The 61853-nt window shown below is 38.4% G+C and overlaps 1 protein-coding gene across 5 annotated transcripts; it reads left to right on the forward strand.

Moving 5' to 3' along the window:
- Positions 1-30717: 30717 nt before the first annotated feature.
- On the forward strand, positions 30718-58659 carry LOC127633225 (carbonic anhydrase 4-like). 5 transcript variants are annotated; one of them, XM_052112161.1, is made up of 10 exons: positions 30718-30742; positions 30867-30939; positions 32030-32056; positions 32240-32410; positions 32914-32955; positions 55389-55498; positions 55586-55687; positions 55779-55851; positions 57707-57873; positions 57972-58659. In XM_052112161.1, the coding sequence occupies exons 2-10, from the start codon at positions 30867-30869 to the stop codon at positions 58206-58208; spliced, it is 1002 nt and encodes a 333-aa protein (XP_051968121.1). In that variant the 5' UTR covers positions 30718-30742; the 3' UTR covers positions 58209-58659. The 5 variants fall into 5 exon arrangements, with proteins under 5 accessions (XP_051968121.1, XP_051968122.1, XP_051968120.1 ...); XM_052112160.1 differs by lacking the exons at positions 32240-32410; positions 32914-32955 and adding an exon at positions 54713-54883 and having other exon boundaries at positions 30721-30742; positions 55347-55498; XM_052112159.1 differs by lacking the exons at positions 32030-32056; positions 32240-32410; positions 32914-32955 and adding exons at positions 54502-54528; positions 54713-54883 and having other exon boundaries at positions 30721-30742; positions 55347-55498.
- Positions 58660-61853: the final 3194 nt, after the last annotated feature.

Here is a 61853-nt window from a genome sequence, read left to right on the forward strand (position 1 = left end):
CTCTCTCCCGCACAATCCACCGCAGTCGGCCTTTATCCCTCTCGGAGGCTTGGTTAACCTGATAAGGGACCGGGTGTGTATGATCACGACCCGGCCCTGCCCTCCGCCCTGCCACAGAAGGTATTTTGAAGAATGTTGGTAATCAAAAAGTTGCTGGTCCCTATTTACTTCCATAGTATTTTTTTCCATACTATGGAAGTCAATGGGGACCAACAACTGTTTGGTCACCAACATTCTTCAAAATATCTTCAAAATATCTTCATGATCCACAGAAGAATGAAACTCATACTGGTTTGAAACATTTTGAGAGTGAGTAAATGATGACAAAATTTTCATTTTTGGGTGAACTATCCCTTTAACAAACAGGTTAAAGAGGAGTATGTGGAGCGGAGGGGTCGGGGCCGGGTCGAAATATCGTGGGATAAAGGTGGCCGGTGACGATGGTTCGAGAGAGAGAGAGAATTACAGTTATGTCCGCCATGTGTTTATGTTTGTGATTTTGGTTGAAGTTCTCATTAAATTATGATTTATGTTGACAAGCCGGTTCTCGCCTCCTCCTTGCCCATCGTTAACTGTGTTACATTGGTGCCAAAACCCGGGATGGAGGAGGGATGCCCGTTGCAGAGTCCTCGACACTGCCGTCCACCCAGGGGAGCGCCGATGCCATCTGCAGGGTGACTGAGTAGCCTGACCGCCCGGATGCGGGAAACGGCCGCCGTCCGCAGGGCAAGTGGGGACTGGATACCCCGACCGCCTCGAGCGAGGGAGCCGCTGCCGGGGGCGGAGGAGTGCCCTGCCATCCCCAGAGATGCGGAGGGGTCGAGGGAGACCGCCCTCCGCGAGGGGAGGAGGGAAGAAACTCTCCGACTGCCCGGAGCATTAGAGCCGCTGCCAGGGGCGGAGGAGTGTCCCCATTTGCTGCCAGAAAAGCGGAGGGGCGTTCCGCCCGCTGGGGGTCGAAGGTTTCACTCCGGTTCGCCCGGGGTTGGAGCGTTTGTCGTCCGCCTGAGTGTGGAGGAGTGTTCGAGGACCACGCGACGGTACATCAGAGAACCGGTGAGTGAGTTTTTCTCGCTGTCCTCTCTCTCTCTCTCTTTCGCACCGTGTTGGCCTTTTCCCTCGCCTATTTTTTTTTTGTTGTTGTTTTCTTCCCCTCCTGTCTCCTCCCAGGGCGAGGAAGGCGGGGATGACCACGCCGGACGCAAGATACACCCCGCCCCAGGGATGGGGGGGGGTGTACATCATGCCGGTGGCACCCCGGCCTGAGATAACGGCGGGAGGAGTGTGGAGCAGAGGGGGGGCGGGGCCGGGTCGGAATATCGCGCGCCCGGTCCCCAATCGGCCTGATGAGGCGCGCGAGGGATAAAGGCGGCCGGTGACGATGGTTTGAGAGAGAGAGAATTACGGGCATGTCCGTCGTGTGTGTTTATTTTTGTGCTTTTGGTTTAAGTTCTCATTAAATTATGATTTATGTTGACAAGCCGGTTCTCGCCTCCTCCTTGCCCATCGTTAACTGTGTTACAAAGTACTTTCCTTACTAACAACAAAAGTGATATTGCATAAGATTAAAAACAGAATAGCCATCTGTTTCAATACTTTGCATTTTCAGCCTAAATTATATATACCGGTACACAGTATATTTCAAAACATTATACTAAAATGTCTTCTTTTCTGTGCAAACAAAACACTTGTAACAATAAAACTAAGTTTTATACTCAACTTTGAGAACAGTTATAGTGCTATGCTTTGAGGAGAACAAACCACATGATACCATATAAGAGAACCACTTATTAGAAAATTCCAAACCTATTGGAATAAAGTAAATGGAATGTTACAACAATCAATTGTAAACTAATTAATACATTAAAGGAAGAGCTATCCGAAGCATGCTGTTATTTTCCCCATTGAACGCTCAATACAAATCTTCTCGTGGATTTTAACCAACAAGTTCATAATGACTACAGACTGTCAAGTTCCAAAAAAGTGACTATGACCTATTCCTGAGCAGCATCAAATTTATAGGGTGTCCATTTCAATATAATCACTGGACAGAATGTTATCAAACTCTGTGCGGAGGTCTGGGTAAGAACTGTAAGTATATGGTAAATCAAGAATAGCTCCACAAGTATGAGCAACTGGCCTTCTGCTGAGGCCAGATTCTGAATTGAAGCTTACCTTGATTTGATCAACACATATAACAGAAGAACCAGTGCAGAAGCGTAACATTTTTTCTGCTTTGCTTTGGTCAGCATTTCTGACATAACGTTGCAGATGATTGAATACCATCTGTTCTTTCTGAGAGCGAATCACCTGTGATGTTTGAAGTAGCAGTGCCACTTTTTTTGCCAGTGGCCTTCTTTGTGTCAAACAGAGCCACTAGATTTTCTTTGTCTGGTATTTTCATCAGTGCAAATTGCATGGTTTTGGAGAAGCAATCTATTATATACTTGGGCTCTTGAAGAATGGCTTTATGAGCCATTGTTTGTATGGCAGCCTCCATGGTGTTTTTTGGAGGGATACAATGAGAGTCCATTCTTGTAAAGAGGTCAAGCAAGTCCTCTTCATCACATTCCTCCAGTGTGCCTTGAAGAGCCTTTTCAACGGCAGATCGTTCAGTTGAAGAGAGATAGTTTTGGAAGGACGACATCAGGACATCAACATTTCATGAGTCAATTCCATGGATGCACGCTAAAATGAATGCACTGGAAAGCCTCACTGGCAGCAAACCGAGATCAAGTAATCCTTTTACCCAGATCCTACCTACTGCTTCCCATTCAGCTTCAGAAAAGTCTGGTCTTGGTCTAGGAGCCCGCTCATCTTCCCCTTCGCACTGTTCAAGGAACTGATCCCAGAATGCAGTGTAAACTTCTCTGGACACTCCAGCATCATCTACAGCACTCTCGTTTACAAATTCCATTGTCAATGTAGATTGAATTATGCTGCTATCCATGAACACAGCCACAAGATCTTCTACAACCTTTACCCTGTGTATTAAAGTGTGCAAATCTTTTGGATTTGCAGAATTTTCAGATGAAATTGTAGGAGACAGGTGGTTTCCTGAATGTGATGGCAAATGTTCTGATGGTGAAGGCATTCCACTATCCATCTAGAAAAAGTAAGGTTAAAAACAATTTAGAACAATTATTCCCACCTAGTGCCCAGCATAATAAATGTATTACAGTGAGGAAAATCAGTATTTGAACACCCTGCTATTTTGCAAGTTCTCCCACTTGGAAATCATGGAGGGGTCTGAAATTGTCATCGTAGGTGCATGTCCACTGTGAGAGACATAATTTAAAAAAAAAAATCCAGAAATCACAATGTATGATTTTTTAACTATTTATTTGTATGATACAGCTGCAAATAAGTATTTGAACACCTGTCTATCAGCTAGAATTCTGACCCTCATTGACCTGTTAGTCTGCCTTTAAAATGTCCACCTCCACTCCATTTATTATCCTAAATTAGATGCACCTGTTTGAGGTCGTTAGCTGCATAAAGACACCTGTCCACACCATACAATCAGTAAGAATCCAACTACTAACATGGCCAAGACCAAAGAGCTGTCCAAAGACACTAGAGACAAAATTGTACACCTCCACAAGGCTGGAAAGGGCTACGGGAAATTACCAAGCAGCTTGGTGAAAAAAGGTCCACTGTTGGAGCAATCATTAGAAAATGGAAGAAGCTAAACATGACTGTCAATCTCCCTCGGACTGGGGCTCCATGCAAGATCTCACCTCGTGGGGTCTCAATGATCCTAAGAAAGGTGAGAAATCAGCCCAGAACTACACGGGAGGAGCTGGTAAATGACCTGAAAAGAGCTGGGACCACCGTTTCCAAGGTTACTGTTGGTAATACACTAAGACGTCATGGTTTGAAATCATGCATGGCACGGAAGGTTCCCCTGCTTAAACCAGCACATGTCAAGGCCCATCTTAAGTTTGCCAATGACCATTTGGATGATCCAGAGGAGTCATGGGAGAAAGTCATGTGGTCAGATGAGACCAAAATGGAACTTTTTGGTCATAATTCCACTAACCGTGTTTGGAGGAAGAAGAATGATGAGTACCATCCCAAGAACACCATCCCTACTGTGAAGCATGGGGGTGGTAGCATCATGCTTTGGGGGTGTTTTTCTGCACATGGGACAGGGCGACTGCACTGTATTAAGGAGAGGATGACCGGGCCATGTATTGCGAGATTTTGGGGAACAACCTCCTTCCCTCAGTTAGAGCATTGAAGATGGGTCTTCTTCTGTTTTCCCTTTGTCTCCTCCTAATCAATCTATCTGGCAGGTAGCTGATTGAATTCAGCTGTGCCTGCTTACCAGTCCAGATAGAGGTAGCATAAAAGCAGAGAATAAACTGCCAGTAAGAGAAAAACATTCCCACAAGAGCTTTCTCTAGAGCATTGTCTAGCAGCAGCAGCAGCAGCAGCAGCAGCAGCTTACAATCATGTTGTTGAATGTGATAACTGCTTAACTTTCTACTCTGTGGTATTGTATTACTATCCCTATTTGATTGTTGTGAGTATCTCCAACATTTATCCTTGAAGTTTAAGTGTGGAGGTTACCGTTATTATACATCTTTATTAAGTTAGTCTTTTCTTTGAGTTACTGCTTTTGTTAAATTAAGTTCATTAGTTACCTTACAGGTTGCTTATTTGTTTGATTTGGAAGCTGTAGGGAGGTGGGTGCAATTTTTGTTTAACTCTTGTTTTCTCCTGTTTTTGGGCCAGGAAGGGAACTATGGTTTAGTTGTGTTATTTTTCTTTTGTAGTTTAATAAGACGTTTACTACTTCAGTTAGATTGCTCTTTTATTTTTGCCTTGTCCTCTCCAGAAGCCATTGCTTCCCCTTGTGGTGCTATGGTAGGGCTCATGGACTCTGGACAAATTCTCTTTAAACCTTTTACCTTTTTTGCATCTGCTTATACCCCAAGATTCCTGTTGGATGTAAAAACTGTTCATGAGAAGAATTATGAAAATCTGTCTAAAATCAGGTATGCCTGAACAAGTACCAACAGATAAATCCATATCTGGATTATACTTGATTCCATCAATGCTCACAGATGATGCTGAGAGGACAGTGTTCTGAACTGTGAATCTCTGTTTCAGCAAGATCTGAATAATCTCAGGTAAAGTTAAAATCAAAGTACCAATCAACTTGTCTGTCTGGATGGATGGCTTGAAAGGCAACCTAGTAAGCCGTCAGTCTTTGATGTCGAACAGCCAGAGCTTGTGGAACATTTTTGAAGTTTTTGGGGTCAAGAATTTGTGCTTTCCTTCAAAGAGCATTGTCCACATCATAGTGGTCCATACAATCTTATGAGCTGCGGATAGTGCTGAATGTAATGGTGCTTAGTGCGCAATGTGAAATGAGGAGAAATTGTTAAAATTTAAATCTGTGTTCTGAGATTTTTAGCATTCAGGAAAATCAAGAGGATCCTCAGTGAACCTGAAGTCAACTGCCATTTCTAAAATATCTTTCAAAAGCAACAATATTTTCCATGTTTGATCATTTTCAGGGATTTCAAAACCAATCGTGAGTGGCAGAAGTCTAATTGGTGCCCAGTTTTCATGAGCATTATCACCAATGGTACCTCGAGAGGCAAAGGTGGCTGGGATGATCTGAGGCTTATCAGTTTTGTCTGAGAATTTGTAAGGAAACTGCTTGGTTCAGTGATTCAAGAGAGATTAACTTCCTGGAGACCAAATCATTAATGCACAAGGACATTTCAACTTTCCTGTAATCCAGCAAAATAATGAGCACCTAGTTTATCTGATTACACAAAGTACAGTTCCTTTCAAACAATCTCCTAACTGTTCAGTGTATTCACCATGCTTTTCAAAGAGTAACAAGTTTGTGTAGGACTTCGGCGTAACCATGTTCTTTGACTGCTCTAGCTTTGCAGCTGTATAGACTGAAGTGACAAACGATCTTTTGAGAGAAGATTGGCTAGAACCCAATGGAGACTGTCTTTATGCTGATTAATTTGTTCAAAGTACGATCCTGAAGGTCTCCGTCTTAAAAGTAATTTTCTTGATAGTTGCTGCCATCTCTGTAAGTGTTGAATTCTTTAACATAGTGATCATTACAGGTCAGCTGACAAGCTTTCTTGAGGAGTTGGATGTCCTGCTGTCCTCCTTGCCCGAGGATGGCAGGCCACTTGTGGTTTTGGCGATTTCAACATACACCAAGACAAGCCCCAGGCCATTGAATTGAATACTCTTCTGGCCTCATTTGACTTGGAAAGACTACACACCACAGCAACTCACAGGTCGGGCAACCAGCTGGACCTCATTTTTACACATAACTGTACCACCTCAAATATTCTTATTACACCTTTACATGTCTCTGATCACTACTTTGTTCAATTCAACATTATTCTCCCATCCATTGTAAAACCGACTCCACCTTTGGTTTCCTTTCGCCGTAACCTCAGTTACCTCTCACCCTCTCGCCTTTCCACTGATGTCTCTGCCTCTCTTCCCACAACAAATGTATTTTCCATGCTTGATGTAAACATTGCCACAGACACTTAGCTCTACTTTAACAACCTGTCTAGACAATATCTGTCCTCTCTCCTCTAGACCAGCACGTACTACACCACCCAGCCTCTGGCTGTCTGACGTCCTTCGTGAACATCAGACTGATCTCAGGGCAGCTGAGGGGAGATAGCGGAAATCTAAAGATCCAGCCGATCTAGGTAAATATCAGCTTTTGCTTGCAACTTTTTCAGATAACGTTGAAACTGCAAAAACTTCATATTACCAGACCAAGATCAACAGCACCACAGACACTCGTAGCTTGTTTAGAACATTCAACACACTTCTCTGCTCTCCCCCTCCACCACCTGACACATCACTGACAGCAGATATCTTCGCCACATTTTTTACTAATAAGGTTACAGCCATCAGCAATACATTCACTGCACCACACCCTGTCAAACACCTGGCTCCTGTATGCAACTCCTCTTTCTCTGTTCTCTCCTTTAACTATGTTCTCTCCTTTAACTGACACTGAGGTCTCTAAACTCCTCCTCTCCAACCACCCCACAACCTGTTCCCTTGACCCCATTCCATCACGCCATCTCTCCGTCCATCCTACCGCACTTATACATAATTAACACATCCCTTCTTGCAGGCACTTTTCCCACTACATTTAAGCAGGCTTGAGTAACCCCACTGCTGAAAAAACCTGCACTTAACCCCACACAGAACACTACAGACCAGTCTCTCTCATCCCATTCATGACAAAAACACTTGCAAGGGCAGTTTTCAATCAGATCTCCGCCTATCTCTCACAGAATAAGCTGCTGGATGACAATCAGTCAGGCTTTAAAAGTGGAGTCGCTGAGACAGGCGAAAGCTGAATCCAGATCATCAATTCTGATTCTGCTGGACCTTTCTGCTGCCTTTGACACAGTCAACCATCCGATCCTACGCTCCACCCTCTCTAAACTGGGCATCACTGGAACTGTGCTTGACTGGTTTAACTCTTATCTCTCAGAAAGGTCCTTTTTTGAGGTAGCCTGGAGAGGTGAGGTATCCAAGCCACATCAGTTACTTACTGGGGTACCTCAGGGATCAGTGCTTGGGCCACTTCTCTTCTCCATACTGGGACCCATCATCCAGTCACATGGTTTCTCTTACCACTGCTACGCTGATGACTCTACTTGTCTTTCCAGCCCAACGACACCACAGTGACCTTTAACGAACCTAAGAGAGCACATGTTACACCACTCTTTGTCTCTCCACTGGCTGCCGGTTCATGCACGTACTAAATCCAAGGCCCTGATGCTGGCATACAAAACAGTCACTGGGTCTGCTCCAGCATACCTAAAAACATTTATGCAGAGCTACGTTCCCACCAGAAGCCTGCGGTCGGCTAAGGAACGTCGCCTTGTTGTACCAAAACAAAGAGGCACCAAAACACTTTCCCAGACTTTCAGTTTCACCATACCACGGTGGTGGAATGACCTTCCCAACTCAATCCAGGAAGCTAACTCGCACTCTATCTTCAGAAAACGGCTAAAAACACATCTTTTCCAAAAGCACTTAACCGGTCACTTTTTTATTTATTTTTTATTTACATTTCTTGTTGCACTTAAATCTGTTTTGTATAATAGTGAAACTTTGTAATATGGCACTTTTCGTACCACTGTCTCCTTAAGATGATTCGCTTATGTTTTCCTCTTTTGTATGTCACTTTGGATAAAAGCGTCTGCCAAATGAATAAATGTAAAAGGATTTACTTAGAATTTCAGTCCTGTAAAGTTTGTATTCAATTGGCATGACAATCTGAAATTCAGTCCTAAAAATATGATTTTCTTCTGCTAATAGTGGAAAGAGGCTTGGCAGCTTTGGTAGTTTTCAAAATTGGGTTGTTGTCTTTGATTCATTAGTGAGAAAAATTGCTACTGCAGTAACAGTCACTGAGTCCATGTTAATTGAGAATTTGCAGGATTGCTTGATGGATCAGGGGCTCTGACAGAAGTAACATCTGATTTTAGATTACTTCCTGTGCAGTTGAATCAGAAATGTCAAATAGCCTGCATTTTGAGGAAGTTAAAGGCTAAATTATGCTCTAGCTGATGCTGCAAAAAATCAAGGTTTTCATTCTCCATTCAACATTTTCCTCCAAGTGTACATCTATAGGATGATGGCACAAACACTCTTCTTGTAGCACATTTTTATCATTTTTATCTATTTCCTACAGTGTGAACCGGTTTTTAGTCCAACTCACTTGATGCTCTTCAGTACAGTTTACTTGAGTTGTTTAGTTCAACTGTTGCATTCAGCTGATCGTTGACCTAACAGTTTAATCAAGTAAAATCAACAAATTTGCCAGAATTAGTTGGGTTTACAAGATTTTATTATGCATGCCTTGAATTTTTCCACAAGAAATGGTCAATGACCAGGGCTGGATTGGTAATCTGGCATACCGGGCAATTTCCCAGTGGGCAGACGCACATTGGGGCCGATCAGGTGCAGACTGGCCATTGGGAGGAGCGGAACATGGTTGCTGTTGCTCACCAAGGCTCTTGGAACTTAAAATGGGCATACTCCATCCCTGACTACTACTGTTTTAAGTAGTCTTGGTGTTTTCAGCAAATATTGAATATATACTTTTATTCCTCCCTGGGAGATCAATGGTATTTATTCTTAATGAGGGGTTTTGTTGCCCACTCTTTTAGAAACCCTGTGTGTGAAGCTGGTGTGCAGTCTCCAAACTGCAGTCCTCCACTCTTAACTCATGGTGCTCCAAATGTTCCCCAGTTTTATTATTCTTTTTATTGTTCTACCTGCCCAGTTATTTCTCTCATTGTTCCTTTTGTAATATAACGGTTTGTTCTGATGTTCCATATGCTCCTGTTCTTAATAATTATGTTGCTCTAGCTCAGTCAGTAGAGTGAGCTCAGTCTGCATGCTGAGGGAAAGCGTGAGATTGTTAAAATGTATACCTCGACTGCAATGAAAGTAGCTTTCGATAGAATCGCATACCAAATACATAAATGTTAATGTAATAAAGCAGTTTGCCCTGTTATTTATTCCATTGGTTCCTGTTTTGATAAAGCTGTTTGCCCTGTTGTATAATGGAAGTAGTATCTTTTTGTCTTGCCCAAAAGATTATGGCCCAACAGTGATTACATTTTTTTTGTTTTTTTGTTTTGTTTACCATTGCATATATATATAATGGCTTACCTGACTGACTATCATCTGAGCCAATAACAGTACCGTTTTGCTACTCCATTCATGTAGTTCAACTGTTTGGCCACTAATATGTTGTCAGTGTTTGCTCACTACTGTTTCTTTCAGATATATATACAGTGTTTGGTACTAAACATACAGTCTTAAAACTGATCCTGCTCATGTTATGATTATCAGATGACAAATAATAAAAAAATACTAAGTAAAATACTGCTTAAACCGAGCATGACTGAGCACATGTGGGTACAGACATTTGTCAGGTGATATATTTGTGTGATATTTATAATGATAGTGTCCTAAAATAAAGGGGACTTGGGGTACAAAAGCCACAGCAATCAACAAAAATATCTCAGAAATTCAAAACATGGGACAAAAAATGCCCACGCAAAGAGTTCCCGTGTTGTATTAATAATATCTGATATAGTTAAAATTACATACATTGTGATCTTCTTTAGACCTTTCACTGTACATTATTTTCCCCTGCCATCGCGTGCACAGACGGGCTCTCTGCTTCTATCAATCCACATCAGTTTGGTATTGCACTCCTGCCTTAAATTCTGTAACTGTTTGCCCCTCTTGTTCAAAATAAACTGTCGCGAGACTCTCCAGTAACAAACCACCCCCCACCCCCAATAGAGAGCTATGTATTACTTTTTAAATAAAAACAAATAACACCTAATACATCCTAATGTTTATAAACTAGGGCTGTCGATTTACTGCGTTGTACGATTAATTTTACCAAAAATAACACGTTAAAAAAATTAACGCAATTAATCACATTGCCATAAGGAAGATTCCTGAGAAATGCAAGCTTGTAGACCCACCTGTTTACTCCAGAGGGCAGTAAGTGAAATTTCACCTTTATGAGCAACGCACAGTTTATACAGTGAAGAAAACACTTCACTAGGCAGAACAACACGAACATGCGTCACGTTATTGCATTCAAAACACTTGAAGGAGCGCAAATGCGAACTAAGGGATCTCAAGATGTGTTTATAGATTGAGTATTAAACTATATTTAACTTGACGCAGTGACCTTAACATATGATGTGACGCACCTGAGACACTACGCAAGCATGTCTGATGCAGGTGTACACTGATGGGTCCTTAAATAAGCCCTCATAATAAATCTCGAACTGATTGACAAATTCACTTGTGAAATGTTTTGCTGTGAACTGCATTCCAATGATTGACTTATGATCAATAATATGATAGTAATCAATACATTGTATTCTAAAGCCACTTTTTGTATTGTCTTATCAATTATTAACTCTTCTGCCACAAGAATGTAATGCATTTTAATGATTAAATGTTAATATTAAATATTTGTTATTTTATTTATATATATATATATATATATATATATATATGTTTTTATATTTAAAGATATCTATGTATAATTATATAATTATCTAAATATGTATAATGATTATATATTGAATTATTGTTATATAAGGGGCTTTCTCAGCAAATATTTGTATATGTTATTAAATGCGATTAATCACGATTAATTTATCGGGACACCATGTAATTAATTCGATTAAAAATTTGAATCGATTGACAGCGCTAGTATAAACCAAAACTAGCAAAACATTAATTATAACAATGTTGGGAAGAAATATGCAATTGCATGTTATGGCTTCTTAGGCATCATAAATGGGCATCATTATATGTAGGAATAACTTTCATGTAAAATGCTTGTAAACCAAGTCAAGTGGTCAAAGGTGTTTAAAAAAAGGCACACTGCACTAAATATCTATGCACATTGTTCAATTTATTATGGTTAGACTTTTTTCAAAACAGTAATGCATGGAATAGCCTTTATCACTCTAAAACAAAATAGAATATAGAATTAAATAGAATTTCAGGAGAAATGTTTGTCTATTTTTAAAACCAAAATTTGACTTGCAAGTGTAATGCAACTTTAAGAACACAATACCTCAGCAAATGGGGGGAAAACTAACTGTATTGTGATAACCGCATGGTAACGCAACCATTTTCAATTACTCTAATAAAGAACATTTTCTTGAGTACTAAATTAGCACTTTAAAATGCTTTTTTTTCCCTCTCCCCTTTTTCTCCCCAATTTGGCATGCCCAAATACACAAGTGACTTGCCTCAATCTGGATGGTGGCGGAAAAATCTCAGTTGCCTCCACGTCTGAGAGAGTCAGCCTGCACATCTTATCACGTGGCTTGTTGAGTGCATTACAGCGGAGACCTAACACGTATGTACGTCATGCTATTCTCTGTGGCATCCACGCACAACTCACCACGTGCCCCACCGAGAGCGAGAACCACATTATAGCGACCACAAGAAGGTTAACCTAACGTGACTCTATCTACCCTAGCAACCGGGCCAATTGGTTGCTTAGGAAGTCTGATTGGAGTCACTCAGCACGCCCTGGATTCTAATACAAAAATGTGTTATGGGGCATGGCACTTGTCAGTAACTTGGCAGAATGGGGTTGATATCAGGGTACTGGAACATTTGGTAGCAACATAACGACTTCTTGAGTGATCATTTTGTCAATGTATCACATCAAAAGAAGTGGTAAAAATGTTGTCATTACTCACTTTGTCATGGGATTTTGTGTTTATCGATTTTGGTTGTGAGTGCAACTATGGTAAATAGTTAAAGTGCACTTGTGATGAGGAAGAGGGCAGGGCTGTGACAATGCATGCCCACGCGGCAATTGATCTAATCAGCTGAGGAGAGGGATAAATACGGCGGGACATGGCAGTTCGGGAGAGAGAGAGAGAGAGAGAGCCACATGCAGCTGCCATGTGTGTGTTTGTGTTGTGTGTCTTTTTGTTTTTGTTTTGTGTCTAATCTAGCCTAATTAATGACATGACAAGCCGAATAATTGATCAAATTAATCAGAATCGCACATAATCGATATTTGCTGAGAAAGGCCTTCAAATAAAAATAATTAAAAAATTATACATATGTTTACAAGATCTTAATGTAAGATTGAAGGATGTTAACAGGAAATGTTGTCAGTCATCTGATGCATGAGACAATGCATCAATGCATTTGTCCATGGGCCAAGAGACTGAAGCAGATCTAGATCGCAGCTATATAGATATTGTAACTCAGAAAACGAATGACTTGGTGCTGATCTGAAATCATGATTTACACCTTAAAAAAAAAGAAAGAAGAAAAACAAAAAGCCCCATGTTGTGACAGTGCAGGAAAGAAATTCTTTAAAAGGATCTTTGTGATGTGCAAAGTCTTAACAATACATCTTGGTTGTTGATGTTTTATTAGTCATTGTTTATTGTTGTCTATAGAGCAGGACAATGTGCCTTCAGAAACCTTCACTCCTGTATAAATAAAAAAAAAATTCAATCTCTTAAAATGAAAGGAATGTCGAAGGTGTGGCACAGCAGTTAGCGCACATGACCTGACGCATTGAGCTGCGGTGCTCATCATTTTTCAATCATGTCCCCTTCTCTTCTTTCAGCCATTCCCTGTGCTCTCTACTATTGTGAGTAAAGCTGGTAAAATGAAAGAGGTAAACATTATTTAGAATTAGATAAAGAAAAATGTCTTAATAATAGCTACTGTAACTGATAAGTATTCATTCCTTTTTATTTTCTTTTGATTTGTTTTTTTTTTTTTTTTTTTTGAGAGAGAGAGATCCACCAAATATGCAAAAATAATTGTTGGAAATGGCTATATACAATACACTAAAGACAAAATGGAGCCATATGCAATCATATCCTTGATGAGAGCTGGTTTTGGTCAACCAGAAATCGATGCATTGATGACATTATTTTTAATTTCCTGAAGATTAGTGCAGTCTATATGGATCACTCGGACAAGAGCCCGTACGTGAATCCAATTGAAATTTGTGTTGGACATTGCTGTCCTCTGATGCTCTCAATCTGATTTGGTTGAGTTGGTGCTCATTTGCATTATGGATATTATTTAAAGATATTTTATCTTAAATATCTAGACTTTGAGCTAAGCTCATATACCAAAGAAGACCCATGACTGTAAATGATCATAAATAATTCAGTACATGTAATTTTTTTATTTATATTTTTATTTATTTATTTGGGTCCCCATTAGCTTCCACAATGTGGTTGCTAGTCTTCCTGGGGCCCATAAAAGTACTGAAACACATGTACATTTAAAATACACAAATATAACATACATAAATATAACATTCATATAACATTACCGCATGTATACATTTATCCACATATACACATTCACACTCATACAGCATTTGACAATATCAGTACCTATAAACAGTCACAAATTAACTGATGTAATACTATTAATTGTAATCTGTTTTAGAGTCTTCTTAAAATTACATATGTTGGATATATGCCTTGTTTTTAAATCCAATTTATTCCAAGCAGATGACGATCTAACTAATACTGTTCTTGCCATACAGTTGGACCTTGCAGATGGAACCACTAACACACCTGAGCTCACCTGACGCGTAACATGTCCGTGACAATACCCACTAAAAACAAACTTATCTACAAAAGATTTTGGATTGTTTTTTAAATAGAGCATTGTGCATATAACAGAGAAGACTTATATTAAGTTTGTCCTCCACCTTTAGCCAGCCCAAACAGGTGTGCATTTTATCCACACTAGAGCGAAAAGAGCAACCAAGGGCTACTCTTGCGGCTCTATTCTGAACGATTTGTAATTTTTTCAGATGTCCCTGTGCAGCACTGGACCAGATTACTGGGCAGTACCCCAGATGTGACAGAACTAAAGACTGGACAACTATTTTCATAACTACTGGTGGACAATATACTGAACATCTCCTGGAAAAAGCAATGCCTTTAGCTATTTTTGACACAATGTGATCAATCTGATCAGCCCAGGAGAGCTGACCATCCAGCTTCACACCCAATAGTTTAGTCTGACTCACCTGCTCTACCACAGATGTATCAACAATTAGATTTAAGTTGCAAGGCTTGCCAAGCATACGTTTAGTACCAAAGACTATACATGTAATGACTAATGAGTGGCAAATGTAAGTACTTCCTTCTGGAATTAAAACTTTTGAATAATTTAATTAATCAATGCTGAATTTTGTTTATTAACCTCACAAGTTACAGTGTGTTTTTGAGCAAGCGGAGGATGTGTAGCCACTATTTAGTGTCTAGATTAGTTAAAAAAGAAAGAAGCATAAGATGACTATGAAAATAGTGCATCTGAAAATAAAGCAAACAGGTTTATCATCTGAATATTTGTGAGTCTTCCCTGAGGCAGTTAAAAGTTGATTTTCCTCATCCTCTAAAGAAAAATAACGATGACTGATATAAACAGTTTATTTTTAACTCTGTGAAATGAGGATGTACTTTACATCTTAACAGGTTGATAAAACATTTCTGGGTTAAGAATGAAAAGTGTCAAATAAGACTTACTTTTTTGTAAGTCTACAAAAATGTTTGTACCAATTTGTATTTTTGTTTCATGTGTATCTCTAATCATGTAGTTGCATACTTTTTAAATCAAATTTTTTCCTCAATCGATTTTACACATTTCTTCAAACTCAGGTCACTGCTCTCAAAACAGTTAACACGGCCATCTGAACATTTTATAATTGTCCTTAAGAAATTGAAATTTAACTTCACTCAAATTTCTCTGATCCAAGATTCATGATTTTTAAAGAGTTAACACAGACAAATAAATTAAAGTCATATTCTCAAATGGACCTCAGGTTGTCAAATGCCTTCATATTGAAATCAGCTGTGTTAATAATGCACACGGGAAAGAAAATGCAATTCACTCATTTTTGTTCACACATACTGTTTTGTCATCGTCAAGTGAAAATGCGTAAAACAAATTTTGCGAAATTTGCCGTCTTTTGCCTGTTTCCATTCAAATGGCCTTTTATCGATAAAAAAAAAAAAAACTGTTTGCGTGATGACATAATGCCTAAAAAAATCTCTTTGTCGCATCTGCCTGAAGCCGTAAAGAAAAGGCATTTATAGGTCTAAAAAAAAAATTTTTTTTGTTTGGTAATTTATTTAATTTATTACAGGGAATTTTAACAATAATTTTATAGAATTGGGCTATGTTAGTGTTCCAAAAAAGCACACTGATGCTTTTCTCCTTGTATGGTGTATTTCTTTTGTGCATAGAAATTACATGTTTTTTGTATTGTGGGCTAATTCCGTGACTGCTGTCTATGTTGAATGGTGTGGAAAAGCAACTTCAATAAATAAATGGATTTCTACCATGATTAAATTAATCACAAACAGTGGCCATTAATTTGTTCTCCATGCACTTGTCAATGTGCATGATTTGAGATCATGTTTGCAACATCTGATCAATATGCCATTAAGATCAATCCATAATCATGTACAATAAATTAGCTTTCAAGGATGTATATCTTGTCGTCATGATAAACACAGGCTAACGATTGGGGTAATGTAACGCTTGTAGCTGGCAATGGCAATGACATAGAGACGATGACGATGATTTGACGACAACCCAAGTGCAGTTTATTTATATAAGTGAAGTCCACAACCCAAACTATAAACGTGAAACATAAACATGAACATGACTATAAACTATGACTAGACATAAACTTAACTTGGCTTGACCATGAAGTAGAACATGAACATGGAACAAAGTACACCAACTACGATACATTAACATGGAGGGAAACAGGATGATCACATGACCAGGAAACAGGAATAAAACATGGCATGGAACATGAAAAACATTTCAAAATAAAGGACATAAACAAAACATGAACAAAAACACATCTAGATTTTACAGGTAAATTCTTTCATGTGTCACCTACATTTTTGTGTTAATGCAAATTTTCTTGACAAAAAGTGTTTCCAAACCATTTTTTCGTGACATTTGAAGTATCAACATAGAGTTTATGCACTAGAGTTAAACGAAAAATATTATGTTGAATATTGCTTACAAAAATATTGTGTTTCCATCAGGTTTATTTTGATGTGCAAAAACTTTTTTTGCAAACAATCCTTGGATGGAAAAATAGTTAATGAGGAAAAAGAAGAGGGAATTATGTTGTGACTTAAAAAATCCAAAATAAATAAAAACTGTGTGTTTGTGTGTCTGTCACTTTGCCTAGAATTTGCAGAAATTTTCTCTTGGCATTTTCTCAACCAATTTCTTGAGGGATCACCATGGGATGCTTTTTAAACAGTATTGTTCCCATCTATATGCTGGGCACTTAGTGTCTGCTTTTTCTTAATTATTCGGTCCAATTGTCATCCATTTAAAAAAAAAAAAATTTTGTTTTTTTAATTAAAAATTGTTTTTAATTAAATAAATTTATATGGTGGCACAATTTTATTTTTGTCTACAAAACTAATTTCAAACATTTAAGCATACTTTCAGATCAAAACATTTTTAAGATCATGAGAAACTTTTCAGGCAAGTGTTTCAAAACTTTTGACAGGTAGTGTACATTTTAAAGTAATCTTCTGAATCTGAAACAAAAGATTTCTTGCTAGGTGGTGACATGTGAACGCTCTAATAACAATTTGATCGGAAGGTTTTTGTCAGCAGACGCATACAAAAATGCAGTTGACACACCCACATACAGGTGAGCAGCCAAGAGTATTAATATTCGGGAATGGTGCCACATCATAATATTACTGCACACAGACAGATCAGTCTCTTAAAGAACTAAGGTAAGACATTTATCCGTTTCAAATTAAATTAAATTAAAATTTAGTTTGGGTACAAAATTATGAATCTTAACAATTTTGTATTATTATTTATTATTATTATTATTATTTAGATGATTGTCTTGCTGGTAACGTTCCTTGCTGCCATTCTGTGCCCCACTGCTCACAGTGCAGAGTCAACAGTGGGTGAGTAGATAAATCTCAGCATCACTTAATCTCAATAGACCTATTTTCCTTTTTCTTTTAATTTATTATTTTTAGCAATAGCGAGTAGATATTAAAGGCTCTAAAAAATTTAAGGAATGGTGTCACATTCTAGCGGTCTTTTCTTTGATTATTTGTTAAAGAGATAGGCTACAAAAAAAAGAGGAAAATTATTTCTTTCTTCTGCTAAAAACAAACAAAATGTTTTAGAAGAATATCTCAGCTCTGTAGGTCAATTCTATGCAATTTAATAGTGGCCAGAACTTTGAAGCAGCAAAAAGCACATACATGCAGCACAAAAGTAATACATTCAGCACCAGTGGTTAAATACATGTTTTCATTAGAAATATAATAGGTGTGTTTGAGAAACAGATCAATGTTTAAACTGTTTAATCAATGTTTATGAATGTGTTGGCGATTTGCATTCTTCGTGCATATCACCAGCTACTAGACAGGGCAGAGAATTTATAGTAAAAATATGTCAAATTAATTTAAATGAATGCCTTAAAGATTTGCATGTGTAGCATTTGTGCAAGATTTGTGAAAGTGTAACTCAAATTGTAAGCACAGAACATTTTGTGAATGTTTAAATCAAGATATAAGTGTAAGAAAAAATCTTAGCAATACTTAAATGCTTTTCATAAGTGTAAATCATGTGTTGTGAATCTGCAACTTCAAATTAACACAAAGTAAATATGATCTGTATTCTTCTGACATCCTTTGTTCATGCTTACACTTTTGGCAATGTTTGTGTGCCTAAACATGACCTAAAACATTGCAACCTGCAATCAGCTTTTATACCCTCCTTTCTAGCACATCCGGCTCCCATGCCAGGATTCAAATGCCACTCAGGGTAGGTTGAGTAGGAATGATGACACAAATTGCAATTTGATTTTACATCTTTACAAAAGGTTCTGTGCAAAAATGTACACTTTCTGTTTGATTCACAATTTCACAAATCTTATGCTGAGTGTGCAAATTATTTAGGCAATATTTTATCTTTATATAAAAAGATATTTTTTTTTTTTTTTTTGTGAGCTGTTCATTTAATACTGTAGTTTTATCCTAAACAGAATGGTGCTATCATGAGCCAGCCTGCAGTAAGTATGATTTATTTTTTGTTTTACCCTAAAATACGCATATACATAAACAATAAATTAATAAATTCTTGCTCAATTTACTTTTAGAATTCCACATTATGGGTGTTTGAGTGTATCAGCATGCTCTTATGTATAATTTCATGAGCAAAAGTAAATTTTATGGTTTTATGTTCATTTGTAATAGATGTTACCAAGTGGCCCAATATTGTCTCACAATTCTGCAATGGATCAAGGCAATCTCCCATTGATATTGTGACTGCAAATGTTCAGGCAAATCCCAAACTGACCACATTCAACTTTACTGGTTTTGGTGACAATGCAACTTTTATGTCAATTATAAACAGTGGTCATTCTGGTAAGGGGTGCTGCCCAACAGGAAATGTAATTTATTTTTGTTTTCTGCATTTATTTGACACACCGATCAAATGCATTTTTTTAGGGTTTGCTATTTCTTACTAAATATAGTCTGGTTGGCTTACAATTCAATACTTGTATTTTAATTACAAGTGACTGTATTTGTCTTATTATGTTGTTTATGTCTTGTTAAAGATTAATTAATTGCTCATACCTGTGATAAAGCTATCACAACATTTACATTTATTTATTTAGATGATGCTTTATTTATTTATTTATTTATTTTTCAAAGAGACCTGTGAGGAATACTGAACAAAAGCATTTAATCCTTGGAACACAGTAATAAAAGAAGTGCCACAAATATAGCTTTAAATAAATGCTCAGAAAAGTACAAAAGTAGACGCTAGTTGAGAAATGTTGGCGATACACAGTGCATGATGCTCAACCTCAGTGTTGATATAGTATGTGGTTGAACTTGTAAGTAAAGTATTTTTGGTCTTCTTAGTGGTGGTCAACCTGGATCATACTAAAATGGCAGTGGAGGGAGGTGATCTTCCTGGTCTTTATAACTCTGTAAGTTTCCATCTCCACTGGGGTAACGGCAGCTCCGGACCTGGCTCTGAGCACACTGTGGATGGCAAACAATACCCAATGGAGGTATAAATAGTATAGGAAAATATAACTTAATGTTTGAATTTATGTGTGATCAATCATTCACTGTGTCACTTTAATTCTGTCTCTCAGCTGCACATCGTGAACGTTCATTCAAAGTACAACGGGGGTGTTAAAGCGGCTTTAGATGCTAATGACGCAACAGGATTAGCTGTTCTTGGTTTCTTCATCGAGGTAAGCAATGCCATCTTTATTACATTCAGAGATGGGAAATGCAACCCTTAAGTAAATATATATTATAAATGTATATTTATTTAACCATTAGGGAACCAATGACACAAGCAAAACAAAAAGCTGGGAAATCTTAACATCTTACTTGTCAAACATCACCAATGCAGGTAAGGAAATGGTTTTGTCAACTGCCCATACAGTTTGAATGCTTAAAGGTGCACTCAGTAATACTTTGATTATGTCGTCTTGTACTTGCACTGTCACTTAGAGTTCCACTTGTTCAAACACAACTACGTTTTCAGGTACCGATGTCAATCAATGTAAAAAACTATGGTCTTTTTTACATTGTTTGCTCATCTGTAATACCTCTATGAAACATTTCCTCTTGGATATCAGTAAGACATTGAATGTGAAAATGTTTGTTAATCTGATCTTTTAAGGATTTTTAGCAGATGTTACTTATAATGTGATGCTTTCCAGATGAAAAAAAACTAAAACAGACAACTTGGAGATGTACAGTACATGTGCTATCTGGGTTAGGGTTATGTTTAGGTGTAAGGTGTCTGTGGGACTAATAAACACAATAAACTTGCTGCAGTGATGACCCTATACTCTGTTAATTATTAAATAGGGGTGCAAATAGTATCTACCATTAATCTACCAAGTTTGGGGTGCAAATAATATTTTCCACTATTTGCACTGGGGTGTAAATTGCATCTAACTTTATCATTTGCCAAAAAAATTCTGAGTGCACCATTAAGCCACATTTAATGTATGAATGTTATTGTATTAGATAAACTATTCTAAGTGACATCTGTAAACAAATGATGCTAGAGGTTTTATAATATTATGCAAAGGCATTCATAGATTTATAAGTGTGGCTTAAGTATCCAAATACTTTTTGGCTCATTGTATACTAATGAATAATCCCTTCACCTGCATAATTTTGCAAACATCCTCAAATTAATTGAAGAGGGATGGGTTGTTTCCTTACACCCTCTGGTATATATTTAGGTCAAGCAACATCAGACATCATGTACCAAATTACAATGGACAGTCTGCTTGAAAATGTGGACAGAACAAAATATTACCGTTACCAAGGCTCCCTTACCACACCCAGCTGTAATGAAGTTGTGATCTGGACTGTGTTTAAAGACACCATCAAAGTCAGCCATGAGTTGGTAAGTCAGTGCAACTCTATAATTAACATTAGAAAATAATAATTTATATTAGGGTGAGAATGGTACATTCTTCACATTCTAAGATTATTTTAATTTCTCTCCAAACAGATCAGCCTCTTCAGCTCAACTGTCTATTTAAGTAACACAAGCCCACAGATGCTGATTACTAACAACTTCAGAGGTGTTCAGTCTCTGAATAGCAGAGTTGTGACATCACAGGTGGCAGGAACTGTGACTGCAGGAACTGTGACTGCAGGACCTTTGACTTCTTTCTGTATTACCACAATATTTCTCTTTTCCAGTTTGTGGCTATAAAAACTAGTGTTTGAAATTAGAATAATAAAGTCCACTCTTTAAAGAATAGTTCACCCAAAACTAAAAAGAACTAGTTCTTTTAACAGCATTATAATCTGATTTAATTGATTTCTCATTATTCACATTATTCATTTAGTAAATAATTTGCAAGCTTTTATACAAGTTCTGTTATTAGTTGATGATACTTAACTGTTCTACATTTTGCAAACGCACAGACATCTATCTGTGAGCATAACATAGCCCTGTAGTTTTGACAGTATGATTATGTGTATGAAGCTTAAGTTGTTACTGTAAACATAATATGTGTAATATTGAATATCAGAGAACATTCCTTTGTAGTTTTTTTCTCTCTCAATTTTACATAATATGACTGCTGAATACTCTCACAAGCTATGGCAGACATGGCATACTGAAGTTATTCCAAATGGAAAAATAAATTTTTGCTGGGTAATAACGGCACGTGTCCCTTTCATCTCTCTCTCTCTCTCTCTCTCTCTCAATTCAATTCCATTCAAAGGGTCACTGTGGTGAACACTGGCATGACACATGTGGGTAAAACACATAAAACATTCACCCACTGTCTCTCAGGCTATGACACGTTAAAATGTATACCACCATACCACAAAACCATACCACCTGCCGGGGTCGCCCTGTACTCCCCTCCAAGGCCTCTAGGACAACGGCGTCACTGACGGCCAAAGCCTACAGCGCCTCCAGACATGCCGCTTCCGCCCTGCATGCTATGGCCCTCCTGCAAGTCCACCAGGCCAAGGCACTGAAAGATCTGCACGGGGGTAGCCCTAATCCCGATGTGCTGCAGCAACTGCACTCAGCGACCGACCTCACTCCACGAAGGTCACAGCGCAGTCACTCGGGCAGGCAATGGCCACACTTGTGGTCCAGGAACGTAATCTGTGGCTGAACTTGGTCGAGATGCGTGAGACCGACAAAGTGCATTTCCTGAATGCCCCTGTCTCCCAGTTTGGCCTCTTCGGCGACACCGTCGAGGACTTTACCCAGCAGTTCTCCACGGTGATGAAACAGACGGAGGCCATCTCACATATTCTGCCCCGCCGAAAGCCTGCCGCCATTGGCCATGCCCCTTCTGCTCACAGAGGGCGTCCTCCTGTGGCGAAGAAACACCCTGCTCCGCCTTATCCCGGGCCCAGCTCTCAGCCCACGTGTCGAGGAAGACTTACCGCAGGAAGTCGCCCCCCCTCCCGCCTCACGGCCCCCCTCGAGGACCCGTAAGGCTCCCAGGCGCTCCTGAGGCGATCGACCCAGGGACCAAGATCTTAGCTCCGGAGTAGGTAAGCAGACTGCTCCGTTCCCCGGTGGAGGGCCGGGAGGAGAATCTTTTGTTGGATTTATTTCATTTGCCGCACCCCCTTACACGGGGCTGCGGTACCCACATTCTCAATAAAAGAGCTATTTCCTTTGTCTCTGGGTCACCTGGCCCGCAAATGCCGTTCTCAAGGCACTCTGCCGCCACACCTCAACAGTCCCGGCAGGCTGGCCCCACGACTGTTCTCCAGCTGGCCGGTTCTGACGAGTCCAGAGGACGCCTTTACAGGACCTCCTCCTCAATCACGAACCCGCCCCCTGCCGGGAGTGTGGAGCAAGGTAAGTGCTTTGAGTCTTTTCTCAGCACTAGAGCCTCGCCATACTACCTGCTCCGCCACTCCGGGTACGTCAAAAATCCCCCGTCGGCGGACTCGTGTTTCCCTTGGGCAGCCCCGCTGCCCCGATTGCCGTGCTGTAGAGTCCCCCCTCATTAGACTGGACCTACCACCGCGCCATTTCCCACATATGGCTTCACAACCCTCGTCGTGTATTTGCCACGTTACCTCCCACTAGACTGGGCAGGATGTGGCCTCCGCAGGGTCTTTTCGCCATGAAAGTATAGGACCGGGAAAGACCACCTTCCCCGACGCATTTCATAGTGTTAAGATAGCCCCAGCCGCTTCACATCCTATGTGAGAGACATAGTGAGAGAAAAGGCCACAGCTGCCGGACTTGCTCCCATGCTAGTCATGTAGCACCTGTTCCCCCCCTCAGGGTCTGTATGTTACATCTCTTTGGGGGCATTGGGGAGGGCTACATGCAGCACGCAGTCTCGTTCCTTCCATGGAACGACTTAAATTCAAACCATGACATTTTAGATTGGTAAACACATTACAATACTGTATCTTAATTAATTCATAACTAATAAGGAATTACTGCAGAACTAATAGGTAATTCTTCATTAACACATAAGTCACTACTATTAACTATGGAAGTAAGGTGTGTTAACTGATCAGTATGTAATAGCATTTTATAATTGTATTAAGTAACAATTAGCTAATCAATAACTATTGAATTCAGTCACGCCTCCTAAAGAACTTCTTTTAATGATCTACTAATTCAGCTTCAGGAGAAATAACTATTAAGTAACCACTAATGAACAGTCATACACAATTAGCCATTACAATAATCAGATTGTGGCCCTTTCTTCTTCCTTACTAATAATGTTATTATTATTATTATCACTATGGAAATCCAATATGCATTTCAGTGGAATTACTGCACTCCCAAAAAGAGTCATTACACCAAATTTAATAGAAGTTTGTATGGACAATTGCTTTGTGAGTGTGGTCTTTAACCAGAAATCAACTACTGTAACGAATGGAGGCAACGAAGGCAGACGAGGAGAGTGGATCTAAATGCAACTTCACTTTATTAAATAAACAAACGAATTAACACAAAGGAAAAACCCACAATGGGAAAACAGGAAACTTAAACACGATGAAACAAAACTGAGAACTCGGGCAGGGAACACATACCAGGCTAACAACATTCAGCGATTGGCAGTGGGGAGTGGAAAAACTGGGTTAAAATACATGAACATGGGAGAACGGGAGCCAGTGAACAAACAGAACTCAAACAAGATGACAAGGTAATAAACAGAAACCAATGGGAAACTAACGAGGGCAGGTGAAAACAATGAACAGAGAACACGAGGGCTGACAAGAAAACTATGGAGCTACGAGGGAGACAAAAGTGAAAACTAAGGAACTACAGGAGTGACAGAAATGACAAACAAAGGGCAACAGTGAGACAAGACATGGTAATCATAACAGAGCCCCCCCTTAAAGGAGCGGATTCCAGACGCTCAAAAGTAACATAACATAAAACAAGAAGAACAAATGTCCATTGACTGGGGGGAGCTTGTGGTGGGCAGACAGACCAAGGGGGCAACTGAAGGTTAAAAATTTGAATCAATTGACAGCGCTAGTATAAACCAAAACTAGCAAAACATTAATTATAACAATGTTGGGAAGAAATATGCAATTGCATGTTATGGCTTCTTAGGCATCATAAATGGGCATCATTATATGTAGGAATAACTTTCATGTAAAATGCTTGTAAACCAAGTCAAGTGGTCAAAGGTGTTTAAAAAAAGGCACACTGCACTAAATATTTATGCACATTGTTCAATTTATTATGGTTAGACTTTTTTCAAAACAGTAATGCATGGAATAGCCTTTATCACTCTAAAACAAAATAGAATATAGAATTAAACAGAATTTCAGGAGAATATTTTGTCTATTTTTAAAACGAAAATTTGACTTGCAAGTGTAATGCAACTTTAAGAACACAATACCTCAGCAAATGGGGGGAAAACTAACTGTATTGTGATAACTGCATGGTAACGCAACCATTTTCAATTACTCTAATAAAGAACATTTTCTTGAGTACTAAATTAGCACTTTGAAATGCTTTTTTTTTCCCCTCTCCCCTTTTTCTCCCCAATTTGGCATGCCCAAATACACAAGTGACTTGCCTCAATCTGGATGGTGGCGGAAAAATCTCAGTTGCCTCCACGTCTGAGAGAGTCAGCCTGCGCATCTTATCACGTGGCTTGTTGAGTGCATTACAGCGGAGACCTAACATGTATGTACGTCATGCTATTCTCTGTGGCATCCACGCACAACTCACCACGTGCCCCACCGAGAGCGAGAACCACATTATAGCGACCACAAGAAGGTTAACCTAACGTGACTCTATCCACCCTAGCAACCGGGCCAATTGGTTGCTTAGGAAGTCTGATTGGAGTCACTCAGCACGCCCTGGATTCTAATACAAAAATGTGTTATGGGGCATGGCACTTGTCAGTAACTTGGCAGAATGGGGTTGATATCAGGGTACTGGAACATTTGGTAGCAACATAACGACTTCTTGAGTGATCATTTTGTCAATGTATCACATCAAAAGAAGTGGTAAAAATGTTGTCATTACTCACTTTGTCATGGGATTTTGTGTTTATCGATTTTGGTTGTGAGTGCAACTATGGTAAATAGTTAAAGTGCACTTGTGATGAGGAAGAGGGCAGGGCTGTGACAATGCATGCCCACGCGGCAATTGATCTAATCAGCTGAGGACAGGGATAAATACGGCGGGACATGGCAGTTCGGGAGAGAGAGAGAGAGAGCCACATGCAGCTGCCACGTGTGTGTTTGTGTTGTGTGTCTTTTTGTTTTTGTTTTGTGTTTAATCTAGCCTAATTAATTACATGACAAGCCGAATAATTGATCAAATTAATCACAATCGCACATAATCGATATTTGCTGAGAAAGGCCTTCAAATAAAGATAATTAAAAAATTATACATATGTTTACAAGATCTTATGTAAGATTGAAGGATGTTAACAGGAAATGTTGTCAGTCATCTGATGCATGAGACAATGCATCAATGCATTTGTCCATGGGCCAAGAGACTGAAGCAGATCTAGATCGCAACTATATAGATATTGAAACTCAGAAAACGAATGACTTGGTGCTGATCTGAAATCATGATTTACACCTTAAAAAAAAAGAAAGAAGAAAAACAAAAAGCCCCATGTTGTGACAGTGCAGGAAAGAAATTCTTTAAAAGGATTTTTGTGATGTGTAAAGTCTTAACAATACATCTTGGTTGTTGATGTTTTATTAGTCATTGTTTATTGTTGTCTATAGAGCAGGACAATGTGCCTTCAGAAACCTTCACTCCTGTATAAATAAAAAAAAAAATTAAATCTCTTAAAATGAAAGGAATGTCGAAGGTGTGGCACAGCAGTTAGCGCACATGACCTGACGCATTGAGCTGCGGTGCTCATCATTTTTCAATCATGTCCCCTTCTCTTCTTTCAGCCATTCCCTGTGCTCTCTACTATTGTGAGTAAAGCTGGTAAAATGAAAGAGGTAAACATTATTTAGAATTAGATAAAGAAAAATGTCTTAATAATAGCTACTGTAACTGATAAGTATTCATTCCTTTTTTATTTTCTTTTGACTTGTTTTTTTTTTTTTTTTTTTTTTGAGAGAGAGAGAGATCCACCAAATATGCAAAAATAATTGTTGGAAATGGCTATATACAATACACTAAAGACAAAATGGAGCCATATGCAATCATATCCTTGATGAGAGCTGGTTTTGGTCAACCAGAAATCGATGCATTGATGACATTATTTTTAATTTTCCTGAAGATTAGTGCAGTTTATATGGATCACTCGGACAAGAGCCCGTACGTGAATCCAATTGAAATTTGTGTTGGACATTGCTGTCCTCTGATGCTCTCAATCTGATTTGGTTGAGTTAGTGCTCATTTGCATTATGGATATTATTTAAAGATATTTTATCTTAAATATCTAGACTTTGAGCTAAGCTCATATACCAAAGAAGACCCATGACTGTAAATGATCATAAATAATTCAGTACATGTAATTTTTTTATTTATTTTTTTATTTATTTATTTGGGTCCCCATTAGCTTCCACAATGTGGTTGCTAGTCTTCCTGGGGCCCATAAAAGTACTGAAACATATGTACATTTAAAATACACAAATATAACATACATAAATATAACATTCATATAACATTACCGCATGTATACATTTATCCACATATACACATTCACACTCATACAGCATTTGACAATATCAGTACCTATAAACAGTCACAAATTAACTGATGTAATACTATTAATTGTAATCTGTTTTAGAGTCTTCTTAAAATTACATATGTTGGATATATGCCTTGTTTTTAAATCCAATTTATTCCAAGCAGATGACGATCTAACTAATACTGTTCTTGCCATACAGTTGGACCTTGCAGATGGAAACACTAACACACCTGAGCTCACCTGACGCGTAACATGTCCGTGACAATACCCACTAAAAACAAACTTATCTACAAAAGATTTTGGATTGTTTTTTAAATAGAGCATTGTGCATATAACAGAGAAGACTTATATTAAGTTTGTCCTCCACCTTTAGCCAGCCCAAACAGGTGTGCATTTTATCCACACTAGAGCGAAAAGAGCAACCAAGGGCTACTCTTGCGGCTCTATTCTGAACGATTTGTAATTTTTTCAGATGTCCCTGTGCAGCACTGGACCAGATTACTGGGCAGTACCCCAGATGTGACAACTAAAGACTGAACAACTATTTTCATAACTACTGGTGGACAATATACTGAACATCTCCTGGAAAAAGCAATGCCTTTAGCTATTTTTGACACAATGTGATCAATCTGCTCAGCCCAGGAGAGCTGACCATCCAGCTTCACACCCAATAGTTTAGTCTGACTCACCTGCTCTACCACAGATGTATCAACAATTAGATTTAAGTTGCAAGGCTTGCCAAGCATACGTTTAGTACCAAAGACTATACATGTAATGACTAATGAGTGGCAAATGTAAGTACTTCCTTCTGGAATTAAAACTTTTGAATAATTTAATTAATCAATGCTGAATTTTGTTTATTAACCTCACAAGTTACAGTGTGTTTTTGAGCAAGCGGAGGATGTGAAGCCACTATTTAGTGTCTAGATTAGTTAAAAAAGAAGCATAAGATGACTATGAAAATAGTGCATCTGAAAATAAAGCAAACAGGTTTATCATCTGAATATTTGTGAGTCTTCCCTGAGGCAATTAAAAGTTGATTTTCCTCATCCTCTAAAGAAAAATAACAATGACTGATATAAACAGTTTATTTTTAACTCTGTGAAATGAGGATGTACTTTACATCTTAACAGGTTGATAAAACATTTCTGGGTTAAGAATGAAAAGTGTCAAATAAGACTTACTTTTTTGTAAGTCTACAAAAATGTTTGTACCAATTTGTATTTTTGTTTCATGTGTATCTCTAATCATGTAGTTGCATACTTTTTAAATCACATTTTTTCCTCAATCGATTTTACACATTTCTTCAAACGCAGGTCACTGCTCTCAAAACAGTTAACACGGCCATCTGAACATTTTATAATTGTCCTTAACAAATTGAAATTTAACTTCACTCAAATTTCTCTGATCCAAGATTCATGATTTTTAAAGAGTTAACACAGACAAATAAATTAAAGTCATATTCTCAAATGGACCTCAGGTTGTCAAATGCCTTCATATTGAAATCAGCTGTGTTAATAATGCACACGGGAAAGAAAATGCAATTCACTCATTTTTGTTCACACATACTGTTTTGTCATCGTCAAGTGAAAATGCGTAAAACAAATTTTGCGAAATTTGCCGTCTTTTGCCTGTTTCCATTCAAATGGCCTTTTATCGATAAAAAAAAAAAAAAAAAAAACTGTTTGCGTGATGACATAATGCCTAAAAAAATCTCTTTGTCGCATCTGCCTGAAGCAGTAAAGAAAAGGCATTTATAGGTCTAAAAAAATATTTTTTTTGTTTGGTAATTTATTTAATTTATTACAGGGAATTTTAACAATAATTTTATAGAATTGGGCTATGTTAGTGTTCCAAAAAAGCACACTGATGCTTTTCTCCTTGTATTGTGTATTTCTTTTGTGCATAGAAATTACATGTTTTTTGTATTGTGGGCTAATTCCGTGACTGCTGTCTATGTTGAATGGTGTGGAAAAGCAACTTCAATAAATAAATGGATTTCTACCATGATTAAATTAATCACAAACAGTGGCCATTAATTTGTTCTCCATGCACTTGTCAATGTGCATGATTTAAGATCATGTTTGCAACATCTGATCAATATGCCATTAAGATCAATCCATAATCATGTACAATAAATTAGCTTTCAAGGATGTATATCTTGTCGTCATGATAAACACAGGCTAACGATTGGGGTAATGTAACGCTTGTAGCTGGCAATGGCAATGACAAAGAGACGATGACAATGATTTGACGAGAACCCAAGTGCAGTTTATTTATATAAGTGAAGTCCACAACCCTAACTATAAACGTGAAACATAAACATGAACATGACTATAAACTATGACTAGACATAAACTTAACTTGGCTTGACCATGAAGTAGAACATGAACTAGACTTGGCTATAAACCTGAACATGGAACAAAGTACACCAACTACGATACATTAACATGGAGGGAAACAGGATGATCACATGACCAGGAAACAGGAATAAAACATGGCATGGAACATGAAAAATATTTCAAAATAAAGGACATAAAGAAAACATGAACAAAAACGCATCTACATTTTACAGGTAAATTCTTTCATGTGTCACCTACATTTTTGTGTTAATGCAAATTTTCTTGACAAAAAGTGTTTCCAAACCATTTTTTCGTGACATTTGAAGTATCAACATAGAGTTTATGCACTAGAGTTAAACGAAAAATATTATGTTGAATATTGCTTACAAAAATATTGCGTTTCCATCAGGTTTATTTTGATGTGCAAAAACTTTTTTTGCAAACAATCCTTGGATGGAAAAATAGTTAATGAGGAAAAAGAAGAGGGAATTATGTTGTGACTTAAAAAATCCAAAATAAATAAAAACTGTGTGTTTGTGTGTCTGTCACTTTGCCTAGAATTTGCAGAAATTTTCTCTTGGCATTTTCTCAACCAATTTCTTGAGGGATCACCATGGGATGCTTTTTAAACAGTATTGTTCCCATCTATATGCTGGGCACTTAGTGTCTGCTTTTTCTTAATTATTCGGTCCAATTGTCATCCATTTAAAAAAAAAATTTTTTTGTTTTTTTAATTAAAAATTGTTTTTAATTAAATAAATTTATATGGTGGCACAATTTTATTTTTGTCTACAAAACTAATTTCAAACATTTAAGCATACTTTCAGATCAAAAGATTTTTAAGATCATGAGAAACTTTTCAGGCAAGTGTTTCAAAACTTTTGACAGGTAGTGTACATTTTAAAGTAATCTTCTGAATCTGAAACAAAAGATTTCTTGCGAGGTGGTGACATGTGAACGCTCTAATAACAATTTGATCGGAAGGTTTTTGTCAGCAGACGCATACAAAAATGCAGTTGACACACCCACATACAGGTGAGCAGCCAAGAGTATTAATATTCGGGAATGGTGCCACATCATAATATTACTACACACAGACAGGTCAGTCTCTTCAAAAACTAAGGTAAGACATTTATCCGTTTCAAATTAAATTAAATTAAAATTTAGTTTGGGTACAAAATTATGAATCTTAACAATTTTGTATTATTATTATTATTATTATTATTATTATTATTATTATTATTTAGATGATTGTCTTGCTGGTAACGTGCCTTGCTGCCATTCTGTGCCCCACTGCTCACAGTGCAGAGTCAACAGTGGGTGAGTAGATAAATCTCAGCATCACTTAATCTCAATAGACCTATTTTCCTTTTTCTTTTAATTTATTCTTTTTAGCAATAGCGAGTAGATATTAAAGGCTCTAAAAAATTTAAGGAATGGTGTCACATTCTAGCGGTCTTTTCTTTGATTATTTGTTAAAGAGATAGGCTACAAAAAAAAGAGGAAAATTATTTCTTTCTTCTGCTAAAAACAAACAAAATGTTTTAGAAGAATATCTCAGCTCTGTAGGTCAATTCTATGCAATTTAATAGTGGCCAGAATTTTGAAGCAGCAAAAAGCACATACATGCAGCACAAAAGTAATACATTCAGCACCAGTGGTTAAATACATGTTTTCATTAGAAATATAATAGGTGTGTTTGAGAAACAGATCAATGTTTAAACTGTTTAATCAATGTTTATGAATGTGTTGGCGATTTGCATTCTTCGTGCATATCACCAGCTACTAGACAGGGCAGAGAATTTATAGTAAAAATATGTCAAATTAATTTAAATGAATGCCTTAAAGATTTGCATGTGTAGCATTTGTGCAAGATTTGTGAAAGTGTAACTCAAATTGCAAGCACAGAACATTTTGTGAATGTTTAAATCTAGATATAAGTGTAAGAAAAAATCTTAGCAATACTTAAATGCTTTTCATAAGTGTAAATCATGTGTTGTGAATCTGCAACTTCAAATTAACACAAAGTAAATATGATCTGTATTCTTCTGACATCCTTTGTTCATGCTTACACTTTTGGCAATGTTTTTGTGCCTAAACATGACCTAAAACATTGCAACCTGCAATCAGCTTTTATAGCCTCCTTTCTAGCACATCCGGCTCCCATGCCAGGATTCAAATGCCACTCAGGGTAGGTTGAGTAGGAATGATGACACAAATTGCAATTTGATTTTACATCTTTACAAAAGGTTCTGTGCAAAAATGTACACTTTCTGTTTGATTCACACTTTCACAAATCTTATGCTGAGTGTGCAAATTATTTAGGCAATATTTTATCTTTATATAAAAAGATAATTTTTTTTTTTTTTTGTGAGCTGTTCATTTAATACTGTAGTTTTATCCTAAACAGAATGGTGCTATCATGAGCCAGCCTGCAGTAAGTATGATTTATTTTTTGTTTTACCCTAAAATACGATATACATAAACAATAAATTAATAAATTCTTGCTCAATTTACTTTTAGAATTCCACATTATGGGTGTTTGAGTGTATCAGCATGCTCTTATGTATAATTTCATGAGCAAAAGTAAATTTTCTGGTTTTATGTTCATTTGTAATAGATGTTACCAAGTGGCCCAATATTGTCTCACAATTCTGCAATGGATCAAGGCAATCTCCCATTGATATTGTGACTGCAAATGTTCAGGCAAATCCCAAACTGACCACATTCAACTTTACTGGTTTTGGTGACAATGCAACTTTTATGTCAATTATAAACAGTGGTCATTCTGGTAAGGGGTGCTGCCCAACAGGAAATGTAATTTATTGTTGTTTTCTGCATTTATTTGACACACCGATCAAATGCATTTTTTAGGGTTTGCTATTTCTTACTAAATATAGTCTGGTTGGCTTACAATTCAATACTTGTATTTTAATTACAAGTGACTGTATTTGTCTTATTGTGTTGTTTATGTCTTGTTAAAGATTAATTAATTGCTCATACCTGTGATAAAGCTATCACAACATTTACATTTATTTATTTAGTTGATGCTTTATTTATTTATTTATTTATTTTTCAAAGAGACCTGTGAGGAATACTGAACAAAAGCATTTAATCCTTGGAACACAGTAATAAAAGAAGTGCCACAAATATAGCTTTAAATAAATCCTCAGAAAAGTACAAAAGTAGACGCTAGTTGAGAAATGTTGGCGATACACAGTGCATGATGCTCAACCTCAGTGTTGATATAGTATGTGGTTGAACTTGTAAGTAAAGTATTTTTGGTCTTCTTAGTGGTGGTCAACCTGGATCATACTAAAATGGCAGTGGAGGGAGGTGATCTTCCTGGTCTTTATAACTCTGTAAGTTTCCATCTCCACTGGGGTAACGGCAGCTCCGGATCTGGCTCTGAGCACACTGTGGATGGCAAACAATACCCAATGGAGGTATAAATAGTATAGGAAAATATAACTTAATGTTTGAATTTATGTGTGATCAATCATTCACTGTGTCACTTTAATTCTGTCTCTCAGCTGCACATCGTGAACGTTCATTCAAAGTACAACGGGGTGTTAAAGCGGCTTTAGATGCTAATGACGCTAACAGGATTAGCTGTTCTTGGTTTCTTCATCGAGGTAAGCAATGCCATCTTTATTACATTCAGAGATGGGAAATGCAACCCTTAAGTAAATATATATTATAAATGTATCTTTATTTAACCATTAGGGAACCAATGACACAAGCAAAACAAAAAGCTGGGAAATCTTAACATCTTACTTGTCAAACATCACCAATGCAGGTAAGGAAATGGTTTTGTCAACTGCCCATACAGTTTGAATGCTTAAAGGTGCACTCAGTAATACTTTGATTATTTCGTCTTTTACTTGCACTGTCACCTAGAGTGCCACTTGTTCAAACACAATCGTTTTCAGGTACCGATGTCAATCAAATTCAGATGTCAAATTCACAATTCACAGTCAGCCATGATTAATTCGAGTAAAAGTGTTCAATTACAGATCGTTACTGAGATAGAATGAATAGTATTTTGCTGGTCATGCGATTCTAACATGGCAACCCTCATGAGGGGACCCTCTCCATGAAGAATGAGGACTGGACTGGCAAACAAACACAAAAAACATATTCAAATTAACATTTAAAATCAAAATATGACATGAAAAAAACTATGCACTTCGGGCCGATCAGGGGCGAACTTGCCAGATGGATAACCGAGCGCAATGTGCCGCAATAAGCAAAAATGAGCCGCCGCATTATGCAGAAAAGGATAGTGAAAACCACCCTATTGGAAAACCAACAGTGTGGGGTGTAACGCTGGTGAAAAAGCCTTTTCATGTGGGCAACTATGGTTCAATTCCGCCTTTGTCCCACTATTTTTCCCATTCTGTTTTTTTGTCTCCACTTTTAATATTTCTTTAAAACTTTTTACAATTAAAGGTAGCCTAGTTTTACTATAGTGATATTGTAGTAATCATATTTTTGGCAGAAGCAATTGTTTTGATGCAATTAAACATGGTGTTCAATAAAATTGTGTTAATGTAGTAACCATGTTAATTTTGTAGTTACTATGATTTTACTAAACCCATGATACATTTTTTGAGTGAAGGTTCACTGATAGCACAAATACATCGCCTAGATGTCTAGATTTCATGTGTGTGTTTACATCTGAATGACATATTTTCTTTTTTACATTGTCTGTTCATCTGTAATACCTCTATGAAACATTTCCTCTTGGATATCAGTAAGACATTGAATGTGAAAATGTTTGTTAATCTGATCTTTTAAGGATTTTTAGCAGATGTTACTTATAATGTGATGCTTTCCAGATGAAAAAAACTAAAACAGACAACTTGGAGATGTACAGTACATGTGCTATCTGGGTTAGGGTTATGTTTAGGTGTAGGGTGTCTGTGGGACTCAAAATAAACACAATAAACTTGCTGCAGTGATGACCCTATACTCTATGTTAATTATTAAATAGGGGTGCAAATAGTATCTACCATTAATCTACCAAGTTTGGGGTGCAAATAATATTTTCCACTATTTGCACTGGGGTGTAAATTGCATCTAACTTTATCATTTGCCAAAAAAATTCTGAGTGCACCATTAAGCCACATTTAATGTATGAATGTTATTGTATTAGATAAACTATTCTAAGTGACATCTGTAAACAAATGATGCTAGAGGTTTTATAATATTATGCAAAGGTATTCATAGATTTATAAGTGTGGCTTAAGTATCCAAATACTTTTTGGCTCATTGTATACTAATGAATAATCCCTTCACCTTCATAATTTTGCAAACATCCTCAAATTAATTGAAGAGGGATGGGTTGTTTCCTTACACCCTCTGGTATATATTTAGGTCAAACAACATCAGACATCATGCACCAAATTACAATGGACAGTCTGCTTGAAAATGTGGACAGAACAAAATATTACCGTTACCAAGGCTCCCTTACCACACCCAGCTGTAATGAAGTTGTGATCTGGACTGTGTTTAAAGACACCATCAAAGTCAGCCATGAGTTGGTAAGTCAGTGCAACTCTATAATTAACATTAGAAAATAATAATTTATATTAGGGTGAGAATGGTACATTCTTCACATTCTAAGATTATTTTAATTTCTCTCCAAACAGATCAGCCTCTTCAGCTCAACTGTCTATTTAAGTAACACAAGCCCACAGATGCTGATTACTAACAACTTCAGAGGTGTTCAGTCTCTGAATAGCAGAGTTGTGACATCACAGGTGGCAGGAACTGTGACTGCAGGAACTGTGACTGCAGGACCTTTGACTTCTTTCTGTATTACCACAATATTTCTCTTTTCCAGTTTGTGGCTATAAAAACTAGTGTTTGAAATTAGAATAATAAAGTCCACTCTTTAAAGAATAGTTCATGCAAAACTAAAAAGAACTAGTTCTTTTAACAGCATTATAATCTGATTTAATTGATTTCTCATTATTCACATTATTCATTTAGTAAATAATTTGCAAGCTTTTATACAAGTTCTGTTATTAGTTGATGATACTTAACTGTTCTACATTTTGCAAACGCACAGACATCTATCTGTGAGCATAACATAGCCCTGTAGTTTTGACAGTATGATTATGTGTATGAAGCTTAAGTTGTTACTGTAAACATAATATGTGTAATATTGAATATCAGAGAACATTCCTTTGTAGTTTTTTTCTCTCTCAATTTTACATAATATGACTGCTGAATACTCTCACAAGCTATGGCAGACATGGCATACTGAAGTTATTCCAAATGGAAAAATAAATTTTTGCTGGGTAATAACGGCACGTGTCCCTTTCATCTCTCTCTCTCTCTCTCTCTCTCTCTCTCTCAATTCAGTTCCATTCAAAGGGTCACTGTGGTGAACACTGGCATGACACATGTGGGTAAAACACATAAAACATTCACCCACTGTCTCTCAGGCTATGACACGTTAAAATGTATACCACCATACCACAAAACCATACCACCTGCTGGGGTCGCCCTGTACTCCCCTCCAAGGCCTCTAGGACAACGGCGTCACTGACGGCCAAAGCCTACAGCGCCTCCAGACATGCCGCTTCCGCCCTGCATGCTATGGCCCTCCTGCAAGTCCACCAGGCCAAGACACTGAAAGATCTGCACGGGGGTAGCCCTAATCCCGATGTGCTGCAGCAACTGCACTCAGCGACCGACCTCACTCCACGAAGGTCACAGCGCAGTCACTCGTGCAGGCAATGGCCACACTTGTGGTCCAGGAACGTAATCTGTGGCTGAACTTGGTCGAGATGCGTGAGACCGACAAAGTGCATTTCCTGAACGCCCCTGTCTCCCAGTTTGGCCTATTCGGCGACACCGTCGAGGACTTTACCCAGCAGTTCTCCGCGGTGATGAAACAGACGGAGGCCATCTGACATATTCTGCCCCGCCGAAAGCCTGCCGCCATTGGCCATGCCCCTTCTGCTCACAGAGGGCGTCCTCCTGTGGCGAAGAAACACCCTGCTCCGCCTTATCCCAGGCCCAGCTCTCAGCCCACGTGTCGAGGAAGACTTCCCGCAGGAAGTCGCCCCCCCTCCCGCCTCACGGCCCCCCTCGAGGACCCGTAAGGCTCCCAGGCGCTCCTGAGGCGATCGACCCAGGGACCAAGATCTTAGCTCCGGAGTAGGTAAGCAGACTGCTCCGCTCCCGGTGGAGGGCCGGGAGGAGAATCTTTGTTGGATTTATTTCATTTGCCGCACCCCCTTACACGGGGCTGCGGTACCCACATTCTCAATAAAAGAGCTATTTCCTTTGTCTCTGGGTCACCTGGCCCGCAAATGCCGTTCTCAAGGCACTCTGCCGCCACACCTCAACAGTCCCGGCAGGCTGGCCCCACGACTGTTCTCTAGCTGGCCGGTTCTGACGAGTCCAGAGGACGCCTTTACAGGACCTCCTCCTCAATCACGAACCCGCCCCCTGCCGGGAGTGTGGAGCAAGGTAAGTGCTTTGAGTCTTTTCTCAGCACTAGAGCCTCGGGACATGTCCGTGCCTCCCGACGCCATACTACCTGCTCCGCCACTCCGGGTACGTCAAAAATCCCCCGTCGGCGGACTCGTGTTTCCCTTGGGCAGCCCCGCTGCCCCGGTTGCCGTGCTGTAGAGTCCCCCCTCATTAGACTGGACCTACCACCGCGCCATTTCCCACATATGGCTTCACAACCCTCGTCGTGTATTTGCCACGTTACCTCCCACTAGACTGGGCAGGATGTGGCCTCCGCAGGGTCTTTTCGCCATGAAAGTATAGGACCGGGAAAGACCACCTTCCCCGACGCATTTCATAGTGTTAAGATAGCCCCAGCCACTTCACATCCTATGTGAGAGACATAGTGAGAGAAAAGGCCACAGCTGCCGGACTTGCTCCCATGCTAGTCATGTAGCACCTGTTCCCCCCCTCAGGGTCTGTATGTTACATCTCTTTGGGGGCATTGGGGAGGGCTACATGCAGCACGCAGTCTCGTTCCTTCCATGGAACGACTTAAATTCAAACCATGACATTTTAGATTGGTAAACACATTACAATACTATATCTTAATTAATTCATAACTAATAAGGAATTACTGCAGAACTAATAGGTAATTCTTCATTAACACATAAGTCACTACTATTAACTATGGAAGTAAGGTGTGTTAACTGATCAGTATGTAATAGCATTTATAATTGTGTTAAGTAACAATTAGCTAATCAATAACTATTGAATTCAGTCACGCCTCCTAAAGAACTTCTTTTAATGATCTACTAATTCAGCTTCAGGAGAAATAACTATTAAGTAACCACTAATGAACAGTCATACACAATTAGCCATTACAATAATCAGATTGTGGCCCTTTCTTCTTCCTTACTAATAATGTTATTATTATTATTATCACTATGGAAATCCAATATGCATTTCGTGGAATTACTGCACTCCCAAAAAGAGTCATTACACCAAATTTAATAGAAGTTTGTATGGACAATTGCTTTGTGAGTGTGGTCTTTAACCAGAAATCAACTACTGTAACGAATGGAGGCAACGAAGGCAGACGAGGAGAGTGGATCTAAATGCAACTTCACTTTATTAAATAAACAAACTAATTAACACAAAGGAAAAACCCACAATGGGAAAACAGGAAACTTAAACACGATGAAACAAAACTGAGAACTCGGGCAGGGAACACATACCAGGCTAACAACATTCAGCGATTGGCAGTGGGGAGTGGAACAACTGGGTTAAAATACATGAACATGGGGGAACGGGAGCCAATGAACAAACAGAACTCAAACAAGATGACAAGGTGATAAACAGAAACCAATGGGAAACTAACGAGGGCAGGTGAAAACAATGAACAGAGAACACGAGGGCTGACAAGAAAACTATGGAGCTACGAGGGAGACAAAAGTGAAAACTAAGGAACTACAGGAGTGACAGAAATGACAAACAAAGGGCAACAGTGAGACAAGACATGGTAATCATAACAGAGCCCCCTTAAAGGAGCGGATTCCAGACGCTCAAAAGTAACATAACATAAAACAAGAAGAACAAATGTCCATTGACTGGGGGGGGGGAGCTTGTGGTGGGCAGACAGACCAAGGGGGGCAACGAAGGTTAAAAATTTGAATCAATTGACAGCGCTAGTATAAACCAAAACTAGCAAAACATTAATTATAACAATGTTGGGAAGAAATATGCAATTGCATGTTATGGCTTCTTAGGCATCATAAATGGGCATCATTATATGTAGGAATAACTTTCATATAAAATGCTTGTAAACCAAGTCAAGTGGTCAAAGGTGTTTAAAAAAAGGCACACTGCACTAAATATCTATGCACATTGTTCAATTTATTATGGTTAGACTTTTTTCAAAACAGTAATGCATGGAATAGCCTTTATCACTCTAAAACAAAATAGAATATAGAATTAAACAGAATTTCAGGAGAATTTTTTGTCTATTTTTAAAACGAAAATTTGACTTGCTAGTGTAATGCAACTTTAAGAACACAATACCTCAGCAAATGGGGGGAAAACTAACTGTATTGTGATAACCGCATGGTAACGCAACCATTTTCAATTACTCTAATAAAGAACATTTTCTTGAGTACTAAATTAGCACTTTAAAATGCTTTTTTTTCCCCTCTCCCCTTTTTCTCCCCAATTTGGCATGCCCAAATACACAAGTGACTTGCCTCAATCTGGATGGTGGCGGAAAAATCTCAGTTGCCTCCACGTCTGAGAGAGTCAGCCTGCGCATCTTATCACGTGGCTTGTTGAGTGCATTACAGCGGAGACCTAACATGTATGTAGGCCATGCTATTCTCTGTGGCATCCACGCACAACTCACCACGTGCCCCACCGAGAGCGAGAACCACATTATAGCGACCACAAGAAGGTTAACCTAACGTGACTCTATCCACCCTAGCAACCGGGCCAATTGGTTGCTTAGGAAGTCTGATTGGAGTCACTCAGCACGCCCTGGATTCTAATACAAAAATGTGTTATGGGGCATGGCACTTGTCAGTAACTTGGCAGAATGGGGTTGATATCAGGGTACTGGAACATTTGGTAGCAACATAACGACTTCTTGAGTGATCATTTTGTCAATGTATCACATCAAAAGAAGTGGTAAAAATGTTGTCATTACTCACTTTGTCATGGGATTTTGTGTTTATCGATTTTGGTTGTGAGTGCAACTATGGTAAATAGTTAAAGTGCACTTGTGATGAGGAAGAGGGCAGGGCTGTGACAATGCATGCCCACGCGGCAATTGATCTAATCAGCTGAGGAGAGGGATAAATACGGCGGGACATGGCAGTTCGGGAGAGAGAGAGAGAGAGCCACATGCAGCTGCCACGTGTGTGTTTGTGTTGTGTGTGTCTTTTTGTTTTTGTTTTGTGTTTAATCTAGCCTATGTAAGGTATGGCGGAGGATCAGTGGCTTTAACAGATTCCCGAACAAACAAGAACTTACTGTTAAAAACCCCCCCTAATTACTGAAATAGCGCCAACCAGCCTCCACAAGCACAATAAATGTATTGACAAAGAGACAATGAACTATTGACAGAGAACCGCATGTGACATCCGCATGCTCACCACGTGCTTATCGTGTGGACAGGAAGGGGGAAACTTTGAACGCAACAATGTGTGTGTGTGTGTTTTTCAGTTAAACACAGAATTGCATATTGCTAATGAAATACGTGTAATCCCTGTATGTTGTGTATTTCTGAGGTATATCAAACTCGTTAGAACTGTTTCGTTGTGTGTTTTAAACTCTGAGGCCTCATATTTAATAGCCTCAGTGTATATTCCCTTATTAAGTGTACCAAATATACTTTTCTTGGTATCAAATTAAACCTTACAATTTGGCCTAGCTAAATTCGAATATAAGATCTTCGTAGAATGATATTACGTTATGTTTTGCCATCTTTTGAGTCATTCAGCCCAAAATCTCTTACCGTCATAAACCCAGCCAGAAACATGCAAATGAGCCGTGACGGAACAAAGGAATCATTCTCCTGCCCAGAGTAATGGAGGCCTTTACGACCTCCAAAGGAATGTTCAGAGAAGTGCTGACCCTCCCTTCATTCTCTTACTGAGAAAGAGAAATGAACCCTGTTAATCCTATATATATATTCTATATATCCATGTGATAAATATTGACATGTATCTAATGTGCCATCTCACATTTTCCCTTAAATGTGCTTGATCTATGTTTTCTTGCAAACTAATGGGTTAATGTTTCAGACTTTGCATACTATGGTTAACCAAAATCATATGTGTGGCATATTTGGTCTCTATAACTTGGTATTTTGAAGATTGAAATGACTGTGTACATGATATGTCGATAACAACAGCATATTAGTATTACCAGTATGTTTCCTATTTTCTTTCTTGCACATGCAATGGGCAATTTTACAACAAAGAGCAATAAACCAAATTCCCGCCTAGAACTCAAACCCTTCTTATTGGTCGAGCCAATGAGAGGTGGGACCTGTTTCCCGAGGGTATAAAATTGCTGCGCCCACTTCCTCTCATCCTCTTATCTTAGCTCGCTCTTAGCCCTGTCGCTTATCTCTTGCTCTCTTGCCCTCTGAGCCTTGTGCTCTCTCACTCTCTCGCTGAATCATGCCACACTAGAAGGCCCCAAGGACTCCCAAGCATGTGCCAGGCTACCTACAGCCTTGACTGCCCATTCACCAAGATCCTCTGACTCTCACTGGTTCTCTCTCTCATCAAGACAACATCAAAGATCAACTGGAGCCTCAACAAATTGCATCAGGACAGTTTATTTCAAATGGGACATGCAAGTATCAAACTTAGTCTCATTATTTGATACATTAAGTATCCTTAACCCCTTTCTAAAAAGGGCGTGTCAGAACTAATATGATGGTTTGCTCAGGCTGTTGATCTGCTGAACTTCAAACAATGCTATAACTTCTTGCCTTCCTGTATTCTGTTTCAGCCCTCTTTCCCTTGGTAAACTGTATGAATGTATGTATATGTATGTTAGAGTAGTTTAAATGTTTAGTCTAGTTAATAAAGTCTTGTTCATGTCACATGTAAAGTTGTCTGTGTCTCAAGCTCATATCTAAAGTCACTAATCATAGATTTTGACTACTTGCTCTTAATACTTAGTAAGAAAGACATTTCCCTTGCCCCGGAAATGTACATTTCTATTAATTAATTAATTAATAACCAAAATTGAGTGTTCACGGGATGAACCGAGTATTTGGTTGTAATGTTAATGTAGCTACATCAAGTTAACCCGATTAACTGATCCAAATATTCATAATCGATTATAACAAGTTATGATTGATTATTAATATTTCATAGATCTGATTCGCTTCCTAATGGTGGAAGAATATAGAGCTGATTCGCTACATAATGGTGGAGAATGATGCGGGCATGATTAAACAAAGGTTATGAGCTTTAACCACTGTCAACTTAAAAGTGTGCATTGAATAATTCCGGTCAGAATAGGACATGACATGCGAAACGGCATTTGCTTCACTAGTTGCTGGCTTGTTTGGATGCGGATAAAGTGATGGCTTGAATTGACATCTCTACTGTAATTGAAAGAGTCTTAACACATTTAAGCATATTTTCAAAAGGTATCAGTGTACGAGTAATATGATTTTAGCGGAGAAACCCTAATTTCAGTATTAAAGTGTAAGTCTGTTTTGATGAAGGAATCTCAGCTCAGCGGCATGTAAACTGTACCAGAATTGATTGCTTAACCTGTTTCTGATGAAGAAATCTCAGTACAGTGTTATATAAATGTAGATTTGGGCGATGCTCCCTTTTCACAGTATAAAGGCCTTACAAATTATAGTTAGATTGATGTCCTTCATCTAAACTTTATCTGTGCATCTAAAAGGCTTAGCTTCCTGGTGATCAAACCTGTGTTTCACTCACTGAAACTCTGAAGTGCATTGGTTCCCATGACAACGACTTGTCACAGGAAGTGCTCACTCCAGATAGCGCATGTGTTTCCTTCCGACGCCATTTTGTAAACAAACCAGCCTAGGTGGCTAAGCTAACCCAACTTAGCAGCCCCTTAGCTTAGGCTAAGCTAACTAATAGCTTCAACAGTTAGCTGCTAACACAGTTTACATGAAGCCTTTATCTACAGCTTGTGTGCATGCAGAGTGAAGTGATCTAAACCATTTTCCTTTAACCCCATTTCTGGTTTCTGAATTTTCACTTTCTCTTTCCTTAACTTTAATTCTTCTCATCTAACTTCACCTGCACCTTTCAGGTGCATCCCTTACTGAACGCTGTTCAGCTAAATTTGCAGTTACTTTGTTAATTAAATCTAAAAACTAATTACATGTAAACTGTTTAGATAGAGAATAATTTTATAGTTATTGGGAACTTTCAATGGCACGTTGACTAAACTTTATAGAGGGACAAACACATTGTGTGGTCTTGAACACGCAACAGCTGTGACCAACTATAGAATGATGTCCAAAGCAAATCTAATTGTTAATCATCAGTGCTATTGATTATTCCCAATACAAGGTTATTCTGCTATTTTAATCACTTCTTCAAGCCTTTTTATTATTTTTACTAATAATAGAAGTCAGCTATTCATTTTCCCATTTAACCCTCTTGGTCTAGTGTAGTTTTATTTCCCCATAAAACTGCAAAAGTAACTAGACATACTTTTCTTCTCGATTTTGTGTTTATTTGCAACAAGTTGCTTAAATTTTATGAGCCAGCTACACTAGTAATCTAGACGATTTCTATGGCATAATTTTGAGCACCACTAATAGACACAATCTAATAGGAAAGCTCTTTTCTTCCTCTTTCTTTCTCCTCTTCATGTGTTCAAAGATCAAGCCTGTTGTATGCTATCAGTAAGTGCTGATAAATAATTTGACCCAAAGAAACATCTTAAGTCATTTATTAAATCTAGGCTTACGCTCTTTTAGCAAAGCCACTCAGATCCACACAAATCTGAGCATCCTGCTATTTGCAGCTAAGATAGTAATAATCAGGAACACATTTCAATTGTTAACCACACCTAGCAAAACCTAGCTGTACATTATACACCTTGCTGTCTCACTTTGCCTTTAGCTCCAAATTCTGTCTGATCTTGCATTAGTCTCTTGCCCTTACTCTCACCAGAAGTGTGCCAAAATGTTGCAGATGCTCAGCCTAACTGCCCAGATGGCAGGCCAAAAGGACTGGCTAGGTGTTTTGAGGAACACCCTTTTATCCATGGCTGCTGACGACCTTCAGCAACAGAACAAAAAGCAACTGGAAAACGAGGGAAAAGAACTAATGACAGACGACTCAAACCAGAGGTATGAGCACAAATATCTGACTGAGGTTATCGTCCTGGCCCACAACCTCACAGGTTTGAAACAGGAGGTAAACAACCTCAAACGCCAGATCACTGAGTCCCAAACGGAGCTGACACATGCTAAAAACCGCATAGACCAGCTAGAGATGGAGGCTCAGGACAGACACAAGGACCCTGGCAGAAGGGAGTCACAGGAGGTAATCCACAGACTTCAAACGGCTCTGACAGCTGCTAAACAACAAGAGCAGTTGGAAAAGACAGCTAGAGAGCACCTGGAAAAGGTACTTTTTCACAAAGATTCACTGTTAAAAACAGCAAATTCTGAACTCTTGGACAAAGATGCCAGAATCATGGCCTGTGAAGGTCAACTGAATGTGTCCAGAGCTGAAGTTAAAGTGCTGACTCAGCAGCTGGACAACACCAAAGATGAACTTGACATGGTCCAACGAGAACTGAGACACTCTTACCTGCTGCAAAAGGAACCACAGCAGGAGAGACATCTCACTCCCCCACTTGCAATCAGCAGAGAAACCTCCCCCAGCCAAGCACAGAGTTACAAAGGGGGGAGACAAACCCCTCTGCTTAACACGTCATCGGACAGTTTCCTTAAAGCTTCTGCAGCCGCGGAAGGAAAAGGATTGATTCAGACGAATCTTGAAACGACACGTGTAGCGACACTCAAAGACCTCAACCGAATGGCCAGACATATCCCTGCATTTACACCAGAGCTTGCAGGAGACCACGACGTCCACGCTTACCTGCGAGACATTGACTTTCACCTGCAGTCTTTGATGAGTGTGAACCATCAAGATAGACTTCATCTGATCTGGATCACATCCAGCCCAGAGTTGCGACGCTTTCTGGCTCGACAGCCAGAAAACATCCAGTCTAACTACCAGCAGCTGAAACAAGCCATCATAAGGGAATTCTCAGAGTCTAACAACGGACTGATCGCTGCCCTAGACACCAAACAGGGTCGGCATGAAACTCCCTATGTTTACTACCACAGACTCAGACGAGCTTACTTCGGAGCTCGCAACAAACCTGGGATGGAGGAGGACACCAGCTTCAAGAGCCTTTTCCTCCGAAACCTCCATCCTATGGTAAGTCACCATTTAGGCATTATGGCCTGCCCCCACACAATGCCTATCCAACAACTGCGTGACCTGACACAGAAGGCCTTTAACAAACACAAGGCCTCACCCAGCAAACACCACAGGACGTCCCACAGCAGTCTACAACAACATCCTCCTGTACACCTTTCAAACAGGTGCCAAACAGAGGCTGCACAAAGACAGCTAGAAACGCCTGTTACTGAGTTACAAGAGCTGCTAGCACTAGCAAAAGAGCTCCTGGAACAGAACTCCCCTGAGGAGTACTGGGAAGAACAAACCTCTGACTCTTGCCCAACACCACTCAGGCAAGCTCAAGTCAGCACTGCTGCCAGAGCAGAGTAACACTGCAGACTTCAGACACCTGGTGACTGGGTGCCGAACCAAGGGCTGAACGGCCACCTGCTGCCCTTTTGCTACCAGTACTAGGTCAGTCTGAAACTCTCTCCACACTACACAATGCCCATAACCACTCCCTGCAGCCACAAACAAGCACCTGCCTCAAACGAACTGACTTCATAATGACAGGTGACACACTGTCAAGGCACCTGCTGCCTCTGCACCTGCTGCAGAGACCTGGATGTGGCTACTGTCCTACATCACCCACCGTGGAACAACTACCTGCTACAAAACCCTCATGATTCACCTGCCATCCGCCATTGTGATGATTGTCGTCCGATGATGTCTCCAACAGGGACACCACCTGGCGAAAAAGGGGGACTGTAAGGTATGGCGGAGGATCAGTGGCTTTAACAGATTCCCGAACAAACAAGAACTTACTGTTAAAAACCCCCCCTAATTACTGAAATAGCGCCAACCAGCCTCCACAAGCACAATAAATGTATTGACAAAGAGACAATGAACTATTGACAGAGAACCGCATGTGACATCCGCATGCTCACCACGTGCTTATCGTGTGGACAGGAAGGGGAAACTTTGAACGTAACAATGTGTGTGTGTGTGTGTTTTTCAGTTAAACACAGAACTGCATATTGCTAATGAAATACGTGTAATCCCTGTATGTTGTGTATTTCTGAGGTATATCAAACTCGTTAGAACTGTTTCGTTGTGTGTTTTAAACTCTGAGGCCTCATATTTAATAGCCTCAGTGTATATTCCCTTATTAAGTGTACCAAATATACTTTTCTTGGTATCAAATTAAACCTTACAATTTGGCCTAGCTAAATTCGAATATAAGATCTTCGTAGAATGATATTACGTTATGTTTTGCCATCTTTTGAGTCATTCAGCCCAAAATCTCTTACCGTCATAAACCCAGCCAGAAACATGCAAATGAGCCGTGATCGGAACAAAGGAATCATTCTCCTGCCCAGAGTAATGGAGGCCTTTACGACCTCCAAAGGAATGTTCAGAGAAGTGCTGACCCTCCCTTCATTCTCTTACTGAGAAAGAGAAATGAACCCTGTTAATCCTATATATATATTCTATATATCCATGTGATAAATATTGACATGTATCTAATGTGCCATCTCACATTTTCCCTTAAATGTGCTTGATCTATGTTTTCTTGCAAACTAATGGGTTAATGTTTCAGACTTTGCATACTATGGTTAACCAAAATCATATGTGTGGCATATTTGGTCTCTATAACTTGGTATTTTGAAGATTGAAATGACTGTGTACATGATATGTCGATAACAACAGCATATTAGTATTACCAGTATGTTTCCTATTTTCTTTCTTGCACATGCAATGGGCAATTTTACAACAAAGAGCAATAAACCAAATTCCCGCCTAGAACTCAAACCCTTCTTATTGGTCGAGCCAATGAGAGGTGGGACCTGTTTCCCGAGGGTATAAAATTGCTGCGCCCACTTCCTCTCATCTCTCTTATCTTAGCTCAGCTCTTAGCCCTGTCGCTATCTCTTGCCTCTCTTGCCCTCTGAGCCTTGTGCTCTCTCACTCTCTCGCTGAATCATGCCACACTAGAAGGCCCCAAGGACTCCCAAGCATGTGCCAGGCTACCTACAGCCTTGACTGCCCATTCACCAAGATCCTCTGACTCTCACTGGTTCTCTCTCTCATCAAGACAACATCATCAAAGATCAACTGGAGCCTCAACAAATTGCATCAGGACAGTTTATTTCAAATGGGACATGCAAGTATCAAACTTAGTCTCATTATTTGATACATTAAGTATCCTTAACCCCTTTCTAAAAAGGGCGTGTCAGAACTAATATGATGGTTTGCTCAGGCTGTTGATCTGCTGAACTTCAAACAATGCTATAACTTCTTGCCTTCCTGTATTCTGTTTCAGCCCTCTTTCCCTTGGTAAACTGTATGAATGTATGTATATGTATGTTAGAGTAGTTTAAATGTTTAGTCTAGTTAATAAAGTCTTGTTCATGTCACATGTAAAGTTGTCTGTGTCTCAAGCTCATATCTAAAGTCACTAATCATAGATTTTGACTACTTGCTCTTAATACTTAGTAAGAAAGACATTTCCCTTGCCCCGGAAATGTACATTTCTATTAATTAATTAATTAATAACCAAAATTGAGTGTTCACGGGATGAACCGAGTATTTGGTTGTAATGTTAATGTAGCTACATCAAGTTAACCCGATTAACTGATCCAAATATTCATAATCGATTATAACAAGTTATGATTGATTATTAATATTTCATAGATCTGATTCGCTTCCTAATGGTGGAAGAATATAGATCTGATTCGCTACACCTAATTAATTACATGACAAGCCGAATAATTGATCAAATTAATCACAATCGCACATAATCGATATTTGCTGAGAAAGGCCTTCAAATAAAGATAATTAAAAAATGATACATATGTTTACAAGATCTTATGTAAGATTGAAGGATGTTAACAGGAAATGTTGTCAGTCATCTGATGCATGAGACAATGCATCAATGCATTTGTCCATGGGCCAAGAGACTGAAGCAGATCTAGATCGCAGCTATATAGATATTGTAACTCAGAAAACGAATGACTTGGTGCTGATCTGAAATCATGATTTACACCTTAAAAAAAAAAGAAGAAAAACAAAAAGCCCCATGTTGTGACAGTGCAGGAAAGAAATTCTTTAAAAGGATCTTTGTGATGTGCAAAGTCTTAACAATACATCTTGGTTGTTGATGTTTTATTAGTCATTGTTTATTGTTGTCTATAGAGCAGGACAATGTGCCTTCAGAAACCTTCACTCCTGTATAAATAAAAAAAAAAAATTCAATCTCTTAAAATGAAAGGAATGTCGTATGTGTGGCACAGCAGTTAGCGCACATGACCTGACGCATTGAGCTGCGGTGCTCATCATTTTTCAATCATGTCCCCTTCTCTTCTTTCAGCCATTTCCTGAACTCTCTACTATTGTGAGTAAAGCTGGTAAAATGAAAGAGGTAAACATTATTTAGAATTAGATAAAGAAAAATGTCTTAATAATAGCTACTGTAACTGATAAGTATTCATTCCTTTTTTATTTTCTTTTGATTTTTTTTTTTTTTTTTTGAGAGAGAGAGATCCACCAAATATGCAAAAATAATTGTTGGAAATGGCTATATACAATACACTAAAGACAAAATGGAGCCATATGCAATCATATCCTTGATGAGAGCTGGTTTTGGTCAACCAGAAATCGATGCATTGATGACATTATTTTTAATTTTCCTGAAGATTAGTGCAGTCTATATGGATCACTCGGACAAGAGCCCGTGACGTGAATCCAATTGAAATTTGTGTTGGACATTGCTGTCCTCTGATGCTCTCAATCTGATTTGGTTGAGTTGGTAAACATTTGCATTATGGATATTATTTAAAGATATTTTATCTTAAATATCTAGACTTTGAGCTAAGCTCATATACCAAAGAAGACCCATGACTGTAAATGATCATAAATAATTCAGTACATGTAATGACTAATGAGTGGCAAATGTAAGTACTTCCTTCTGGAATTAAAACTTTTGAATAATTTAATTAATCAATGCTGAATTTTGTTTATTAACCTCACAAGTTACAGTGTGTTTTTGAGCAAGCGGAGGATGTGAAGCCACTATTTAGTGTCTAGATTAGTTAAAAAAGAAAGAAGCATAAGATGACTATGAAAATAGTGCATCTGAAAATAAAGCAAACAGGTTTATCATCTGAATATTTGTGAGTCTTCCCTGAGGCAGTTAAAAGTTGATTTTCCTCATCCTCTAAAGAAAAATAACAATGACTGATATAAACAGTTTATTTTTAACTCTGTGAAATGAGGATGTACTTTACATCTTAACAGGTTGATAAAACATTTCTGGGTTAAGAATGAAAAGTGTCAAATAAGACTTACTTTTTTGTAAGTCTACAAAAATGTTTGTACCAATTTGTATTTTTGTTTCATGTGTATCTCTAATCATGTAGTTGCATACTTTTTAAATCACATTTTTTCCTCAATCGATTTTACACATTTCTTCAAACGCAGGTCACTGCTCTCAAAACAGTTAACACGGCCATCTGAACATTTTATAATTGTCCTTAAGAAATTGAAATCTAACTTCACTCAAATTTCTCTGATCCAAGATTCATGATTTTTAAAGAGTTAACACAGACAAATAAATTAAAGTCATATTCTCAAATGGACCTCAGGTTGTCAAATGCCTTCATATTGAAATCAGCTGTGTTAATAATGCACACAGGAAAGAAAATGCAATTCACTCATTTTTGTTCACACATACTGTTTTGTCATCGTCAAGTGAAAATGCGTAAAACAAATTTTTGTGAAATTTGCCGTCTTTTGCCTGTTTCCATTCAAATGGCCTTTTATCGATAAAAAAAAACTGTTTATGTGATGACATCATGCCTAAAAAATCTCTTTGTCGCATCTGCCCTGAAGCCGTAAAGAAAAGGCATTTATATATATTTTTTTGTTTGGTAATTTATTTAATTTATTACAGGGAATTTTAACAATAATTTTATAGAATTGGGCTATGTTAGTGTTCCAAAAAGCACACTGATGCTTTTCTCCTTGTATTGTGTATTTCTTTTGTGCATAGAAATTACATGTTTTTTGTATTGTGGGCTAATTCCGTGACTGCTGTCTATGTTGAATGGTGTGGAAAAGCAACTTCAATAAATAAATGGATTTCTACCATGATTAAATTAATCACAAACAGTGGCCATTAATTTGTTCTCCATGCACTTGTCAATGTGCATGATTTGAGATCATGTTTGCAACATCTGATCAATATGCCATTAAGATCAATCCATAATCATGTACAATAAATTAGCTTTCAAGGATGTATATCTTGTCGTCATGATAAACACAGGCTAACGATTGGGGTAATGTAACGCTTGTAGCTGGCAATGGCAATGACAAAGAGACGATGACGATGATTTGACGAGAACCCAAGTGCAGTTTATTTATATAAGTGAAGTCCACAACCCTAACTATAAACGTGAAACATAAACATGAACATGACTATAAACTATGACTAGACATAAACTTAACTTGGCTTGACCATGAAGTAGAACATGAACTAGACTTGGCTATAAACTTGAACATGGAACGAAGTACACCAACTACTGATACATTAACATGGAAGGAAACAGGATGATCACATGACAAGGAAACAGGAACAAAACATGACATAGATCATGAAAAACATTTAAAAATAAAGGACATAAACAAAACATGAACAAAAACGCATCTAGATGTTACATATCCCCCCCTCTAGGGGCGGCTCCCGACGCCCCAAAACATAACAAACTTCACTATGATGGAGTTGCGGGGAGGGGGGGTGGCTGGACCGTGGAGCAGAGACAGGCCTGGACCACGGAGCAGAGGCGGGACTGGACCGTGGACCAGAGGCGGGCCTGGACCGTGGAGCAGAGGCTTGCATGTGACAAGATATGGAGCGTCCGGGTTTCAGCTGAAACATGGGGAGGAGAAGTCCGGGGTTCAGCTAAGACTGGCATGGGACATACTGAGGATCAGTTGTGACATGGCATGGCGCAGGCTGAGGCGTGACTGTGACTTGGCATGGAGCAGGCTGAGGCGTGGCATCAACGTGGCCTGGAGCTGACTCTGGCTTGGCTGCCATGACGTGGGCAAGGTCGTGGAAGGTGGAGCCGTGGGTAACTGGGAAACGACCTCCATGGTCATGTACATGGGCAGAGACTCGGAGATGGTCCCAGTGGTCGTGAATATGGGTAGAGTCTCGGAGCCACCTCTGTGGTCGTGGGCTTGGGCAGAGTCTTGGGAGTGACCTTTGTGGTCGTGGGCATGGGCTGAGACTCGAAGCTGACCTCTGTGGTCGCAGACATGGACTGAGACTCAGAGATGAAATCCCTTCTCCTCCTCCTCCTCCTTCTCCTCCTCCGTGAGGACGACGTTGGTGGTACAGGCTCTGGGACAGACGAGGCTGGCAACGTTGGCTCGTTGGCCATGGCAGGCATGGGCTCATTGGTAATGACGTGGGACGCTGGCTTGAAACTCTGGCTTGGCGGCGCCATGACGTGGAACTCTGGCGTGGCGGTGGCCTTGACGTGGAACTATAGCGTGGCGGCAGCCATGATGTGGAACTGTGGCGGGCGGCGCCACGATGTGGAACTCTGGCGCTCACGTCCGCCTCCCCACAGTGAACATGGAACCAGTGATCTGTAGGGCGAGGTCGATATATATTGAGCCAGGTCGAGGGACTGTGCCCGCTAGGCATTAAGGAACAGACTGACTCAATCAGTCCAAAACAAAAAATGTATTTGAGGGCAACTTCGTTAAAGTCCACTAGGCCTGCCAGAGCACAAAAATCCTCCACGTAATCCTGAAGGGGTTGATTTCCCTGACGTAGATGCAAAGGCTGATCCGTTCTGTCCATAATGGGTGGTCGAGTATTCTGTAACGCTTGTAGCTGGCAATGACAATGACGAAGAGACGATGATGATGATTTGACGAGAACCCAAGTGCAGTTTATTTATATAAGTGAAGTCCACAACCCTAACTATAAACGTGAAACATAAACATGAACATGACTATAAACTATGACTAGACATAAACTTAACTTGGCTTGACCATGAAGTAGAACATGAACTAGACTTGGCTATAAACTTGAACATGGAACGAAGTACACCAACTACGATACATTAACATGGAGGGAAACAGGATGATCACATGACCAGGAAACAGGAATAAAACATGGCATGGAATATGAAAAACATTTCAAAATAAAGGACATAAACAAAACATGAACAAAAACACATCTACATTTTACAGGTAAATTCTTTCATGTGTCACCTACATTTTTGTGTTAATGCAAATTTTCTTGACAAAAAGTGTTTCCAAACCATTTTTTCGTGACATTTGATGTATCAACATAGAGTTTATGCACTAGAGTTAAACGAAAAATATTATGTTGAATATTGCTTACAAAAATATTGTGTTTCTATCAGCTTTATTTTGATGTGCTAAAACATTTTTTGCAAACAATCCTTGGATGGAAAAATAGTTAATGAGGAAAAAGAAGAGGGAATTATGTTGATGACTAAAAAAAAAAATCCAAAATAAATAAAAACTGTGTGTTTGTGTGTCTGTCACTTTGCCTAGAATTTGCAGAAATATTCTCTCATTTTCTCAACCAATTTCTTGAGGGATCACCATGGGATGCTTTTTAAACAGTATTGAAGGAGTTCCCATCTATATGCTGGGCACTTAGTGGCTGCTTTTTCTTAATTATTCGGTCCAATGGTCATCCATTTAAAAAAAAAAATAACGTTTTGTAATTAAATAAATTATTGTGGTGGCACAATTTTATTTTTGTCTACAAACTAATTTCAAATATTTAAGCATACTTTCAGATCAAAAGATTTTTAAGATCATGAGAAACTTTTCAGGCAAGTGTTTCAAAACTTTTGACAGGTAGTGTACATTTTAAAGTAATCTTCTGAATCTGAAACAAAAGATTTCTAGTGAGGTGGTGACATGTGAACGCTCTAATAACGATTCAGACGCATACAAAAATGCAGTTGACACACCCACATACAGGTGAGCAGCCAAGAGTATTAATATTCGGGAATGGTGCCACATCATAATATTACTGCACACAGACAGGTCAGTCTCTTCAAAAACTAAGGTAAGACATTTATCCATTTCAAATTAAATGAAATTAAAATTTAGTTTGTATACAAAATGTGTACCCAATGTTCGTATATGTATAGTTCTTCATTGTAAGGATTTTTTATTATTATTATTATTATTATTTAGATGATTGTCTTGCTGGTAACGTGCCTTGCTGCCATTCTGTGCCCCACTGCTCACAGTGCAGAGTCAACAGTGGGTGAGTAGATAAATCTCAGCATCACTTAATCTCAATAGACCCCTTTTCTTTTATTTCTTTTCATTTATTCTTTTTAGCAATAGCGAGTAGATATTAAAGGCTCTAAAACTTTTTAAGGAATGGTGTCACATTCTAGATTATTCTTTGATTATTTGTTAAAGAGATAGGCTACAAAAACAAAAACAAAAATCTTTCTTCTGCTAAAAACAATCAAAATGGTTTAAAAGAATATCTCAGCTCTGTAGGTCAATTCTATGCAATTTAATAGTGGCCAGAACTTTGAAGCAGCAAAAAGCACATACATGCAGCACAAAAGTAATTTATTCAGCACCAGTGGTTAAATACATGTTTTCATTAGAAATATAATAGGTGTGTTTGAGAAACAGATCAATGTTTAAACTGTTTAATCAATGTTTATGAATGTGTTGGTGATTTGCATTATTCGTGCATATCACCAGCTACTAGGCAGGGAAGAGAATGTATTGTAAAAATATGTCAAATTAAGTTAAAATAGTACCTTAAAGATTTGCACGTGTAGAGTAAGATTTGTAAAAGCATAAATTAAGTTACAAGCATTTGTGCAAGATATTTGAAAGCATAACTCAAATAAAAAAATAAGTTGCATGAGCACAGAACATTTTGTGAATGTGTAAATCAAGATGCAAGTGTAAGAAAAAAATCTTAGCAATACTTAAATGCTTTTCATAAGTGTAATTCATGTTTTGTGAATCTGTAACTTCAAATTAACACAAAGTAAATATGATCTGTATTCTTCTGACATCCTTTTTTCATGCTTACACTTTTGGCAATGTTTTTGTGCCTAAACATGACCTAAAACATTGCAACCTGCAATCAGCTTTTATAGCCTCCTTTCTAGCATGTCCGGCTCCCATACCGGGATTCAAATGCCACTCGGGGCAGATTGAGTAGGAATGATGACACTTGCAATTTGATTTACATCTTTACAAAACGTTCTGTGCACATGCAAAAATTTACACTTGCTGTTTGATTCACGCTTTCACAAATCTTACACTGAAATTGCAAATCATTTAGGCAATATTTTATCTTTATATTTATATATAAATTATGAGAAAATGATTGGATGTTTTTTTTTTTTTTTTGTGAGCTGTTCATTTAATACTGTAGTTTTATCCTAAACAGAATGGTGCTATCATGAGCCAGCCTGCAGTAAGTATGATTTATTTTTTGTTTTACCCTAAAATACGCATATACATAAACAATAAATTAATAAATTCTTGCTCAATTTACTTTTAGAATTCCACATTATGGGTGTTTGAGTGTATCAGCATGCTCTTATGTATAATTTCATGAGCAAAAGTAAATTTTATGGTTTTATGTTCATTTGTAATAGATGTTACCAAGTGGCCCAAAATTGTCTCACTATTCTGCAATGGATCAAGGCAATCTCCCATTGATATTGTGACTGCAAATGTTCAGGCAAATCCCAAACTGACCACATTCAACTTTACTGGTTTTGGTGACAACGCAACTTTTATGTCAATTATAAACAGTGGTCATTCTGGTAAGGGGTGCTGCCCAACAGGAAATGTAATTTATTGTTGTTTTCTGCATTTATTTGACACACCGATCAAATGCATTTTTTTAGGGTTTGCTATTTCTTACTAAATATAGTCTGGTTGGCTTACAATTCAATACTTGTATTTTAATTACAAGTGACTGTATTTGTCTTATTGTGTTGTTTATGTCTTGTTAAAGATTAATTAATTGATCATACCTGTGATAAAGCTATCACAACATTTACATTAATTTATTTAGTTAATGCTTTATTTATTTATTTGTCAAAGAGACCTGTGAGGAATACTGCAACAAAAGCATTTCATCCTTTAAACACAGTAATGCTCAGAAAAGTACAAAAGTAGACGCTAGTTGAGAAATGTTGGCGATACACAGTGCCTGATGCTCAACCTCAGTGTTGATATAGTATGTGGTTGAACTTGTAAGTAAAATATTATTGGTCTTCTTAGTGGTGGTCAACCTGGATGGTGATACAATGGCAGTGGAGGGAGGTGATCTTCCTGGTCTTTATAACTCTGTAAATTTCCATCTCCACTGGGGTAACGGCAGCTCCGGACCTGGCTCTGAGCACACTGTGGATGGCAAACAATACCCAATGGAGGTATAAATAGTATAGGAAAATATAACTTAATGTTTGAATTTATGTGTGATCAATCATTCACTGTGTCACTTTAATTCTGTCTCTCAGCTGCACATCGTGAACGTTCATTCAAAGTACAACAGGAGTGTTAAAGCGGCTTTAGATGCTAATGACGCAACAGGATTAGCTGTTCTTGGTTTCTTCATCGAGGTAAGCAATGCCATCTTTATTACATTCAGAGATGGGAAATGCAACCCTTAAGTAAATACATATTATAAATGTATCTTTATTTAACCATTAGGGAACCAATGACACAAGCAAAACAAAAAGCTGGGAAATCTTAACATCTTACTTGTCAAACATCACCAATGCAGGTAAGGAAATGGTTTTGTCAACTGCCCATACAGTTTGAATGCTTAAAGGTGCACTCAGTAATACTAAAACTTTGATTATGTCGTCTTGTACTTGCACTGTCACTTAGAGTTCCACTTGTTCAAACACAACTACGTTTTCAGGTACCGATGTCAATCAATGTAAAAAACTATGGTCTTTTTTACATTGTTTGCTCATCTGTAATACCTCTATGAAACATTTCCTCTTGGATATCAGTAAGACACTGAATGTGAAAATGTTTGTTAATCTGATCTTTTAAGGATTTTTAGCAGATGTTACTTATAATGTGATGCTTTCCAGATGAAAAAACTAAAACAGACAACTTGAAGATGTACAGTACATGTGTTATCTGGGTTAAGGTTATGTTTAGGTGTAAGGTGTCTGTGGGACTAATAAACACAATAAACTTGCTGCAATGATGACCCTATACTCTGTTAATTATTTGGGCAACATGTTTGTTTATTCATCCATTTAAATTAATTCATTTTATTTAAATTAGCACTGGTTAAAATGTATAAAACAGGAACAAGATATTTCATGAACAGATATTGCAACAGTACAAATGGAAACATTCCAATAACAACACTAATAATAACAATGTCAAAAGTAACAGTAAACAACCAACAAAGGAAAAAATTGATTCAGGTGTCACTTTCACAATGATGGCATGTGTAGCTGTCTCCGCCAAGGGTACACTCTACGTGTGACCACATGCTGCACCTAGAGCAGGACACCCATTTCTCTCCCGACCGTGAACTTGAGAACCATTCGGTCACACACCAGGCATTTTGTGTCCTCTACCTCTTTTGAGGCCCTCTCTAATAGGTATCCTGGCACTCCCCTATTCGTTGTCCTAGCTCTGTTGTGGGGCATCCTGCAACAGGTGTAACAAAAACATAAACAAAAAGTCCTCATACAGGCTATGTATACACAACATAAACAGCATAGCACACACACACAACCCCACACACACACACTCTCTCTCTCTTTAAATTAACTATGTGACTGCTGCACACATCTTAAAAATGGTGTATCAACTGTACCCGTTTTACCACCTTGCCTATTTGACAACATGCTAGGTTATCCTTATAACATTCATGTTAGAAAATATTTTCATTAATAATACACAGTTTAAATATCACAAATATACAATTTTATTTTCATTTGTGTCCTATGCTGGCTAATTATGACATTTAACCTGTTATCATAACACTGAACAACTAAACAGCGTGTGACGTAATAGAACTCTATCATGGGTACAGTTGAGACAGTGTGTCTCAACTGTACCCTGATGGCCACCTCGCGCATTTCTCTAGATTTTGCAATGACCATGCATGACACAATACCATGAAATATGCCCGTTTTAGGGCACAGAATAACGTTTGTGATTATACCAGTTACGTTTAACAGTCACATAAGGATAATAAGCTATTCATTGTGGAGTGTGCATGGTGAAGTGAACGTCTTACCTTAGAAAAAAACTTTTGCCAATATCTTCGGATCGGAGATGCGTCCATTGTTCAAATTTCCCACGATCAAAGAGGACACTAATACGCATGTGCACAGCAAAAATCACAACTTGTGCTTGCTGCAGACGCAAGTTATTTAAGGTGCCTCAACTGTACCTATGTCTCAACTGTACCCAGTCTACCCTATCTACCATTAATCTACCAAGTTTGGGGTGCAAATAATATTTGCCACTATTTGCACTGGGGTGTAAATTGCATCTAACTTTAGCATAATGTATAATCCCTTCACCTGCATAATTTTGAAAACATCCTCAAATTAATTGAAGAGAGATGGGTTGTTTCCTTACACCCTCTGGTATATATTTAGGTCAAGCAACATCAGACATCATGCACCAAATTACAATGGACAGTCTGCTTGAAAATGTGAACAGAACGAAATATTACCGTTACCAAGGCTCCCTTACCACACCCAGCTGTAATGAAGTTGTGATCTGGACTGTGTTTAAAGACACCATCAAAGTCAGCCATGAGTTGGTAAGTCAATGCAACTCTTTGATTAACATTAAAAAATAATCATTTATATTAGGTTGATTCTTCACATTTTAAGATTATTTTAAATTCTCTCCAAACAGATCAGCCTCTTCAGATCAACTGTCCATTTCCATGGCACAAGCCCACAGATGCTGATTACTAACAACTTCAGAGGTGTTCAGTCTCTGAATAGCAGAGTTGTGACATCACAGGTGGCAGGAACTGTGACTGCAGGAACTGTGACTGCAGGAACTGTGACAGCAGGAACTGTGACAGCAGGAACTTTGACTTCTTTATATATTACCACAATATTTCTCTTTTGCAGTTTGTGGCTATAAAAACTAGTGTTTGAAATTAGAATAATAAAGTCCACTCTTTAAAGAATAGTTCACCCAAAACTAAAAAGAACTAGTTCTTTTAACAGCATTATAATCTGATTTAATCGGTTTCTCATTATTCACATTATTCATTTAGTAAATAATGTGCACGCTTTTATACAAGTTCTGTTATTAGCTGATGATACTTAACTGTTCTACATTTTGCAAACGCACAGACATCTATCTGTGAGCATAACATAGCCCTGTAGTTTTGACAGTATGATTATGTGTATGAAGCTTAAGTTGTTACTGTAAACATAATATGTGTAATATTGAATATCAGAGAACATTCCTTTGTAGTTTTTTCTCTCAATTTGACATAATATGACTGCTGAATACTCTCACAAGCTATGGCAGACATGGCATACTGAAGTTATTCCAACTGGAATAATAAAGGTTTGCTGGGTAATAACGGCATGTGTCCCTTTCATCTCTCTCTCTCTCTCAATTCAATTCCATTCAAAGGGTCACTGTGGTGAACATTGGCATGACACATGCGGGTAAAACACATAAAACATTCACCCACTGTCTCTCAGGCTATGACACGTTAAAATGTATCTTGCAGCCAGTGCTGCTCTGTGTCCCTTGTATCTTTACATTTTGTGCAGTGAAGGAGAAAGTGCACCTCTGTCTTAACCTCACCTGTCGTACAGTGAGCACACACCCTTTCTTCTCTGGGTAACCATGTTTTTCTGTGTCTGCCTCTCTTGATGGCAAGACTGTGCTCACTGAGCCTGTGATTTTAGAGTCCGATAGATTTGTAATTTGCTTTGTGTTTTAGTTCCCCTTCTGTCAGCTCACTTCGAAGTTGTGTGGAAGAAGTGACACTAGGGGTCTCTCTTGAGTGCCGAATATGCCTCTGATCTATGAAAAAAGGCCAATGGGAATTAGGCAGACAGTATTTGCATACCCCGCCCCAGGACATACGGGTATAAAAACAGGCAAATACGTCAAGTTCATTCAGAAATTTTCTTCGGAGCCGATGGTCGTGTTGCAGTAAATAGAAGTTTGTATGGACAATTGCTTTGTGATTGTGGTCTTTAACCAGAAATCAATTACAGAATGGAACCCCATCCCCACTCTAAGTGCCTAGCCATATCTAGCCAATTTACCTCAGATAGGTTTATGATTTAAATACAGTATGGTGTGTGTCTCTTTGTTTGGGTAAATGATCCCTGTATGTAAGGCAATGACTGAGGGGAAAGGAAAATACAGGGAACTCATGAATAATTAATAAAGAATTACCATACAATTATGAGGGAATAACTTACAACCTGGAACAGTATTCTAAAGTGAAAATACAGGGAACTCCATTAATGAATGATTATCTGGTACAGAACTGTAATTCCACATTTCAAGACAACAAATTATAAGAACATTGGAATTTATTGCAATAAGTGTTGATATCATGTTTTCAATATTTTTTTGTAATCTTATTTCCACAATACAAAACAAACCGAAGGTGAACACTGTCACAAAGAAAGCATTGTTTTAATATCAAAACTTTTACATCAAATGACCAAAAACAGACCACACATAACAACAGATAAAACATCCAGAAATAAAATAAATGTGTATGCACTCATAAGGTCTGAACTTCAACCTTTCAATGTTTCTCTGACACACACATGTATAACACAAGTTACTTCTTTTTTTTGACAAAGGTCAATGAGTGAGCCATTTGTCTTTTTTTTGCTCAATGACACTTTGAGGTGGTTCCTTCATGCACATTTCTTTGCATTGTTTGCAAACTGTGACAGTTTCAGGCCTCTATGGAATGTTTCGCACAAGGTCATGTAGGCTTCAACCTCACAAGCCTCTAGCTCAGCTATTGCTGCAGTATCTTCTATTGTTTTGCGGTCCACCCCACACTTGTGGTACGCCAGCGTTTTGGTAATTCCCTGTTCCAAGTACTGCAGGACCTTTTCATATCTTTGTATTGCATGCTCTGGTAGAAACACTGGGAGAGGACAAAGGTGCATGATGAGTAAGTAACTCAAATATGACTATCGTCTGTTGTGACAATATCAATCACATAGAGTTCACTGCCACATATGTTACGACCCCCATTGGGTCCTGATCTCATCATTATTGAGTCTGGGATTACATACAAAGTTGGTTACACCAAATATTCATTTAGCTTTCTGTGATGTTAATTGAGAAGCCAAAACTATTTATGCATTGTTTTTGATAATATACTCACTTGACAATTTAGTGTTTCTAAGACTTTTCCCCAGTACTTTAGGACACCATTATAACAATGATGATGACTTGGTTATTACGATTGTTATGACCATTCCTCGATTTGTGGGGTGAAGAGGACACAGATGAATCAGAGGCGGAATAAGATACAAATTCTTACTTTTTTCTTTTTTCTTTTCCTTTCTTGACCTTCTTTTTGCCTTCTTGTTTTCTTCATTCAGGTCATCTACTTCATCGGAAGAGTCAGGGTTAACAATCAAACTTGGGGTTTTGGAGGTTGCTCCTTTCATCTCATCCTTTGTTGACAACGCTGATAAGAAATATAAACAAACTACATTTAATTTAATTTTAATTATTTGGCATCCTACACATGTGAGCTACTACACTGATTAACACAATCCAATGCATTTAGACAAGACTTGTGTGCTTGTAAATTTTTTACCAATTTAAATACTCTTACAATTTAAAATAATTACTTAACATATATAAATGTTCAAAATACAGCACAGTAAAATATTATAAAGATGATTGTATTCATTTAGCAGATGCTTTTATCCAAATAAACTTAAAATTGAAGAAACAAACCACAATGCAAACCACAATGATCCTTATGTGGCAATAAAAAAGTGTAAGCAGAGAGGCTATTGAGAGACTGTTGAAAGATCTAAATCAGTCATTGTATATTGTATGCATTAAACTTAATGCATACAATAGTGTGCATGGCAGAGTGGTGGTGGCGTAGTGAGCTAAGCGCATAACTTGTAATCAGAAGGTTGCTGGTACGATCCCCACAGCCACCACCATTGTGTCCCTGAGCAAGGCACTTAACTCCAGGTTGCTCTGGTGGGATTGTCCCTGTAATAAGTGCTTTGTAAGTTGCTTTGGATAAAAGCGTCTGCCAAATGCATAAAATGTAAAAACAAAATGATGAGTAAATCTTTATAAAGTTGTTTAAACAATTTAAATGAGTGGATATTAAAAAAACTGCACTGTACTTGCTTTTTATTAGACAGAGAGCGTTTTACCATTTGTCAGACTGCTGCACAGGAAATCCCTCTCACTTTCTAGGTCTCTGCATTTGTCCTCATGTACTTTGATTTTTGATTTCAAAAATGTATTTCTGCCTTAATTTTAATTAAGGACACTTGCTGGGTTGGTGCTGGTGGTGCTGATGCTTCTGTTGAAACAAAACACAAACATTAATTCATGTTGTGAGTACAGCCAAAGTTGATTGGATTAATTATTAGATTAAATATAAAATATCATATAAAATAAGAATGTCATATAAAATTTTATAAAAATCAAAATGTTCTTGATGTTGTGATAATATGAAAAGTTACAGAACTCAAAATGCTCCATTGCCAAAAAAGAGCTTTTATTGTTTTCACCCTGCAAAAACTTTAG

Source organism: Xyrauchen texanus, chromosome 40, assembly GCF_025860055.1.
Source record: "Xyrauchen texanus isolate HMW12.3.18 chromosome 40, RBS_HiC_50CHRs, whole genome shotgun sequence".
NCBI lineage: Eukaryota > Metazoa > Chordata > Actinopteri > Cypriniformes > Catostomidae > Xyrauchen > Xyrauchen texanus.

Bases quoted from the DNA above. Each gene is read 5' to 3' on its own strand.
- LOC127633225 (XM_052112161.1), top strand. From the start codon at position 30,867: ATGATTGTCTTGCTGGTAACGTGCCTTGCTGCCATTCTGTGCCCCACT. The intron at 30,940-32,029 runs GTGAGTAGATAA...TATCCTAAACAG, and splicing joins CAGTGCAGAGTCAACAGTGG to AATGGTGCTATCATGAGCCA. The intron at 55,852-57,706 runs GTAAGGAAATGG...GTATATATTTAG, and splicing joins GTCAAACATCACCAATGCAG to GTCAAGCAACATCAGACATC.